This window comes from Lampetra fluviatilis, chromosome 61 (assembly GCF_964198595.1).
Source record: "Lampetra fluviatilis chromosome 61, kcLamFluv1.1, whole genome shotgun sequence".
Lineage (NCBI taxonomy): Eukaryota > Metazoa > Chordata > Hyperoartia > Petromyzontiformes > Petromyzontidae > Lampetra > Lampetra fluviatilis.
Genome location: NC_136335.1, coordinates 3,832,896 through 3,902,612, shown reverse-complemented (window position 1 = coordinate 3,902,612; position 69,717 = coordinate 3,832,896). Strand labels below are relative to the sequence as shown.

General features: G+C 57.9%; 2 protein-coding genes across 3 annotated transcripts in view; one reads left to right on the top strand and one right to left on the bottom strand.

The window, feature by feature from the left end:
• Nucleotides 1-22,721, top strand: part of LOC144951276 (carboxyl-terminal PDZ ligand of neuronal nitric oxide synthase protein-like) — a 24,693-nt gene extending 1,972 nt beyond the window's left edge. The window contains 13 exon segments of the mRNA XM_078881444.1: nt 2,549-2,620; nt 3,284-3,343; nt 3,345-3,377; nt 4,727-4,785; nt 8,355-8,463; nt 9,223-9,355; nt 10,146-10,303; nt 11,372-11,569; nt 11,865-12,024; nt 12,282-12,425; nt 18,583-18,773; nt 19,394-19,539; nt 20,849-22,721. Coding sequence (XP_078737570.1) covers nt 2,549-2,620; nt 3,284-3,343; nt 3,345-3,377; nt 4,727-4,785; nt 8,355-8,463; nt 9,223-9,355; nt 10,146-10,303; nt 11,372-11,569; nt 11,865-12,024; nt 12,282-12,425; nt 18,583-18,773; nt 19,394-19,539; nt 20,849-21,452 — 2,067 coding nt within the window. The 3' untranslated portion in view covers nt 21,453-22,721.
• A 9,789-nt stretch (nt 22,722-32,510) lies between these two features.
• LOC144951207 (bromodomain-containing protein 3-like) lies at nt 32,511-57,182 on the bottom strand. 2 transcript variants are annotated; one of them, XM_078881355.1, is made up of 12 exons: nt 57,042-57,182; nt 55,983-56,221; nt 49,297-49,434; nt 48,324-48,462; nt 44,583-45,355; nt 43,779-44,225; nt 39,477-39,605; nt 37,039-37,263; nt 34,993-35,249; nt 33,968-34,296; nt 33,542-33,685; nt 32,511-32,955 (listed from the first exon to the last, which is right to left on the bottom strand). In XM_078881355.1, the coding sequence occupies exons 2-12, from the start codon at nt 56,184-56,186 to the stop codon at nt 32,843-32,845; spliced, it is 2,898 nt and encodes a 965-aa protein (XP_078737481.1). In that variant the 5' UTR covers nt 56,187-56,221; nt 57,042-57,182; the 3' UTR covers nt 32,511-32,842. The 2 variants fall into 2 exon arrangements, with proteins under 2 accessions (XP_078737481.1, XP_078737480.1); XM_078881354.1 differs by lacking the exon at nt 57,042-57,182 and adding an exon at nt 56,854-57,012.
• Between the last annotated feature and the right edge of the window lie 12,535 nt (nt 57,183-69,717).

Below are 69,717 nucleotides of genomic sequence, written 5' to 3'. Positions count from 1 at the left end.
TGAGAGCGGGCGTCTTGCTCTCATTGGCTGAGAGCGGGCGTCTTGCTCTCATTGGCTGAGAGCGGGCGTCGTGCTCTCATTGGCTGAGAGCGGGCGTCGTGCTCTCATTGGCTGAGAGCGGGCGTCTTGCTCTCATTGGCTGAGAGCGGGCGTCGTGCTCTCATTGGCTGTGAGCGGGGCGTCGTGCTCTCATTGGCCGAGAGCGGGCGTCTTGCTCTCATTGGCTGAGAGCGGGCGTCGTGCTCTCATTGGCCGAGAGCGGGCGTCTTGCTCTCATTGGCCGAGAGCGGGCGTCGTGCTCTCATTGGCCGAGAGCGGGCGTCTTGCTCTCATTGGCCGAGAGCGGGCGTCGTGCTCTCATTGGCTGAGAGCGGGCGTCTTGCTCTCATTGGCTGAGAGCGGGCGTCGTGCTCTCATTGGCTGAGAGCGGGCGTCTTGCTCTCATTGGCCGAGAGCGGGCGTCGTGCTCTCATTGGCCGAGAGCGGGCGTCGTGCTCTCATTGGCTGAGAGCGGGCGTCTTGCTCTCATTGGCCGAGAGCGGGCGTCGTGCTCTCATTGGCCGAGAGCGGGCGTCTTGCTCTCATTGGCCGAGAGCGGGCGTCTTGCTCTCATTGGCTGAGAGCGGGCGTCGTGCTCTCATTGGCTGTGAGCGGGCGTCGTGCTCTCATTGGCTGTGAGCGGGCGTCATGCTCTCATTGGCTGAGAGCGCGTGTCGTGCTCTCATTGGCTGTGAGCGGGCGTCGTGCTCTCATTGGCCGAGAGTGCGTGTCGTGCTCTCATTGGCTGTGAGCGGGCGTCGTGCTCTCATTGGATGAGAGCGGGCGTCGTGCTCTCATTGGCTGAGAGCGGGCGTCGTGCTCTCATTGGCTGAGAGCGGGCGTCGTGCTCTCATTGGCTGAGAGCGGGCGTCTTGCTCTCATTGGCTGAGAGCGGGCGTCGTGCTCTCATTGGCTGAGAGCGGGCATCGTGCTCTCATTGGCCGAGAGCGGGCGTCTTGCTCTCATTGGCTGAGAGCGGGCGTCGTGCTCTCATTGGCTGTGAGCGGGCGTCGTGCTCTCATTGGCTGAGAGCGGGCGTCTTGCTCTCATTGGCTGAGAGCGCGTGTCGTGCTCTCATTGGCTGAGAGCGGGCGTCTTGCTCTCATTGGCTGAGAGCGGGCGTCTTGCTCTCATTGGCTGAGAGCGGGCGTCGTGCTCTCATTGGCTGTGAGCGGGCGTCGTGCTCTCATTGGCCGAGAGCGCGTGTCGTGCTCTCATTGGCTGAGAGCGGGCGTCGTGCTCTCATTGGCTGAGAGCGGGCGTCGTGCTCTCATTGGCTGAGAGCGGGGCGTCGTGCTCTCATTGGCTGAGAGCGCGTGTCGTGCTCTCATTGGCTGAGAGCGCGTGTCGTGCTCTCATTGGCTGAGAGCGGGCGTCTTGCTCTCATTGGCTGAGAGCGGGCGTCGTGCTCTCATTGGCTGAGAGTGCGTGTCGTGCTCTCATTGGCTGAGAGTGCGTGTCGTGCTCTCATTGGCTGAGAGCGGGCGTTGCGCTCTCATTGGCTGAGAGCGGGCGTCTTGCTCTCATTGGCTGAGAGCGCGTGTCGCGCTCTCATTGGCTGAGAGCGGGCGTTGCGCTGTCATTGGCTGAGAGCGGGCGTCTTGCTCTCATTGGCTGAGAGCGGGCGTTGCGCTCTCATTGGCTGAGAGCGGGCGTCTTGCTCTCATTGGCTGAGAGCGCGTGTCGCGCTCTCATTGGCTGAGAGCGGGCGTTGCGCTGTCATTGGCTGAGAGCGGGCGTCTTGCTCTCATTGGCTGAGAGCGGGCGTCGTGCTCTCATTGGCTGAGAGCGGGCGTCGTGCTCTCATTGGCCGAGAGCGGGCGTCTTGCTCTCATTGGCTGAGAGCGGGCGTCTTGCTCTCATTGGCTGAGAGCGGGCGTTGCGCTGTCATTGGCTGAGAGCGGGCGTTGCGCTGTCATTGGCTGAGAGCTCTCATTGGAGGCTTGGTATGTTCTCACTCCGGAAGCGCTTGGTAGATTTTTGTTGTTGTGACGAATCGGCATTCTGCGGGGTCGCGCTAAGCGAAGTCTGACTGTAGCGTCTGCACCCTGTGTGTGTGTGGTTGTTCGCTAACCGCACTTGCCCCACAAGTATGTCAAGGCTCAAAGGATGAATCTTTGTCTTTGGTGTGAGTGGTGTGACCAACTATCTTCGTGTTCCTGTGTCTCCGTGTCCCCGTCTGCCTGTATGTCCATATCCGCGTGTCCCCCATGTCTCCGTATGTTCGTGTCCCTGCGTCTCGTGTCCCCACGTCCCTGTGTTTCATCTCTCCCTGTCTCCGTGTCCCCCTGTCCCTGTGTCCCTGCATCTCATGTCTCCATGTCCCTGCGTCTCGTGTCTCCACATCCCTGTCTCCCCTGTCCCTGTGTCTCCCCTGTCCCTGTGTCTCTGTGTCCCCCTGTCCCTGTGTCCCTGTGTCCCTGTCTCCCCTGTCCATGTGTCTCCATGTCCCTGTGTCCCCCTGTCCCTGTGTCCCCGTGTCCCCACGTCCCCACGTCTCCGCGTGCAGTACATCGGCAGTCTGGACGTGCCACGTCCCAACAGCCGTGCCGAGATCGTGGCCGCCATGCGCCGCATCCGGGTGAGTGGGTCACACGGCACCCCCCGGGGGGGGCTCCAGGTGGCTCTGCAGAGCCCTGGCTCAGGGCGGGGAACTCGAGGTTGTGGTGCCCAGTGGCCTCGTGGAGGAGCTGGGCTTCTTGTCATCTCGAATGGCATTGGAGCAGCACCACCAAGTGTCATCATCCACCACCACCAATCTCCACCACCACCACCCCCAATCTCCACCACCACCACCCCCAATCTCCACCACCACCACCCCCAATCTCCACCACCACCACCCCCAATCTCCACCACCACCATCACCAATCTCCACCACCACCAAGTGTCATCATCCACCACCACCAATCTCCACCACCACCACCAATCTCCACCACCACCACCCCCAATCTCCACCACCACCACCCCCAGTCTCCACCACCACCACCCTAGTCTTCACGACCACTACCCCCAGGTTTTTTTTAATTATAATTATTCTATCTACGTGATTCTACCAAAAGAACCAAAAAACACGAGCCCCAGTCTCCGCCTGGGGAGACAAAGGTGGTGGGGGCACGCGCGGTACCACACCCACCCCCCCCTCTCCCCCCGCGGGCGCTACTCGCCGGCAGCACTTGCCCCAGCAGCCCGCGTGTGGGCTACGACGGGATGGGGCGACCCTTTGTCTTTGTGCGGCGGGCGGCAGTACGAGTTCAAGGCGAAGAGCATCCAGAAGAGGAAGGTGGTGCTCACGGTGTCGGTGGACGGGGGTGCGCGTGACCCCGCGCGGCAAGCGCAAGGTGCCCACTCATCCTCCTCGTCGTGGTCGCCCGCCTCGCTGTCTCGTCTACACTGGGGGGAGGGGCGGGGGGAGGGAGGGGGGAGGGAGGGAGGGAGGGGAGAGGGGCGGGGGGGAGAGAGTGGGGGAGGGAGGGAGGGGGAGGGGAGGGGGGGAGGGACGGGGTGCGCGTGACCCCGCGCGGCAAGCGCAAGGTGCCCACTCATCCTCCTCCTCATCGTCATCGTCATCGTCGCCTGCCCTCGCTGTCTCGTCTACACTGGGGGGAGGGGGGAGGAAGGGGGAGGGAGAGAGGAGGGAGTAGGGAGGGAGGGGTAGAGAGAGTGGGGGAGGGAGGGGGGGGGAGGGAGGGGGGGAGGGAGGGGAGAGGGACGGGGTGAGAGAGTGGGGGAGGGAGGGAGGGGGGGAGCGAGGGGGGGAGGGGGGGGGGTGGGGAGGGAAGGAGGGGAGAGGGAGGGGGGGAGGGGGGGGGTGGGGAGGGAAGGAGGGGAGAGGGAGGGGGGGAGGGACGGGGAGAGGGACGGGGGGAGGGAGGGGGGGAGGGAGGGAGGGAGGGGGGGAGGGAGGGGGGGGGGAGGGAGGGAGGGGGGGAGGGAGGGGGTGAGGGGGGGAGCGAGGGAGGGGGGGGGAGGGAGGGAGGGAGGGAGGGAGGGGGGGGGAGGGAGGGAGGGAGGGAGGGAGGGGGGGGGAGGGAGGGAGGGGGCGAGGGAGGGAGGGGGGGGGAGGGAGGGAGGGAGGAAGGGGGCGAGGGAGGGAGGAGGGGAGGGAGGGAAGGGGGAGGGAGGGAGAGGGGTGGGAGGGATGGATGGAGAGAAGGGGAGGGAGGGAAGGAGGGGGGGAGGTGGGAGAGAGGGAGGTCATGGGATGGTGCGTGTGGTGGTGGTGTTGGTGGTTGTGGTGATTGTGGTGGCTGTGGTGTTGGTGGTTGTGGTGATTGTGGTGGCTGTGGTGGTAGTGTTGGTGATTGTGGTGGCTGTGGTGGTGGTGGTTGTGGTGATTGTGGTGGCTGTGGTGGTGGTATTGGTTGGGGAGCGGTAGTGCGGCAGCTTGCGCGCTACACTACAAACCCGGTCAACTGAGTTCAATTCCCGCTCGGGGTCAACACCAGTCACGATTATTTCAACCGGTCCTGGGTCTCCACTAGGTCGACTCAGCCTTGAATGAGTACCTGGTTCATTGCATAAACATCTACTGGGGAGACAAAAGCGGCCGGCAGAGGGTGGTGCTGGCCACACCACCCCCCCCTCGTGTGCCGTGCCGGCCTGCATCGGTGCTACTCGCTAACAGCACTTGCCCCAACAGTCTGTTAAGGCTACACGGGGGATCTTTGTCTTTGTGTGCGGGGGGCAGAAGAAGGAGTGGAGCTGGGATCAGAGCAAGCAGCTCATCATGCACGACCCCATTTACAGGTGAGCAAAGGGGCTGCTCACCACTCGGTGGTGAGCGTGGGAGATGGGGGAGGTGAGCGCAAGGGTCCCTCACCACTCGGTGGTGAGCGTGGGAGATGGGGGAGGTGAGCGCAAGGGTCCCTCACCACTCGGTGGTGAGCGTGGGAGATGGGGGAGGTGAGTGCAAGGGCTCCTCACCACTCGGTGGTGAGCGTGGGAGATGGGGGAGGTGAGCGCAAGGGCTCCTCACCACCCGGTGGTGAGCGTGGGAGATGGGGGAGGTGAGTGCAAGGGTTCCTCACCACCCGGTGGTGAGCGTGGGAGATGGGGGAGGTGAGTGCAAGGGCTCCTCACCACTCGGTGGTGAGCGTGGGAGATGGGGGAGGTGAGCGCAAGGGCTCCTCACCACCCGGTGGTGAGCGTGGGAGATGGGGGAGGTGAGTGCAAGGGTTCCTCACCACCCGGTGGTGAGCGTGGGAGATGGGGGAGGTGAGTGCAAGGGCTCCTCACCACTCGGTGGTGAGCGTGGGAGATGGGGGAGGTGAGCGCAAGGGCTCCTCACCACCCGGTGGTGAGCGTGGGAGATGGGGGAGGTGAGCGCAAGGGTTCCTCACCACCCGGTGGTGAGCGTGGGAGATGGGGGAGGTGAGTGCAAGGGCTCCTCACCACTCGGTGGTGAGCGTGGGAGATGGGGGAGGTGAGCGCAAGGGCTCCTCACCACCCGGTGGTGAGCGTGGGAGATGGGGGAGGTGAGTGCAAGGGCTCCTCACCACTCGGTGGTGAGTGTGGGAGATGGGGGAGGTGAGCGCAAGGGTTCCTCACCACTCGGTGGTGAGTGTGGGAGATGGGGGAGGTGAGCGCAAGGGTTCCTCACCACCCGGTGGTGAGCGTGGGAGATGGGGGAGGTGAGCGCAAGGGTTCCTCACCACCCGGTGGTGAGTGTGGGAGATGGGGGAGGTGAGCGCAAGGGTTCCTCACCACCCGGTGGTGAGTGTGGGAGATGGGGGAGGTGAGCGCAAGGGTTCCTCACCACTCGGTGGTGAGCGTGGGAGATGGGGGAGGTGAGCGCAAGGGTTCCTCACCACCCGGTGGTGAGTGTGGGAGATGGGGGAGGTGAGCGCAAGGGTTCCTCACCACCCGGTGGTGAGTGTGGGAGATGGGGGAGGTGAGCGCAAGGGTTCCTCACCACTCGGTGGTGAGTGTGGGAGATGGGGGAGGTGAGCGCAAGGGTTCCTCACCACCCGGTGGTGAGCGTGGGAGATGGGGGAGGTGAGCGCAAGGGTTCCTCACCACTCGGTGGTGAGCGTGGGAGATGGGGGAGGTGAGCGCAAGGGTTCCTCACCACCCGGTGGTGAGCGTGGGAGATGGGGAAGGTGAGCGCAAGGGCTCCTCACCACTCGGTGGTGAGCGTGGGAGATGGGGAAGGTGAGCGCAAGGGCTCCTCACCACTCGGTGGTGAGCGTGGGAGATGGGGAAGGTGAGCGCAAGGGTTCCTCACCACTCGGTGGTGAGCGTGGGAGATGGGGAAGGTGAGCGCAAGGGCTCCTCACCACTCGGTGGTGAGCGTGGGAGATGGGGGAGGTGAGCGCAAGGGTTCCTCACCACTCGGTGGTGAGCGTGGGAGATGGGGAAGGTGAGCGCAAGGGTTCCTCACCACTCGGTGGTGAGCGTGGGAGATGGGGAAGGTGAGCGCAAGGGCTCCTCACCACTCGGTGGTGAGTGTGGGAGATGGGGGAGGTGAGCGCAAGGGTTCCTCACCACTCGGTGGTGAGTGTGGGAGATGGGGGAGGTGAGCGCAAGGGTTCCTCACCACCCGGTGGTGAGCGTGGGAGATGGGGGAGGTGAGCGCAAGGGTTCCTCACCACTCGGTGGTGAGCGTGGGAGATGGGGGAGGTGAGCGCAAGGGTTCCTCACCACCCGGTGGTGAGCGTGGGAGATGGGGAAGGTGAGCGCAAGGGCTCCTCACCACTCGGTGGTGAGCGTGGGAGATGGGGAAGGTGAGCGCAAGGGCTCCTCACCACTCGGTGGTGAGCGTGGGAGATGGGGAAGGTGAGCGCAAGGGTTCCTCACCACTCGGTGGTGAGCGTGGGAGATGGGGAAGGTGAGCGCAAGGGCTCCTCACCACTCGGTGGTGAGCGTGGGAGATGGGGGAGGTGAGCGTGGCAGGGAGTGTTGGAGTAATCATGAGTTTGAGAGTGAGAGTGCGTGTAATAGTCACTGTGTGTATATTGGTGAGTATTAGTGTATCGGTGAGTATATAGCAGTGAGTGTATCGGTGTATAGTGAGTTTAGTGTATTTGTGAGTGTATCGGTGTATAGTGAGGTGAGTGTATTTGTGAGTGTATCGGTGTATAGTGAGGTTAGTGTATTGGTGAGTGTATCGGTGAGTGTATCGGTGTATAGTGAGGTGAGTGTATTGGTGAGTGCATAGTGAGGTTAGTGTATTGGTGAGTGTATCGGTGAGTGTATCGGTGTATAGTGAGTTTAGTGTATTGGTCAGTGTATCGGTGAGTGTATCGGTGTATAGTGAGGTGAGTGTATTGGTGAGTGCATAGTGAGGTTAGTGTATTGGTGAGTGTATTGGTGAGTGTATCGGTGAGTGTATAGCAGTGAGTGTATCGGTGTATAGTGAGTTTAGTGTATTTGTGAGTGTATCGGTGAGTGTATCGGTGTATAGTGAGGTGAGTGTATTGGTGAGTGCATAGTGAGGTTAGTGTATTGGTGAGTGTATTGGTGAGTGTATCGGTGAGTGTATTGGTGAGTATATAGCAGTGAGTGTATTGGTGTATAGTGAGGTGAGTGTTTTGGTGAGTATAGAGCAGTGAGTGTATTGGTGAGTGTTTTGGTGAGTGTATTGGTGAGTGTATTGGTGAGTATAGAGCAGTGAGTGTATCGGTGAGTGTATCGGTGAGTGTATCGGTGTATAGTGAGGTTAGTGTATTGGTGAGTGTATCGGTGTATAGTGAGGTGAGTGTATTGGTGAGTGTATCGGTGAGTGTATCGGTGTATAGTGAGGTGAGTGTATTGGTGAGTGTATTGGTGAGTGTAACGGTGAGTGTATTGGTGAGTGTATCGGTGAGTGTATCGGTGTATAGTGAGGTGAGTGTATTGGTGAGTGTATTGGTGAGTGTATCGGTGTATAGTGAGGTGAGTGTATTGGTGAGTGTATTGGTGAGTGTATCGGTGTATAGTGAGGTGAGTGTATCGGTGAGTGTTTCGGTGAGTGTATCGGTGAGTGTATCGGTGAGTGTATCGGTGAGTGTATCGGTGTATAGTGAGGTGAGTGTATCGGTGAGTGTATCGGTGAGTGTATTGGTGAGTGTATCGGTGTATAGTGAGGTGAGTGTATCGGTGAGTGTATCGGTGAGTGTATCGGTGAGTGTATTGGTGAGTGTATCGGTGTATAGTGAGGTGAGTGTATCGGTGAGTGTATCGGTGAGTGTATCGGTGAGTGTATTGGTGAGTGTATCGGTGTATAGTGAGGTGAGTGTTTCGGTGAGTGTTTCGGTGAGTGTATCGGTGAGTGTATCGGTGAGTGTATCGGTGAGTGTATTGGTGATTGATCCGGGCATCCCGTCTGCGCCCTGCAGGATCTTCTACGTGTCCCACGACTCCCAGGACCTCAACATCTTCAGCTACATCTCTCGCGACGCCGTCACCCATGCCTTCCGCTGCAACGTCTTCAAGGCCAAGCGCAAGGTCTGTCTGCGGGGGGGGGGGCCACTAGGGCCCCGGGGGGGGGGGGGAAGGTCAGCAGGACAAGGGGATGGGGGCCAGAGGTCGCAACCGGGTACCCGATACCCGTACCCTACCCGATACCCTGGTGCGGCCGGGTACGGGTAGGCCGTGAGTCACTGGTGAGTCACCGTTTGTCACTCATTTCCCAACGTCTTGTCTCTTCTCACAATTCAAGTTCCTAGAATCAACCCACCCGCGCCTGCAACGTGGCTTTATCCCAGAGGTCGCGATCGGGTACCCGATACCCGTACCCTACCCGTACCCGGCCGGGTACGGGTAGGGTACGGGTACGGCTGGGTACGGGTACGGGTACCCGTTTGCGACCCTGGTGCGGCCGGGTACGGGTAAGGAATCAAAACCCGTTTGCGACCTCTGATGGGGGCCCAGCAGGGCCACGTGGGCCAGCAGGGCAAGGGGGGTCAAGGGAGTTAAGGGGGGGCCTGTCAGGCCAGTGGGGGCCGGCAGGACCACGTGGGGTCAGTGGGGGTCAGTGGGGGGTTAAGCAGATGGGCACGGCCTACGAGGACCATGTGGGGCCCGTGGGCCCTACTGGGTGCCAGGACAAATACCGGCTCCCAACATTAGGAAACTGGTAACTGAATCAGCAAGCGGTGACCGGTTTTACCGGTAGATGCGGTAACCGTTAACCCCTAACCACACACAACCAGCACCGCCGCCGCCGGCTAACGAGGTTGGGGCGGGCGGGCGGGTGTCTTGCAGAGCCACGCGATGCGGGTGGTGCGCACGGTGGGGCAGGCGTTTGAGGTGTGCCACACGCTGAGCCTGGCACAGGGAACCCAGCAGCAGCAGCAGCAGCAGACAGAGGACGGCACACAGACACAGCCGCCTCCAGGTGAGTAGTTGGTGAGCGGGCGTGCGGGAGTGAGTGGGGAGCGGTGGCGCAGCGGTTAGCGCGCTGCGCTATGAACACGGCGACCCGGGTTCGATTCCCGCTCACGGCCAACACCGGCGACGATTATCTGAACCGGTCCCAAGCCTCTCCTAGGTCGACTCAGCCTTAAATGAGTACCTGGTGCGGTGTGTAAACGTCGCCACTGGGGGAGACAAAGGCGGGCGGGCGTGGTGCTGGCCACCCACCCCCTCGTGTACCGCTCCGGCCTTCATAGGTGCTCGCTAACAGCACTTGCCCCAACAGTCTGTTAAGGCTATACGGGGGATCTTTGTCTTTTTCTCTTTGTGTGCCGGGGAGCGGCGGCGCGGCAGTTAGTGCGGTGTGTAGTAAACGTCGCCACTGGGAGAGACAAAGGCGGCCGGGCGTGGTGCTGGCCACCCACCCCCTCGTGTGCCGTGCCGGCCTGCGTTGGTGCTATGAGGAGGGGGGATCTTTGTGTTTTGTGTGGCTACAAGCCCGGCGGTTCGGGATCGATTCTCGCTCACGGTCGACACCAGTGACGATTTTCTGAACGGGTTCTGGGGCCTCCCCTAGGTCGACTTAGCCTCAAATGTGTACCTGGCGCGGTGTGTAAACATCGCCACCGGGGAGACAAAGGCAACCGGGCGTGGTGGTGGCCACCCCGCCCCCTAGAGTGCCGTTCCGGCACCTCGACCATGATTTGCTAACAGCACTTTGCCCCGACGGTGCTGCAGGCTATACACGGGGGGGGGGATCTTTGTCTTTGCAGGCGTGGGTGGCTGCTGCAGCCCTCGTCAGCTGCTGCTTGCGGAGGTCCCGGGGGGCGGAGGAGTGGGAGGAGTGGGGGACGGCGTGGGGGTCTCTCTCACGGACACCCCCAGCACTCCCCCCAATGCAGCCGCCCCCATCAAGCACACAGATTCACAGGTACCCCCCCCCAACCGCAACCGCTTGGGACACGCAGCCCCCCACCATCCACGTTATCCGATATCACGGGTGATCACCGGCGCGCTGTGTCACCACATTCATTCAAACTGTTAAGTTTACACCATTGGAACCTCATTAGCCAGTAAAAATATGATAATTGTTTTTTTTACCCTTCTATCTGGCAACAAAACTGACACCTTTTTTACAAGGAGTCATGTTTGCATTGACCACAATACCTGCAGTCATAATGCAAACAAAAAACATAACTCTGATAATGTATGCACTGTCCTTGAAGTTGATTGGTCCACACCCGAGACAGCTTTCCTTAGAGCCTAGTCTCACATGGTGTTGGACCAGATGACGCCAAAAGGCGCACAACTCAAAGACAATGCACCATCAGAGTATGAGAGCTTGGGGTAAGCATTTACACCATTGGAACCTCATTTGCCAGTAAAAAATATAATAATTATTTTTGTACCCTTCTATCTGGCAACAAAACTGACACCTTTTTTACAAGGAGTCATGTTTGCATAGACCACAATACCTGCAGTCATAACGCAAACAAAAAACACAACTCTGATAATGTATGCACTGTCCAGATAGAAGGGTAAAAAAAACAATTATCAAGTTAAGTTCATGTTTGAATGTCCCTGCACTGTTTTCAATTTCTTCTTGAGCTGGACGTTAACGACCTCGCCTGGTGTACAGGAGGTCGTGGGATTCGATCGCGTCCCTGTCGCCAGTCGTATGTTTGCCGTTTGCATGTTTTTTCTCCCCGTGGCCACGTGGATTTTTCTCCGGGTCCTCCGGCATTTCAGTCCACATTTAGAAATCGACGTCCACGCCGCACGTGACGTTGATTTCCACACAACGATAATGATGAGCGGCTTCGTTGAGCTATCGTTTGTGGCCTGGTCGCTTCTGAAAAAGATCTGTACATCTCAGTGGGCCTTACCTGGTAAAATACAAAGTAAAGTTTTATAATAGATTTGCCTCTCTCTGCGCTCACCCGGTCTAACGAGATTTAAACCGACCCCCGCCATGTGCGGCCTGGTCTGGCGTACGCAGCCTGCCGCCAAAGGGACTTTCCTGAACGGGCTGCCCGACGGGACGCTGCTTCCCGGGCAGGGGAGCCTCCTCGCCGCCCCAGCGGCGTCAAGCCCCGGGTCGCTGGACATCACTCCGCTGTCGGCCCGCCACCACATCCAGCTGCTGCAGCAGCAGCTGGGGCAGCAGGAGCAGCAGACGCATGTGGCGGTGGCGCAGGTGAGCGCGCGGGGGGTGGGGAAGGGAACGGGGAGCGTTGGAACCCGGCGACCCGACTTGGATTCCCCCTCGCGGTCAACACCGGTGACGGTTATCTGAACCGGTCCTGGGGCGCCCACCCCCTCTAGGTCGACTCGGCCTGAAATGAGTATCTGGCGTGGTGTGCAAACATCGCGGCTCCCCAGTGGCCAACCCCTGCCTTCATCGGGGCTGCTCGCTACTGACAGCACTTGCTCCAACAGTCTGTTAAAGGCTATGCGTGGTGGGGGGGGCGGGCGTCTTTGCCTTGTCGCAGGTGCGTCTGCTGAAGGAGCAGCTGTCCGCGGAGGTGTCTGCCCGTGTGGAGGCTCAGGCGCGCGCTCACCACCTCCTCACCCAGAACCGGGACCTCCTCACCCACATCTCCGTGCTCGTGGCGCAGCTCCAACGCACGGAGATGCAGCTCTCGGGCACCGGTGAGTACGCACAAGGGTCACCGTGTAGCCACAACACGCCGTCAGGGAAGGTCGTCTTCGCGAGCACCTATTGAGGCCGGCATGCCTCTCCTTGTCACCCAGTCTCCCTGTCTTCCATCTCCCATGTCTCCCAACTCCCATCCTCATATCTCCATGTCTCCCATCTTCTTGTTTTCCATCTCCCATCCCCTTTCTCCCATCTCCCCACGTCCCCCCCCCGTCATCTCCCCGTCCCCGTCTCCCCATCTCCCCCGCAGACGACGGCTGCCACAAGTTGGAGGTTCTCTCCAACGGCTTCCACTCCTCCACCTCTCCGCCAGCGCGCGACCCGGCCCCCCTAACGGCCTCCGCTGGGCCCCCGGCCACCGCCCGGGCCCCTGGTGCTCTGAGCACCCCCGTAGGTACGGCAGCCGGCACCGGTGTCGCTGGCGCGGGGGGCAAAGGCGCCGACGGGCCGGGCCGGCAGGGCCCCTCCCACCACCGGGCGGTTCCCGCGCCGCCGCCGCCGCCGCCCCCCCCCCCCCCGGGGCCCCCGCTTCTGCTGGAGCCGGCGAGGGTCGGCGTCTCCGTCGCCGCTGCCGCTCGGCACGCCGAAGCGCGAGTCCGGCATCGGCTCGCAGAGCGGCACGAGCGGCGACGACGAGGACGACGACGATGACGACGACGACGACGACGACGATGACGACGGTTGTGAGGAGGAGGCGGCGGTGCGTGGGTACCGCCTGCTGGACGAGGCGCGACGCCTCCTCGGAGCGTCGCGCCACTCGCTCGAAGACGAGATCTCCGTCTGACACCGCGTTCCCTCCCTGCGGGGTCGCCCTGGGGTCGCCCTGGGGTCGCCCTGGGGTCGCCCTGGGGTCGCCCTGGGGTCGCCGCGAGGTCGCCGCGGGGTCACCGTGGGGTCACCGCGCGGTCGACCTACTCCCCTACCCCCCTTTCCGCCCCTCTTCCGCCACCGCCCTTAAATTCATTGGGGAAGGCAAAGGTGGCCAGGGCGTGGTGGTGCAGGTCACACACCGCTCCCTTGAGCCGTGCCAGCCCTAATAGGCGCTCGCTAATGGTGCAGCTAGAGGCGGCCGGGTGGATCGGAGTCGCTGCTCAGCCGGCACCGTCGAGAGCCGGGGTTCCATTCCGAGTGTCAGCCGCACCAGCCTGCCGCTACACCGGGTTCTCTAATGCAGTGAGTTGATGGTCTCAGCCTGGTCACCCATAGACTCGCATAGAGACTCTAAGACTCGCGCAGAGACCCATAGACTCGTGCAGAGACCCATAGACTCGCGCAGAGACTCATAGACTCACACAGAGACCTATAGACTCACATAGAGACCCATAGACTCACACAGAGACCCATAGACTCAATAATATGGAGACCCATAGACTCACACAGAGACCCATAGACTCAATAATATGGAGACCCATAGACTCACACAGAGACCCATAGACTCACACAGAGACCCATAGACTCGCACAGAGACCCATAGACTCGAAAATATGGAGACCCATAGACTTGCACAGAGACCCATAGACTCGATAATTTGGAGACCCATAGACTCACGCAGAGACCCATAGACTCAATAATATGGAGACCCATAGACTCACACAGAGACCCATAGACTCACACAGAGACCCATAGACTCGCGCAGAGACCCATAGACTCGCGCAGAGACCCATAGACTCGAAAATATGGAGACCCATAGACTTGCACAGAGACCCATAGACTCGATAATTTGGAGACCCATAGACTCACGCAGAGACCCATAGACTCACACAGAGACCCATAGACTCGCACAGAGACCCATAGACTCGCGCAGAGACCCATAGACTCACACAGAGACCCATAGACTCGAAAATATGGAGACCCATAGACTTGCACAGAGACCCATAGACTCGATAATTTGGAGACCCATAGACTCACGCAAAGACCCATAGACTCAATAATATGGAGACCCATAGACTCACACAGAGACCCATAGACTCACACAGAGACCCATAGACTCGCACAGAGACCCATAGACTCGCGCAGAGACCCATAGACTCACGCAGAGACCCATAGACTCGCGCAGAGACCCATAGACTCACGCAGAGACCCATAGACTTGCACAGAGACCCATAGACTCGCACAGAGACCCATAGACTCGCGCAGAGACCCATAGACTCGCGCAGAGACCCATAGACTCGCACAGAGACCCATAGACTCGCGCAGAGACCCATAGACTCGCACAGAGACCCATAGACTCACACAGAGACCGATAGACTCGCACAGAGACCCATAGACTCGCACAGAGACCCATAGACTCGCGCAGAGACCCATAGACTCGCGCAGAGACCCATAGACTCGCGCAGAGACCCATAGACTCGCGCAGAGACCCATAGACTCGCACAGAGACCGATAGACTCGCACAGAGACCCATAGACTCGCGCAGAGACCCATAGACTCGCGCAGAGACCCATAGACTCGCGCAGAGACCCATAGACTCGCGCAGAGACCCATAGACTCGCGCAGAGACCCATAGACTCGCGCAGAGACCCATAGACTCGCACAGAGACCCATAGACTCACACAGAGACCGATAGACTCGCACAGAGACCCATAGACTCGCACAGAGACCCATAGACTCAATAATATGGAGACCCATAGACTCGGTCAGACTGAGCTGCGATGAAACCGGGTTCTCGAGTGTAGCGAGTTCACGTGCTCAGCGTGGCCACCATCGACTGGAAGTTATTAATTTGTCGGTTTTAATGACAAAGCTCCAGAGATTTCCCCCGAGCGTGGGGATCAAAATCAAGCCCCTCACCAGAGTTCCTGATGCTCACACGAGCATTGAGGCATTGCTGCTCACCTCCTGTTTACACCCCTGCAGGGCCAGGGGCCAAAATACCACATTCCTATGACGGGGACGAGTCTATCCATCGGACGGCCACTGTTGATTTCACCGCAACGCGTTGCTAGTTTTATCTGCACCGGAGGGAGGGGTGATGATGGCGCGGAGTCGACCCCAACCTCAATCGGGGGGCGTCAACGCGTGGAGATGCCCGTGGACGTGAGCTTAGCAGCAGTCACGTCACCACAGGGTGGTGCACTGCTCTCTGCCACGGTTCCAGACAGAGTCGCCTGCATCTCGTGACGCGAGGCCCGCAGCGCACTGGGATTGATTGTAATTGACAAAAGACCCGAGTTCGACTCACGCTCGCGGCCAACAACGAATATCTGAACCACCGGTCCCGCACCTCCCCTAGGTGACTTGGCCTTAAATGTGTACCTGGTGCGGTGCGTATAAAGCATCAGCGCTTGGTGAGACAAAGGCGGGCGTGCGGGCGGGCACGGGGCTGGCCACACCACACAGTGAGTTCATGAGCGGGCAAGCGGGCAAGCGGGCGAGTGCGTGCAATAGCATCTGTGTTTGTGTGGTGGGGAGCGGTGGCGCAGCTGTGAGCTAGAACCGCTGCACTACGATTCCGGCAACCCGAGTTAAATTCCCGCTCACGGCCACCAACACCCAATGGCGACTATCAGAACCGGTCCTGGGCCTCCCCTAGGCGGACTCAACGTTAAAATGTGTAAATATCAGCGCTGGGATGACCAAGGCGACCGGGCACGGTACTGTGCCGTTCATGAACAGCACTTGCCCCGGACAGTCTGTGTGGGCTATAGGGGGAAGGGGGGGGATCTTTGTCTTGTGCGTGCGAGCTGGAGTGAGGTGCATTGATCCGTGGATTCTCAAACTCGCATCGACTCCCAAAACCTAAGCGACGCACGCGTCAAATCTCGTGCGCGCGAGACATCGACGTCTTGTCGTCAAGTTGTTACACGTTGTATGTAGTGGGATCGCGCGAGACGTTTTAGCCCGCCAGTGGCCGCGATGTTGTGCGTGCCGTTGAGTTTTCGCAGTCGCATCGCTCCGATTCGGTCGTCTCGCGAGAGAAGTTGCTGCTCGCGACCCGCGCGGACATTTTTTTGTCGTCGTGGTTGGTGCTGCCGCCGTCGCTGTTGCTACTCCCTCCGACGCGCTTTCGGGACGGAGCCGTTCGGCACGTTGTCCGACGTTTCGCTCCGCGCGCCGGCTGGGAGCTCGCGAGCGTCGTCGCCCTCCTCGGCGTGCCCCTGCCGTGTGCTGTGTTACGCTTCTGCCGATCCTGTGGAATAAACCTTTCTCTCTCTCTCGCTCCACCTTCAGCTTCCTGCACTTTTGTTTCATCTCCCTGCCTGGACTCTCTTGTTCGCGTGCTCTCCTGCCGCACTGTGCCCTCGCTCAGGAACAGCAGCAGTAGCAGCAGTAACTTCTACGAGGCCTCGCTCCTATACTCTGCTTAACCTCTCACCTATACTCTGTTCAACCTCTCATCCTGCCAATCAACACACCCCTCATAAGGGCTTTTGGGTTAGATCGCGTAAGTTTCAATGTGTCGTAACCCTCCACCACCCGGCATAAGGTTTGTCACATAAACAAAATTATCAGTGAACGTCGTACTCAAATTGTAAATGTTGTGGATTTACTCACCAACACACCGGTGGGCGGAAGTAGTAACTAATTGGGCACGTTTTGTTTAGGTGACAGACCTTACTGGCTGTGTCGGGTGGTGGAGGGTTATGACACAACTTTATATTCACGCGATCTAACCCTAAATACCTTTATTATGAATAATATTGGTGGCGAAAGCCTCCTACGCGTTAAACACACTAACCCCGAGCTTAGGATCGAGCCTGGTAAGGAGGTAGCAGTTTCTTAGGTGAGGCCGGTGTTGGGTGGCACTGGACGTGGGTGAGGCCTGTGACAAATAGGGGGTGGCACTAGGCCTGGGTGAAGCTTGTGTCAGACAGGGGGTGGCACTGGGCCTGTTTGAGGCCTGTGTCAGATAGAGGATGGCACTGGGCCTAGGTGAGGCCTTGTCAGATAGGGAGTGGCACTAGGCCTGGATGAGGCCTGTGTCAATTAGGGGGTGGCACTAGGCCTGGGTGAAGCCTGTGTCGGGGTGGCACTAGGCCTGGGTGAGGCCTGTGTCGATTAGGGGGTGGCACTAGGCCTGGGTGAAGCCTGTGTCAGGGGGTGGCACTGAGCCTGGTTGAGGCCTGTGTCGAATAGGGGGTCGCACTTTGCCTGGTTGAGGCCTGTGTCGAATAGGAGGTGATACTGGGCCTGGTTGAGGCCTGTGTCGAATAGGGGGTGGCACTAGGCCTGGGTGAGGCCTTGTCAGGGGGTGGCACTAGGCCTGGTTGAGGCCTGTGTCAGATAGGGGGTGACACTGGGCCTGGTTGAGGCCTGTGTCGAATAGGGGGTGGCACTAGGCCTGGGTGAAGCCTGTGTCAGATAGGGGGTGGCACTGGGCCTAGGTGAGGCCTTGTCAGGGGGTGGCACTAGGCCTGGTTGAGGCCTGCGTCAGGGAGTGGCACTAGGCCTGGGTGAGGCCTGTGTCAGACAGGGGGTGGCACTGGGCCTGGGGGAGGCCTGTGTCGGATAGGGGGTGGCACTGGGGCTGGGTGAGGCCTTGTCAGATAGGGGGTGGCACTGGGCCTGTGCCCAATAAACAAGCATTTTTTGTCCAACAATGCACATTTACTGTTAGTCACCTCCTGAGGTGCAAAACATCGGGACGTATCACATAGCTGGAAGAAGCAGAAAGTGTAAATGTGTGGGGTGGGGGGGGGGGGGGAGCTACACGAGAATAAGTGTTTAATATTGTTATTGTTGTTTATAAAAATGTACGGGACTTGTAAAACAACCAGGGCCTTCAGTGTCCCCGGGAGAATTGGAGATTGGTCAGGGGAACGGCAGCTGCCTTGAGAAGAGGATGGGACCCCCCCACCAAAGTCCCCAAAACGCCAAGCGCACAGCAACAAAACATACAGCACGAGTATCATAGTAGTCTTAAATGGAGCAAGGTTGTTTATTGTGAGAGCTTGACAGTGGTGGGGTGGTGGGAAACGTGGTGGTTGATGATGGTGATGTGGGAGTGGGTGGGGAGAAATACCAAAGTGGAGCTTTACAGAAAGAAAGACGTGAGGTGACCTGCAGTGTGGTGGGTGAGTGAGTGGGTGGGTGAGTGGGTGGGTGGGTGGGTGAGTGGGTGGGTGGGTGAGTGAGTGGGTGGGTGGGTGGGTGGGTGAGTGGGTGGGTGAGTGGGTGGGTGGGTGAGTGGGTGGGTGGGTGAGTGAGTGAGTGAGTGGGTGGGTGAGTGAGTGAGTGGGTGAGTGAGTGGGTGAGTGAGTGAGTGGGGAAACGGCAGTACATTGGTTGGCGTAACGTGGTACGAGCCTGGAAAACCAAGTTCCATTCCCGCTCCCGGCCACCGACACCAGTGACGATTATCTGAACCGTTCCTGGGCTTCTTCTCGGCCTGCTCGGCCTCGTATCAGTATCTGGTGCGGTGCATCAACATCGCCACCAGCGAGACAAAGGCGGCCGGGTGTGGTGCTGGCCACCCCACCCCCTTCATGTGTCGGCCTTCATAGGTGCTCATTGCTAACAGCACTTAACCCCGGGGACAGTCTGTATGTGCTACACGGGGATATGATCTGTGTCTTTCTTGTGTACGTGTGTCTGGCTGCGGGGGGTCTCAGGTGAGGAGATCTTTGAAAACGCGCACACGCACGCGACCCTGGGGCCCGCGGGAGACGCTGCAGCGCACGACTCCGCTCCGCCGTGCCCCGTGACCTCCACCCCGTGCCCCGTGACCTCCACCCCGTGCCCTGTGACCTCCACCCCGTGCCCCGTGACCTCCACCCCGTGCGGCACGCACACCCCGCCACAGGTGAGCGCGCACATCCGCTGCACCACAGGTACGCACACACATTTGTGAGCACACACACTGCGCGACGAACCCAGTAGACCCGAGTTCCATTCCCGCTCACGGCTACCAACACCAGTGGGCCTCCCTAGGTCGACTCGGCATGCAATGAGGACCTGGTGCGATGTGTAAACATCGCCACTGGGGAGACAAAGGCGGTCGGGCGTGGTGCTGGCCACCCACCCTCTCGTGTACTCTGCAGGCCTTCATAGGTGCTCACTAACGGCACTTGCCCAAAAAGTATTTTAATGCTGTACAGGTGATCTTTGTCTTTGTAGCGGTTAGCGTGCTGTGCTCTGAACCAGGTGACTCCAGTTCAATCCCCGCTCATGGCTAACACCGGTGACAATTATCTGAACCGGTCCTGGAACTTCCCTAGGTCGACTCGGCCTCAAACGAGTGCCTGATGCGATGTGTAAACATCGCCACTGGCGAGACAGAGGCGGTCGGGCGTGGTGCTGGTCCCCTTGTGTGCCGTGCCGGCCTTCGTAGGTGCTACCCTCTCGCAGGACTTGCCCCAGCAGGTCTGTGAAGGCTATACGGGTGAATCGTTGCCTCTGCGTGCACCTGTACGCGTGTCGCAGGTACGCCTGGTGCATGGCCACGCGTACGGCAGCCTGCTCGACCTCTGGGCCCCCCACGGGAACGTGGGAAGCCGCGGCGGCGTGGAGGGTGAGGACACGGCGGAGAGCCCCGTGGGGGGCCCGCCGGGGGCCCGCACCCCCAGCAGGTGAGACCCCCCCCCCCCGACCCCTCCCATCTCTGCGGTGGGCGGCCTGCTGCCCCCCTCTCTCCAGGAGCGGCTGGGAGGGTCGGACGTCGCCTGGAGGGGCGACGCGGTCTGCGCGAACGATGAGCGGAGCGGGAAATAGATAGAAATGTGGTAGCGGCGGTGGGGGTCAAAGTGAGGGCTCGCCCACCGCTTCTGACACTTACGTACGTACGTTGAACTTGTTTCGCGCCGTACGTAGCCAACCGTGCTAATCGGAGGTGCGTGAGAAGGACGACAAAGTAAACCAAAACAACAGCTAATTCGAGATTTGAAGCTTTCGTGACTGCAAGGATTCATATTCTTAGGTTTTTTTCCGGTAAAGTCACGTGACTTTACCGGAAACACCTAACAGTATAAAGCAACATGTGGTCAGCGTGGTTTGAACGAGCGCTTGCGGGGCTGCGCCTTTACCGTTTACTTCCCCGTTACGTTGTTTGGCCTCAGGGCTGCCGCCGTGCGGTCTGCCAATCGGTGCGTTCACGACGAAACCTCCACCGGGAGAGATTACCGCTGGTGCCGGGCTAGGTACACTTTTACGACTCTGACCGATTCTGGAAGCGGTGTCCAGTTTAGCGGTGCCCACCACTAAACCGGGCGTGCACGCACCCACGTGTGCACGTGTGTGCGTACACGTACGTGCGTACACGTGCGTACACGTGCGTGCATACACGTGCGTGCATACACGTGCGTACACGTGCGTACACGTGCGTACACGTGCGTGCGTACACATGCGTACAGGTGCGTGCGTACACGTGCGTGCGTACACGTGCGTACACGTTCGTACACGTGCGTGCGTGCACTTGCGTACAGGTGCGTGCGTACACGTGCGTACACGTGCGTGCGTGCACTTGCGTACACGTGCGTGCGTACACGTGCGTGCGTACACGTGCGTACACGTGCGTGGGTGCACTTGCGTAGAGGTGCGTGCGTACACGTGCGTACACGTGCGTGCGTACACATGCGTACACGTGCGTGCGTGCACTTGCGTACAGGTGCGTGCGTACACATGCGTGCGTACACGTGCGTACACGTGCGTACACGTGCGTGCGTGCACTTGCGTACAGGTGCGTGCGTGCACTTGCGTACAGGTGCGTGCGTACACGTGCGTGCGTACACGTGCGTACACGTGCGTGCATACACGTGCGTACACGTGCGTGCGTACACATGCGTACACGTGCGTGCGTGCACTTGCGTACAGGTGCGTGCGTACACGTGCGTGCGTACACGTGCGTACACGTGCGTGCGTTCCCTGTGTCTGACGCTGCAGGACCCAGGAGCCCCACCAACAGTTCACCCCTCCTCAGCCGTCACCACCCCCTGGCTGTGGTGGAGGGAGGGGCAAGTCCTGCGTCCCCAGTCCTGGCGACGGCTCCCCGCACCTCCCGGCCAGCGACACGACGACCCCTCCCGCCGGCGGCGGCCACGAGTGGTCCCTCCCCACGCTCCCCGACCTCGCGTCCGGCTCCTCGCTCGCCGAACTGACGACCGACGCCTTCTCCGTGACGCTTGCGACGGTGCCGCCGCCGGCGCCGCCGTCGCGCGCCTCCTGGGAGCTCTTCGAGGACAGCGTCCTCGGCCTGTGGCTCACGGGGAAGGCCGAGGGCGGCGTGGCGCAGGCCGGGAGCGACCGGGAGGGGCCGCACGCGGCGGGGCCGGCGGCGGCGTCACCGGCGCCGTTGTGGGCCACGGGCCTGGCCTCGCCTAGCAGGCCCGAGCTGAGCACCAGCCTCTTCTCGTCGCCGTCCCCGCCGCGCACACGCCTGCACATCAGCCTGTCGGAGGAGGAGCTCGCGGCCAGCCTCTCGGACGACTCCGGCGTGCCGGACCGGCGCGATTCTGCCGGGGAGCCCGAGGAAAGCCCCATGCGCTGATGCCGCCCCACCTCCCCCCCCACCTCCCGCTAAGCGCCGACCGGCTGGGCCGCCCCCTTGTTGTGGAGCGCGGCCGGACGGAGTGGCCGGTGAGCGTGCTGGGGGGGGGATACGCGAGGCCACGTGGGCCAGAGCGTGGTCGTGTTGCCGAGCGTCCACCGACCTCGGGGTCGTGCGTAGAATATAAACGGCGACGACGACGACACAGATTATATTTGTCTGGATAATGTTAGTCTCCGGGTGATATTTGTCTACGGATATTTGGCTGGATATTAGTCTGAGTAATGTCAGTCTGTGGGCAATGTTAGTTTACAGGCCGTGTTAGTCTGTGGGCAATGTTAGTCTGTGGGTAATGTTAGTCTGTGGGCAATGTTAGTCTGTGGGCAATGTTAGTCTATGGGCAATGTTAGTCTATGGACAATGTTAGTCTGTGGGTAATGTTAGTCTGTAGGCAATGTTAGTCTATGGGCAATGTTAGTCTGTGGGCAATGTTAGTCTATGGGCAATGTTAGTCTATGGGTAATGTTAGTCTGTGGGCAATGTCAGTCGATGGGCAATGTCAGTCTATGGGCAATGTTAGTCTATGGGCAATGTTAGTCTATGGGCAATGTTAGTCTATGGGCAATGTTAGTCTATGGGCAATGTTAGTCTATGGGCAATGTTAGTCTATGAGCAATGTTAGTCTATGGGCAATGTTAGTCTATGGGCAGTGTTAGTCTATGGGTAATGGTCCTTTCTCGTTAGAGGTTGGCTATTTTGGCTTCCTTCCGTTTAGCTCTGTCCATGACATTTACTCAACTGCCTCCCAGTAGCATCCGATCATTCACATTGCCCATGGAACTCATGTCAAACCCCACATTCATACTCGGCTTCTCGTTTTCCTCTACTATACGGACAAGAAATCTAACTTTGCCCGTCTCGAATTATTCTCAACAATGGTCTTGTAGTTGTACAGGGACTCCTCTATTTAGGAACAAGTTAGGTTCTAGAGGTCTGGTTGTAAGTCGATATGTTCGTTATTCCAGCTTTACTCCTGTCCATTCCAAACATGTGTTACAGCATGTACACTAAACACGGAGAATGGCTTTAAACGTTTTATCGTCTCCTGTAGATGTAGATGCCACCGTTTCTTCACGTTCTGCAGATGTAGATGCCACCGTTTCTTCACGTTCTGCAGATGTAGATGCCACTGGTTCTTAATGTTCTGCAGATGTAGATGCCACCAGTTCTTCACGTTCTGCAGATGTAGATGCCAATGGTTCTTCACGTTCTGCAGATGTAGATGCCACCGGTTCTTAATGTTCTGCAGATGTAGATGCCACTGGTTCTTCACGTTCTGCAGATGTAGATGCCACCGGTTCTTCACGTTCTGCAGATGTAGATGCCACCGGTTCTTCACGTTCTGTAGATGTAGATGCCACCGGTTCTTCACATTCTGCAGATGTAGATGCCACCGGTTCTTCACGTTCTGCAGATGAAGATGCCACTGGTTCTTCACATTCTGCAGATGTAGATGCCAATGGTTCTTCACGTTCTGCAGATGTAGATGCCACTGGTTCTTCCCGTTCTGCAGATATAGATGCCACTGGTTCTTCACGTTCTGCAGATGTAGATGCCACTGGTTCTTCACGTTCTGCAGATGTAGATGCCACTGGTTCTTCACGTTCTGCAGATGTAGATGCCACTGGTTCTTAATGGTCTGCAGATGTAGATGCCACCGGTTCTTCACGTTCTGCAGATGTAGATGCCACTGGTTCTTCACGTTCTGCAGATGTAGATGCCACCGGTTCTTCACCTTCTGCAGATGTAGATGCCACCGGTTCTTCACGTTCTGTAGATGTAGATGCCACCGGTTCTTCACATTCTGCAGATGTAGATGCCACCGGTTCTTCACGTTCTGCAGATGAAGATGCCACTGGTTCTTCACATTCTGCAGATGTAGATGCCAATGGTTCTTCACGTTCTGCAGATGTAGATGCCACTGGTTCTTCCCGTTCTGCAGATATAGATGCCACTGGTTCTTCACGTTCTGCAGATGTAGATGCCACTGGTTCTTCACGTTCTGCAGATGTAGATGCCACTGGTTCTTCACGTTCTGCAGATGTAGATGCCACTGGTTCTTAACGTTTTGCAGATATAGATGCCACTGGTTCTTCACGTTCTGCAGATGTAGATGCCACTGGTTCTTCACGTTCTGCAGATGTAGATGCCACTGGTTCTTCACGTTCTGCAGATGTAGATGCCACTAGTTCTTCACGTTCTGCAGATGTAGATGCCACTGGTTCTTCACGTTCTGCAGATGTCGATGCCACTGGTTTTTCACGTTCTGCAGATGTAGATGCCACTGGTTCTTCACGTTCTGCAGATGTAGATGCCACTGGTTCTTCACGTTCTGCAGATGTAGATGCCACTGGTTCTTCACATTCTGCAGATGTAGATGCCACTGGTTCTTCACGTTCTGTAGATGTAGATGCCACCGGTTCTTCACGTTCTGTAGATGTAGATGCCACCGGTTCTTCACATTCTGCAGATGTAGATGCCACCGGTTCTTCACGTTCTGCAGATGAAGATGCCACTGGTTCTTCACATTCTGCAGATGTAGATGCCAATGGTTCTTCACGTTCTGCAGATGTAGATGCCACTGGTTCTTCCCGTTCTGCAGATATAGATGCCACTGGTTCTTCACGTTCTGCAGATGTAGATGCCACTGGTTCTTCACGTTCTGCAGATGTAGATGCCACTGGTTCTTCACGTTCTGCAGATGTAGATGCCACTGGTTCTTAATGGTCTGCAGATGTAGATGCCACCGGTTCTTCACGTTCTGCAGATGTAGATGCCACTGGTTCTTCACGTTCTGCAGATGTAGATGCCACCGGTTCTTCACGTTCTGCAGATGTAGATGCCACCGGTTCTTCACGTTCTGTAGATGTAGATGCCACCGGTTCTTCACATTCTGCAGATGTAGATGCCACCGGTTCTTCACGTTCTGCAGATGAAGATGCCACTGGTTCTTCACATTCTGCAGATGTAGATGCCAATGGTTCTTCACGTTCTGCAGATGTAGATGCCACTGGTTCTTCCCGTTCTGCAGATATAGATGCCACTGGTTCTTCACGTTCTGCAGATGTAGATGCCACTGGTTCTTCACGTTCTGCAGATGTAGATGCCACTGGTTCTTCACGTTCTGCAGATGTAGATGCCACTGGTTCTTAACGTTTTGCAGATATAGATGCCACTGGTTCTTCACGTTCTGCAGATGTAGATGCCACTGGTTCTTCACGTTCTGCAGATGTAGATGCCACTGGTTCTTCACGTTCTGCAGATGTAGATGCCACTAGTTCTTCACGTTCTGCAGATGTAGATGCCACTGGTTCTTCACGTTCTGCAGATGTCGATGCCACTGGTTTTTCACGTTCTGCAGATGTAGATGCCACTGGTTCTTCACGTTCTGCAGATGTAGATGCCACTGGTTCTTCACGTTCTGCAGATGTAGATGCCACTGGTTCTTCACATTCTGCAGATGTAGATGCCACTGGTTCTTCACGTTCTGCAGATGTAGATGCCACTGGTTCTTCACGTTCTGCAGATGTAGATGCCACTGGTTCTTCACATTCTGCAGATATAGATGCCACTGGTTCTTCACGTTCTGTAGATTCCACCACCACCATCGATTGCGTGGCGGTTGAACTTACAACTCTAGGTACGAACTGGCAACTGGACATACGTTCGTAAGTCGAATGTTCTTGAGTAGATGAGTCCCTGTACATGTAACCCTGCTGCTCTCTGACGCATTCGTATTGTGAAGTAAAACAAAACACTAAGACTTTTTATACACACCTAATCAGCCGCACAGAGAGGACCCTTTGCCGATAAACGCGTGGAAACACGTCGGTAATTGGTTAAAGCGAAAGCCCGGCTCTGCTGACGAAACGTTGAATCTTTAATCCGCTCCTGGGGGGTTGGTGCTCACTTTGAACTAACGCCGAAATTATGCTGCTGCTCCCAGGAGTAGTCCTCGGCAAGGTAAGGTAAGAACGAGCCTACCTTTACCCTACATTTTACCTTACCACAATACAATCACTCTACCCTTACCTTTTACCCTTTAGCAAGGTAAGGTAAAAGGTCAAAAGCAACGAGCCTACCTTTACCCTTCGTTTTACCCTTACCCCATACACATTATCCGATTACAGGGTAATTACTGGGGCACTACAAATGAACGAGGTTTATAACAGCTAAATGCTAGGTAGAGTGCGTTATTCACATTTCATACTCTAGATGATTCCAATATTAAATGGAGGTCACAGACTGCACCACGGAGCTTTTAGCGAGCGGTAAACAAGGTATTTACCGGGTAATTCTTCCGCGCTACCTTTACCCTACCCTTTACCTTACTCCTTGGCATGTCGACGCCTTTACCCTATTACCCGGTAAAAAGGGTAAATCACCTTACCTTGCCGAGGCCTACCCAGGAAGAAGGCCGTGCGGTTGATGGGATGTGTGAAATGTTTTATTTAATATATTTTAGTTGTAAGAGGGGGAAGTCCGATTAATTATTGGATGGAGGAGGATTTGCCTGCGTGTCTAGATAGGCGTTAACGCTGCGTGGAAGGGGAGCGCCTCCGTGCGGCCGCTTAGTTTACAATGTTACAGTGGACGTGGGTGGTGATGGGTAATGGTGATTGGGAAGTGGAGAAGGCGATTGGAAAGTGGAGAAAGTGCCTGAGGTGGTGACTGGTAAAAAAAGTGCCTGAGTGGAGAAGGCAACTGGGAAGTGGAGTGGACGTTGACCGGGAAGTTGAGAAAGTGCCTGAGTTGGTGACTGCTAAGTGGAGAAGGTGATTGGAAAGTGGAGAAAGTGCCTGAGGTGGTGACTGGTAAAGAAAGTCCCTGAGTGGAAAATGTGTCGGAGAAGTGAAGAAGGTGCCAGAGTTGAGGTGACTGGTTAGGAGTACCTGAGTGGAGAAGGTGACTGGAAAGTGAAGAAAGTGAGTGGAGAAGGTGACTGGTAAGTAGAGAAGGCAACTGGGAAGTGGAGTTGACTGGCAAGTGAGGAAAGTGCCTGAGTGGAGAAGGCGACTGTTGAGCGGAGGTCGCTTGAGTGAAGGTGTCCGAGTGAATATTGGTGTCAGCGGGTTGGTGCAGGGCATCTGGGGCCGACACTGCGCCAAGCGAGGTGTTGCTTAACGAGGTTGTTACTATTGTCGTGGGTCAGGAACCAGAGGAGAACGTATGTGAGGCAACACTATTTATTTAACTGTAACTGAATACAAGGTCCTTAACACGAAGGGGTAATGGCTCCTTTCACCCGATACCTAAGGAGGCGTGGTCTCTGGGCTACACTGCCGCCTAACACTGGGACCACTCTAGCTCTGAGCCCTCCAGCCCGGGGTCCTAGGGGAGGCCCGTTGACCTGACCGTCCCAAGGTCTCCGGGTCTTGACCGCTGGCCTCACTGAGCTCCGGCCCTTAGAAGGACAGTGGAGCTTGGGGTCCAGGGTCCTATCTTCAGCTCCGTCTTCGATCTTCAGCTTGGAGATGACCGAGCCGGACCCGTCAAGAGGTGCGGCCTATATACAGGTCCGTGGCTTGCTCCGCCCTAGCCACGCCTCCCTTCCAGAACCTTCTGGAAGGTGACATCATCACCCAATCCCCTCTCCCGGGGTTTGGGGATGTGTCCCAGGATCAGAGGTCGCAAACGGGTTTTGATTCCGTACCCGTACCCGGCCGCACCAGGGTCGCAAATGGGTACCCGTACCCAGCCGGGTACGGGTAGCCGTTCCCTACCCATACCCTACCCGTACCCTACCCGTACCCTACCCGAAATGAGTGACAAACGGTGACTCACCAGTGACTCACGGCCTACCCGTACCCGTACCCGGCCGCACCAGGGTCGCAAACGGGTACCCGTACCTGGCCGGGTACGGGTAGCCGGGTATCGGGTAGGGTACGAGTATCGGGTACCCGGTTGTGACCTCTGCCCAGGATCCGTTTTCCCAGGGATTGTCGTTGGCTCCTTGGGCCATGATCCTTCACGCTGGCGTGATGCCGCTTCCGTCCCCTGTTGACGAGAAGGGGGAGCTTCCCGCTAACAGCATGGGGAGTGCCGATTAATACCTCTACACTAAATTTCGATTTAAAGCTTTCGTGACTGCAGGGATTCATCTTCTTGGTTCTTTCGGTAAAGTCACGTAGAAGGGAAGTAATAAAAATCTAACTTAATTCTCACGACGTTTCAGCTGTCTCCCCGACAGACCTGTTCTTCACCTGAGGACGGCTGCTTGCGTTGTGGCCGAAACATCGTGAGAATTATTTTTATTATTGTATTACTTCCCTTCTACGTGACTTTACCGAAAGAACCAAGAAGATGAACCTCGACACTACTGTGGAGCTTTGTTGTTCGTGAGGAGGCTCCGGGTGAAGTAATTACACTCGCGCGGTGACAGCCCAGTGCTGATGGAATAAAGGAACCAGCCACGGGCAGGCAACGGCGTGTCCCTGGGAATTTGAGATGATGCTGGTGACAATTATGCTAACGGTGTTGGTGATGATGATACTAATTGGCTGATGCAGTCATTGACGATGGTGGTGATTGATGTTGCTGATGCGTATTCTAATGATGCTTGTGATTTAACTCGGAGGTATACGAAGCCAATACCACATTTCCTGGTCGATGTGTGGGTTATAGGTGTGACACGTTAGGTGATGCACCAGGCTAGGGTCAAGAGACAGACCCTGGCAGGTGCTGTGCAAATCACCCGTGCTCCCCCACTGTGCCACCTCGCTGCGTTTTACCCGCCTCGGCGCTGCGCCCGTTGTTGTGAGCTTCGCTCACCCACGCTCTCGCGACACTCAAGACTCGGCTTCTCGTCTCATACTCGGCCTATTTTTATTAAAAAATGGGGGACGAATCCGTTCGACAGACCTATGAAGTGAATTATTTACAAAAACAAAAGCAACTTGTCAAAAAAAATGATCTTGAACAGAAAAAAAAAATCGAAATAACGGAGGAGAGAGAACGCGCCGTACAAATCAAAACTCGGGAGCGGAGGAGGCAGCTACTCTACACGCGGGGTACACACACGAGGTGGTGGTGACAATGATGGGGGGAGGGCTGGGGGGAGGGCTGGGGGGGGGGCTGGGGGGGGGCTGGGGGGGGCCCAGGAGGGGGGGACATGGAGGCACGCACTGAGAAAGGGGTAGACGTATGGCGGTGCTGAAGGATTGAGGGGAGCACAGATGGGGTTAGGAACCATAGAGGTGAGGTGGGAAGGGTGGCAGTAGCTCCAGACCTCGCCCAGGACGCTGCGATGCTGTGCCCTGACCACTCGCCCAACCATCCAGGGGTGGGGCAGAGCTATGGGTGAGGCAAACATGTAAAACGCACAAAGCAGCAGCAGCGGCTAAGCATCCTATTCATACGAATCCATCTGTGGATAACGGGGGGGGGGGAGGGAGGGGGGTCTCACACTCCACGCCTAGCATTTTGTACAGCGCAGCAAAAGGCAGGGCTGGCCACCTCCGTGGGTGGGTGGGTGGGCGGGTCGGTGGGTGGGTGGTTACACCTCCCGAGAATACCTCTGGTCAATCTGGTGCAGGGGGGAGGGACGGAGCTTCTGGTCAACTCGAGTGGCGTTGACTACGGGGGGGGGCTGGCTCTGAAGATAGCCACAGAGGGCACGCGGTTAAATTGGTTGGGTATCAAAAAGGGGGGAACGGTAGGGAGAGAGAGAGAGACGGGGTTTCGCAAGGGAGAGGTAGGTGGGGAGAGGAAAGGGCGGAGGGATACGAAGGGAAGGAGGAATGGAAGAGATTGGGGGGGGGAGGGGGGGGGAGAGATGGGGAGACGCGGGCGGGGTAAGGGGCACAGGTTGAGACTGAGACTGACGGAGAAACATGGAGCTGGCTGGGGCGGGGGGAGGGTGTAAGAGACGCGGGGGTAGAGAACCGTACGCAACCGAAAAAACGACGATAAAATATAACAAGAATAATAACAACAGTGAGACGATGCCGCCCTCCCACCACCACCACCACCGTCGTCATCGTCACGATAGAAGGACAAATCACTACGAACGCGAGAAGTCGGAGACGCGAGGAGGGTGGGGGGGGGGTCACAGACCCCCGGCTCGGCCCCTCGCCACTCCTGGACTTGCGACGGGCCAACTCAGACCCAGAAAGGCCCTTAACATAATAACTTTCATAGACACCCCCCCCACCCGTGCCCCCCCACACCCCACCCACACCCCACCCGTGCCCCCCCACACCCCACCCACACCACACCCCAGTCACACCCCCAGACCGAGTCATCTTGAAGTCATTCGGAGGGTACCCCCCCCACCCCCCCTCCCCCCCCGAACCACAGCGCAGTGAGTTTCACAATCCCGGTCAACCCCGCGCCCTCGCATCCCAACCGAGAAACAACCTTCAGCACCCCAACCACCACCACCACCACCACGACGACCCGGGACACGCACACTCAACGCCTCCTCCCCTAGCAGCGCCTCTAGTACCATGAGGGGCGCGGGCAGCTGGTCGCCACGCCGAGAGCACACACCCCCCAAATCTCCGGCACCACCGCCTAACCCCACTGCGGCCGCGGCTACCCAGCCAACACCGCTCCCAGCAGCAGCGGGATTCCGCGTGAGGAGGGGGGGGGGCACAGCTCTGAGTAGGTGCAAGTAGTCGCCGCTGTGGGGAGGGAGGGATGGGGGTCTGGGGTCTGAGTTGTCATTGGTTTTTTTAAATGCAACCGTCAGCTGTGCAGGAGACATTCAAACCACGGCGCGCGCGCGCACGCACGCTGCCCCCCGCGAACCCCGAACCCCGAACCCCCGAAGCTCGCTCCCACGTGTAAGAGGAGTAACAGCCTCCGGAGAATCAGATTTTAACGTCACCGTCGTAAAGAATTGCTCAGGGGTGGGTGGGTGGGTGGGTCTGCGCGGCAGGGGTTAAGGGTGGCGAGGGTTTAGGGTTGGGAGCAAGACCGCCCCCCCCTGCTTGTCTCTCATCATCACCCCCCCAACCAGCGAGTCAAAGCACCACGACGGCCACGATCGCACGCAAACCCGCGTCCCTCTGTGCCAATCTCACCCCCCGCCGTCGCCCCGTGTACAAAACACTCTGGTCACGGGGGGGGGGGGGGGTGGGGAGACGGAGGGGCATCATTCAATCTCCGAAATAAAAAAACAAGTTCTAATCTATTCACCAAAAGGGGCGCCCCCCGTCTCCAAAGCGGCCACGGTCAGAACCTGCACGCGAGAGGAGGAGGACCCCCCCCCCACCACCACCACCACCACCACCCTGACGTGTCGTGGTTAAATGGGACTATAAAAGCCCACCCCCCCCCCCCATTTGCCATGATGATGAGATCGATTCTCTGGAGGAGGGTGGGACAGGACGCGTGCCGCCCAATGCCCTCGGCCCATTGGCTGCTGCGATGGCGTGCGTCCAGGTGAGGCGGGGCGCCACGCGCCACGACTCGTACCAGGACCATCAAATTCATGGAGAGGGGTGGGGGGGGGGGCTTCTGTCGATATCCTCCACAACCACATCATCGAATATTGTGGACAACTCGTAGCTCGGCCTAATTACGGCGAACGGGGGGAGGGCAAATCGTCGCTTGCCTAACCGGCTCCCCGGCTAGGCAAGCGACGCCCTCCGCGTGAGATTCGAATCGTCGTTTCAAAACCGACCAACGTCCGCCCCCCCCCCCAACACACCCTCAACACCACGACCGAACTATGATCACAGGGGGCATCGGGTCAACATCTCCCGAGACCCAGGAGGCTCGTGGGTGCAGGGAGGTAAACTCCCGCAGCAGGTGCAGCGCCATCACCGGGAGTGACGGGGCTGCATCGTCGTAATTGTCACTAAAAGCCACCACCTCTTCCCTCCTCTCTTCATCGTAAACGTAAAAACGGACTCTGGGATGAATGACAACGATGCCTCCTCCCGCAGGGGAGGATCCCCACTTCACCCACGCTACTCGCTATCATCATCCTCCTCCTCCTCCTGACCCAGCACCAGAATCTACACCGCTCGGGTCCACCACGCAGGTCGAGTGGGGGGGCGGGGGTGGATGCAAGCGCGTGTGTTGTGGCATGGTGACGGGGGGAGGAACGGATAGCGTGGTGGCCAAGATCAAGGTGACCGACAATTCTAGGATGTGGGGCAGGGCGACCCCGCCAACGCCGTGACAGAGCTCGCACCGCACCAACAGCAGCGGCACAAACGGCATCGGCACGCAAACCCCAATCGCCGTCACGACCACCGTGGTGGTCACAGCGGCACCACCCCTTAGCCCACGTCGCCAGTCGTCCCCGACCACCATCACAACCCACGTCACAACCCACGTCGCCACCCAACCCCAACCCACCACCACCACCATTGACACTGCCGAACCGCGTGCGGTGAAGAGGCGGTCGTCACAACCCTCCGATAACATCGCCGGGTCGGCACGGCACATCACGCAACTCGTGCGGGGGTGGCGGGTGCTCCAGCGGGGTTCCAATATCTCGGATATAGTTTAGTTTTTTTGTCTACGTTTTTTTTTTTTAAAAGGAAATTTCCGTTTAATTCGGAATAACAAGAATAACCAGAGCGATAACGATCGTCATAATTATAATAATAAAAAAATGAAACCACAGCGGTAATGAAAGCGTCACCATGCACAATCTAAAAAGGAATAAAAAGCCGACGGTCGTCACCTCTCTTACATTTTGTTTAAAACCTGTGGCCACCGCTGTAGCTCGGAGGTGCCCCGTGGGGGGGCGGTGGAGGGTGGTGGGGGGACATCACTCACCCCCCCCCCTCACAATTCCCCCCCAACCGACCGCCAGTGCGCGAGGACTCACTGACGATTCCCAAACTCAGCGGCACGGGGCAGCTGCGCCCGTTTGATTTGCGCTCTCCCCCGACGCTCGCACGGGCGACTGGCTGCGCTACCCACTGCTCGCCCACCCCCCCACCCGACCCCCCCACTTCCCCCCCCATCTGCCTCCCCCCGCCACCCCAAGCACCGCCGCGTGACCGTTGAAGCCCTGGCGGTGGCGGCGGCGGCGGCGGCGGCGGCGGCGGCGGCGGCGGGCGGGCGGCCCAAGGAAGCGGAGACGCCCGGCGGCGGAGGATGGCGTCCCCGGGGCGGCGGTTGTGGCGCTGGCGGGCGCCGTGACGGAACGGGCGGGGCACCGAGCGAGGGGGCGGGCGGGCGAGCGAGCGAGCGAGAGCACCATGGTTGTCGCGACGCGTCGCGCGTGGAAGTGGCGCCGCCGCCGTTGCCGGGTGCGGCAACGCGCGCGGTCGTGACGCGGGAGGACCCAACGGCACGCGGGGCCGGGGTTGGCGGGGCGGGCGGGGGGGGGGGGCGATGGGGGGAGCACAAGCAGGGCCGGAGCTTCACTCGGAGTCGCTGGTCTCCGAGGAGCTGGAGCCGCTGGAGCTGGAGCTCTCCGAGGCGGAGGAGCTGCTGCTGCTGGCGCTGAGACGGCCGCCGGCCTCGCCCCCACCGTCTGAGGAAAGCGCAGCAGGCATTAGACACGCACACGACTGGCTACAGGCTGTCGGGGCGAGCACCTGTGAAGGCCGGCACGGCACACGAGCGGGTGGGGTGGCCAGCACCACACCCGGCCGCCTTTGTCTCCCCAGTGGCGAAGTTTACTACACACCGCACCAGCTACTCATTTGATGCGGAGTCAACTTAGGGGAGGCCCAATCACACTGAGAGGCCGCAAACGCCGCTTTTCCACTGGCACACCTGAGCACCGGCAGCGCCTTCACGGCACGGATGGTCACCCACCAGCTATTTGCTGCGCCGAGCCCAAACCAAGCCCATGTTGAGGACTCATCTAGTCCACAATGTTCAACCACCACCACACGGCAGGTCACCACACTGCAGGTCACCACACGGCTCTTTCTGCTTATTCCACTCCCACTGTTCCATTATCTTAGACCGGACTTACGACATTTCTAGACCGCCAACCCCCCTCGCCCCGCCCCCCCCCTCGCCCTGCCTCGCCCCGCCCCCCCTCGCCCCGCCCCCACCCCGCCCCCACCCTCGCCCCGCCCCCCCTCGCCCCGCCCCCCCCGCTGTCGCACCTTTCTTGGGCTTCTTGGCCGCGGCGCCGGCGGCGGTGGCGCCGGTTGCGCCGGGGTTGAGCTGTCCGCTCACATCCTGCAGTCGCTTCTCCAGCTCACGCTTCTTCTCCTGAATCTCGGCCTTCAGCTTCCCCGCCTTCTTACCTGCTCACGTACGCAAAGACACACGCACGCGAAGAACAGATTCGTTGGTGGACCGCATATACAAATCTTGCGAAACTGCCTTCCCATAGGCGTCCAGGAGGCTCGCCAGGAGAAGGTGGACCAATCTCCATCCGTCCCAACAAAGGCGCCGTGTGTGCCAGGCCTCAATAGCTGCTGCTGCTGCTCCGCTAACAGCACTTACCCCAACAACGGTCTGTTAAAGGCTACACGGGGAATCTTTGTCCCACGCACGGAGCCACGGGCACGAGCCGGCCGACTCACTGAAGGGCTTGCTGGGCTTCTTGCGCAGGCACGACACGACGTATCGCTCGAGCTCGCGCAGCGTCGACGGCTTCAGCGTCTCGAAGTCGATCTCGATCTCGTCAGGGTTGGACTCGCGCAGCGAGGGCTCGCGCGACTGGATGATGTGCACCACGCGGCCCAGCTTGTCGCCCGGCAGCTTGTTGATGTCCAGGCTCAACTGCCGCTTCTCGTCATAGGTCATCGGCCGCGAGTCCTCCTCCTCGTCCGAGTCGAAGGCGGGCGCCGCCGCGGCCGCGCCGCCACCGCCGCCCGCGGAGGCCGCGCCCGCCTTGGCCTTCCGGGTCGGCCTGCGTGGGCATCGCGAGACGGTGGTGAGGGGGGGGGGGGGGAGGTTGGCGGGTAGCGGAAGTGAGACTCGTGTCACCGGCGGGTCAACGACACGGGTGGCGCCTGCCCCCGCAAGTAAGTTAACGCTCGTGCCATTCCTGTAGCGCAGCGGTGCCACGAAGGCAGATGTAGACTGCCAGTAGGGGGCGATGTTGCCGTGCCCAAAGACAATTGAGTAATTAGCCGCGTCGTTTTTCAAACATGGACCACTACACAATGGCCTGCTACTCGTTTAAACAAAAAAATATTCCCCCCACAGGATGGATAACGGCCGCTGCGAAGCAGACGGTGCGCGTGTTTGTGCAGCCAACGCACCGCACCGATAACCAGGGCGTGTCCTGCCAGATCCGAGCCACGAGCCTTTGCTACGAGCGGTAAACGCGCGACCGCAGGGACACGTCAACAGCGTGTCGCCGGAAAAAACCACCCCGCGTCACCCGAGCCCTCGCCAGGGGCCTGCGCACACGCGCTGTCCCACCAGCACGGCTCGCTTGCGCCAGTGGAAAAAAAAAACTGGCGGCCGTCGTGTCCACCGAGGAGGAATGAAAGGGGCCACGGGGGTAGAGGTGACGAGGAGTGAGGGGGGTTAAGGGCTGGGTGGGTGGGGGGAGGGTGTTACACGGCAACCCAACCGAGTCGACGGGCACCGTCCCCACCTGCTCGCGGCCGTGCCGGTCTTGGCGGGCGCCGCCTTCTTGGGCAGCCCTGGCTTGGCCTTGCCACCCTTGGCGATGGCGCCGCCGCCGCCGCCACCGCCGCCCTTCTTGTCGCCCTCGTCTGCCTCCTCCTTCTTGGCCTTGTCGGCCGCCTTGTCCTTGCGCTTCTTGTCCTTGTCCTTTTTCTCTCGCTTCTTCTTCGGCTTCGACACGGGAGGTTGCGACAGCGCCGCCAGCTGCTCGTGCAGAGCCTTTAGCTGCTCGGGAGGAGGGGAGGGCGGGGTGGGGGCGGGGGGCAGTGCGATGGGAGCAGGGGTCGCGCAAGGGCGGGATGGGGGAGGCGACACGGAGCACAGTTTTTGGACGGCAGGAGCGGGCGAGGCCACAGCGCGCGAGTTGCACGTTGGGTCGTACGGACGCGTGTCGGTCGCGCGTGTCATTGTCACGTATGACGATGGCAAAAGATGTTCGCGTTTCTTACGACCCGGTACGTGCGTTAGTGTATAAGCCTTACGCGAAAAGCACAACCGTGCTTTGATCATTCGGAGTGAGACCCCCCCCCCCCCACTGCTAAACTGATCGCTGGTTGTCTTTGTGAAAACTATTTTCATTTTACCAGGCAAGGCCCAATGAGCTATAGCTCAGTGGGGTCACCGTGCCATTGAGGGGTCACCGTCCCCATGAGGAGGGGGTCACCGTGCCCTGGAGGAGGGGGTCACCCCGTGCCCTGGATCTGCACGGATCTCTGGTGATTAAGTGAGGGTGGATCACCCGCCCATCACACGGGATCAGGGACCCCACTCTCCGCTGTGGTGGATGCGAGTGCGGCCACAACGATGAGCGGGGCAAGGTCAACGCACAGTCGCGCGTGGTTGGGTGGACGGGCAGGACGGTGGACAAACAGGTCAGTGGACAAGCAGGTGAGTGGACAAGCAGAACGGTGGACACACAGGTGAGTGGACACACAGGTGAGTGGACACGCAGGTGAGTGGACACGCAGGTGAGTGGACACACAGGTGAGTGGACACACGCAGGTGAGTGGACACACAGGTGAGTGGACACGCAGGTGAGTGGACACGCAGGTGAGTGGACACACAGGTGAGTGGACACACGCAGGTGAGTGGACACACAGGTGAGTGGACACACAGGTGAGTGGACACACGCAGGTGAGTGGACACACGCAGGTGAGTGGACACACACAGGTGAGTGGACACACAGGTGAGTGGACACACACAGGTGAGTGGACACACAGGTGAGTGGACACACAGGTGAGTGGACACACAGGTGAGTGGACACACAGGTGAGTGGACAAACAGGTGAGTGGACACACACAGGTGAGTGGACACGCAGGTGAGTGGACACACACAGGTGAGTGGACACACAGGTGAGTGGACACACACAGGTGAGTGGACACGCAGGACTGTGGACAAACAGGTGAGTGGACATGCAGTTGAGTGGACACGCAGGACGGTGGACACACGCACAGGTGAGTGGACGAGCAGAACGGTGGACACACGCACAGGTGAGTGGACGAGCAGGACGGTGGACACACGCACAGGTGAGTGGACGAGCAGGACGGTGGACACACGCACAGGTGAGTGGACGAGCAGGACGGTGGAAACACGCACAGGTGAGTGGACGAGCAGGACGGTGGACACACGCACAGGTGAGTGGACGAGCAGGACGGTGGACACACGCACAGGTGAGTGGACGAGCAGGACGGTGGACACACGCACAGGTGAGTGGACGAGCAGGACGGTGGACACACGCACAGGTGAGTGGACGAGCAGGACGGTGGACACACGCACAGGTGAGTGGACGAGCAGGACGGTGGACACACGCACAGGTGAGTGGACGAGCAGGACGGTGGACACACGCACAGGTGAGTGGACGAGCAGGACGGTGGACACACGCACAGGTGAGTGGACGAGCAGGACGGTGGACACACGCACAGGTGAGTGGACGAGCAGGACGGTGGACACGCACAGGTGAGTGGACACACGCAGGTGAGTGGACATGCAGGACGGTGGACACACGTGCACGTACACGCACACAAGACACCTGCTCCTGTAGCTCGGCGAGGCGGTTCGCTCGCTCCTTCTCGCTCTCGTCCGAGCTCTCGCTCTCCGCACTGCTCTCCTCGGTGCTCTCGCTCTCCGAGGTCGGCAACACCGGCTCGGGGGGAGGGGGTGGCGCCGCGGGGGGCTGGGCCGGGCTGGCGCCCCCCCCGGCCTCGTCGGGCATCTTGGCGAAGCGCATTTCGAACATGTCCTGGGGAAAAAACACGGAACCCGCCCCCCGCCCCCACCGCGCGCGATTTAACGGGCCCGCTGGGGCAAGCGTGCGCTTGCGAGCGGCGCCGACGGAGGACCGGGCCCACGGCACGCAAAGGGGTGGGTGGCCAGCAGCAGCAGTACCACATCCCAGAGGTCGCAAACGGGTTTTGATTCCTTAGCCGTACCCGGCCGCACCAGGGTCGAAAACGGGTACCCGTACCCTACCCGATACCCGGCCAGGTACGGGTAGGGTACGGGTACCCGATTGCGACCTCTGGGATGAAGCCACGTTGCAGGCGCGGGTGGGTTGATTCTAGGAACTTGAATTGTGAGAAGAGACAAGACGTTGGGAAATGAGTGACAAACGGTGACTCACCAGTGACTCACGGTCTACCTGTACCCGTACCCGGCCGCACCAGGGTCGCAAACGGGTACCCGTACCCGGCCGGGTACGGGTAGCCGGGTATCGGGTAGGGTACGGGTATCGGGTACCCGGTTGCGACCTCTGCCACGTGCTGGCTGCCTTTGTCTCTAAATGTCCAAGTGATACGTCACTCAGTTCAGCTATCATTTGCGATGGACAGGTCACTTCGGAAAAATAAGTTAATACCTCAGTGGGTTTTGCCTGGTAGGATGGTTTCGTTAAATTTGTACGCGTTTGGAAGATTTGTTTACCTTTCTTGTACTTTACACTACTATTAAGTTTTTTGTATTGTTCGTTGTCACGTTCTTACCCGCCCCGACTGGACATCTGTGAAAAAGGGCTTCGTAGGTCATCGCATTCCTCCTCCTGCGGTATAAATAAATATTCATATTCCGTTCCCGTGTAGCACCAGGTCATCATTAACGACTAACTCGGCCTAGGGGAGGCCAAGGACGGCGAGCGGAAATTTAACTCGGGTCGCCGAGATCGAAGCGGTGTGCTAACCACTGTGCGCCACCGCTACTCGCACACGACGCCACCACCACCACCACCACCACCGCCACCACCACCATCACCGCCACCACCACCACACCACTGAGATGACGGTGGAGCAAATGGGAGCAGGTGGCTCTTATTCTTTAGTTTTTTTATTTCTAATATTGAGCACAGGCCCAAAAAGCCCACAACATCACGTGGCGAACAACAAAAACGGGCTATTAAGAGCAGTAATATATGAAAGTGTGGCAAGGGCCATGAATTGAGCGAGGTTGTTACGCGCGACGGGGGGGAAATGGACCGTAGGAGGGAATTCCAAAATGGAGCGGTGAGAGGGAAGAAGGGAGGTGATCCTGCAGTGTATGGCACGCAGTGGCCCCCGCGTGTCTCCCAGCGACCCAAGTGTCTCCCAGTGACCCCCAGTGGCCCCCGCGTGTCTCCCAGCGACCCAAGTGTCTCCCAGTGACCCCCAGTGGCCCCCGCGTCTCCCAGCGGCCCCCGCGTGTCTCCCAGCGACCCCCGCGTGTCTCCCAGCGACCCCCGAGTGTCTCCCAGTGACCCCCGCGTACCTCCCAGTGACCCCCGCGTGTCTCCCAGTGACCCCCGCGTGTCTCCCAGTGACCCCCGCGTGTCTCCCAGTGGCCCCCGCGTGTCTCCCAGTGGCCCCCGCGTGTCTCCCAGCGACCCCCGCGTGTCTCCCAGCGACCCCCGCGTGTCTCCCAGTGACCCCCGCGTGTCTCCCAGCGGCCCCCGCGTGTCTCCCAGCGACCCCCGCGTGTCTCCCAGCGACCCCCGCGTGTCTCCCAGTGACCCCCGCATCTCCCAGTGGCCCCCGCGTGTCTCCCAGCGACCCCCGCGTGTCTCCCAGCGGCCCCCGCGTGTCTCCCAGTGGCCCCCGCGTGTCTCCCAGTGACCCCCGCGTGTCTCCCAGTGACCCCCGCGTGTCTCCCAGCGGCTCCCGCGTGTCTCCCAGTGGCCCCCGCGTGTCTCCCAGTGACCCCCGCGTGTCTCCCAGCGACCCCCGCGTGTCTCCCAGTGGCCCCCGCGTGTCTCCCAGTGACCCCCGCGTGTCTCCCAGCGACCCCCGCGTGTCTCCCAGTGGCCCCCGCGTGTCTCCCAGCGACCCCCGCGTGTCTCCCAGCGACCCCCGCGTGTCTCCCAGTGACCCCCGCGTGTCTCCCAGTGACCCCCGCGTGTCTCCCGCGTGTCTCCCAGTGACCCCAGTGGCCCCTGCGTGTCTCCCAGAGGCCCCCAGTGACCCCTGCGTGGCTCCAAGTGGCTGTCTGTACCTGCAGCTTGCGCGCCATGGCCACCACCTCGTGGTCGGGCGGGTTGTACTTGTAGCAGTTGGAGAACATGAGACGCACGTCGCTCGCAAACTCCTGCGCGTCCTGGTACTCGCGTCCGTCCATCTTGTGCTGCGCAGAGCGGGAAACCCACGTGTCATCGTCGTCGTCATCATCATCATCGTCATCATCGTCATCATCATCGGCCACGGTCAATCCACTGCTGGATGAAATACACCCAATGGCGTCGTCGCCGCACGCCCAGCACCTACCTGGGCACACGAGTTGATTTCACCGCTCCGTCTCCCAGGTGGACGGGTTTCTCTCGGACACGTTGTGTTCCGTGGTTGCCGCTCCGTTATTACTTTCGACCGTCGGCCATCGTCCCTTTTGGCCGTGACGCAACCTGAACCGAGCCCCATCGACTTTTCTTCACACTTTGAAAGGCGTCATTTAACCTGCGTGACTTCTCTAAATCTGTTGCATGTTCTTCTTTTCATCTCTCGGTGTAATGCCACTTCTGGATGAAGATCACTATTGTGTCATTCACCAGTGTGTGTTCTCCAATCAGCGTATTCCTCTGTTTCAGTCTAATTGCCAGCATGCGTCTCTCTAGAGGAGTTGTATACCCCTAGCTGCCAGTGCTATTCAGTGGCCTAAAATAAAATGTTTCGCTCCGGATGATCGCTGCAAAGTATGATCTGTGTTTTGATTTAGTGTGCCGATCTTAAAGGTGCATTGAAAAATTATAATACTCCGAATGATGCTCCTGCTGTTGTGGAGTGACTCATGCAGCCAGCTATGGCTGCAGGGTTTTGGTGGTACATGTTGTTTATGTTGTTTATTGTGAAAATTCCGTCACAGTTCCTATGATCGCTGTTTCATTGCTTTCATGGCTTTATTTTGGTGATTTCGAAAAGTTTGGCCATGTTTGTTTGTTGTCGTACAGAGTTAGACTGATGGCCTTAATCTAAGTTGTCTTGTGGTTGTTGTTGGTTGTTTGACTTGCATCCCACTGGGATTTTTGCACACAGCGTTGGTGTACGGTGTTTTTTCTGCAATATTTTGCTGTCTTTTCTTGGATTTTCTGTTTGCACTCAGTCACATATTCACTTTAAGATGTTTTCTTGTTCATATTTTTATTTTTTGCTTGTTGCGGTTGCACCTGATTCAAGAGCCGAATGGCTCACAGGGCTACACCAAATACATGAACTTGAACTCCGCGCGTCGCTGCTCGTTACGTTTGACGAACGACCGCGATCTTTCTGAACCAAGCTTCACGGCAGGCTGCGTACGCCTACTGACTCAACACGACCTATAAACTATTTAAACTATTTTTATTTTATCCACTGAGCTACATTGTTCTTTTTCAGAAGCGACCTGGCCACATATGAAAGCTCAACAAAGTGGCTCATCATCGGGTGGAAATTTATAGCAGCATCCAAAAACTCAAAACGCACGTCAATTCTAAATGCGGGGAGAAAAAAAACGGAGCACCCGCAGAGAAAAATCCACAACCACTCGGAAAGAGACACGCCAACTCCAAATATACAGCAGCAGGCATCAGGGTCGGGATCGAACCCACGACCTCCTGCATACCAGGCGCGGTAGTTAACATCTCCTAGCCACCGTGATGATGAGAGAGAGAGAGACGCAAACTCCAAATATACAGCAGCAGGCGTCAGGATCGGGATCGAACCCACGACCTCCTGCACACCAGGCGAGGTAGTCAACATCTCCTAGCCACCGTGATGATGATGAGAGAGAGACACGCAACTCCAAATATACAGCAGCAGGCGTCAAGGTTGGGATCGAACCCACGACCACCTGCATACCAGGCGAGGTAGTTAACATCTCCTAGCCACCGTGATGATGAGAGAGAGAGACGCAAACTCCAAATATACAGCAGCAGGCGTCAGGGTCGGGATCGAACCCACGACCACCTGCATACCAGGCGAGGTAGTTAACATCTCCTAGCCACCGTGATGATGAGAGAGACGCAAACTCCAAATATACAGCAGCAGGCGTCAGGGTCAGGATCGAACCCACGACCACCTGCATACCAGGCGAGGTAGTTAACATCTCCTAGCCACCGTGATGATGAGAGAGAGAGACGCAAACTCCAAATATACAGCAGCAGGCGTCAGGATCGGGATCGAACCCACGACCTCCTGCACACCAGGCGAGGTAGTCAACATCTCCTAGCCACCGTGATGATGATGAGAGAGAGACACGCAGACTCCAAATATACAGCAGCAGGCATCAGGGTCGGGATCGAACCCACGACCACCTGCATACCAGGCGAGGTAGTTAACATCTCCTAGCCACTGTGATGATGAGAGAGAGAGACGCAAACTCCAAATATACAGCAGCAGGCATCAGGGTCGGGATCGAACCCACGACCACCTGCATACCAGGCGAGGTAGTTAACATCTCCTAGCCACCGTGATGATGAGAGAGAGAGACGCAAACTCCAAATATACAGCAGCAGGCGTCAGGGTCGGGATCGAACCCACGACCACCTGCATACCAGGCGAGGTAGTTAACATCTCCTAGCCACCGTGATGATGAGAGAGAGAGACGCAAACTCCAAATATACAGCAGCAGGCGTCAGGGTCGGGATCGAACCCACGACCTCCTGCACACCAGGCGAGGTAGTCAACATCTCCTAGCCACCGTGATGATGATGATGAGAGAGAGACGCAAACTCCAAATATACAGCAGCAGGCGTCAGGGTCGGGATCGAACCCACGACCTCCTGCACACCAGGCGAGGTAGTCAACATCTCCTAGCCACCGTGATGATGATGATGAGAGAGAGACGCAAACTCCAAATATACAGCAGCAGGCGTCAGGGTCGGGATCGAACCCACGACCACCTGTATACCAGGCGAGGTAGTCAACATCTCCTAGCCACCGTGATGATGATGATGAGAGAGAGACGCAAACTCCAAATATACAGCAGCAGGCGTCAGGGTCGGGATCGAACCCACGACCTCCTGCACACCAGGCGAGGTAGTCAACATCTCCTAGCCACCGTGATGATGATGATGATGATAGAGAGACACGCAGACTCCAAATATACAGCAGCAGGCGTCAGGGTCGGGATCGAACCCACGACCTCCTGTACACCAGGCGAGGTAGTCAACATCTCCTAGCCACCGTGATGATGATGATAGAGAGAGAGACGCAAACTCCAAATATACAGCAGCAGGCGTCAGGGTCGGGATCGAACCCACGACCACCTGTATACCAGGCGAGGTAGTTAACATCTCCTAGCCCCCGTGATGATGATGAGAGAGAGAGAGACGCAAACTCCAAATATACAGCAGCAGGCGTCAGGGGCGGGATCGAACCCACGACCTTCTGCACACCAGGCGAGGTAGGGTATAATACATCTCACACGTTTGGAGCCGAGCATTCTGCAACTGCTGCCCCCACCTTGCTCTGGTCTACCTCTTTCGTTTTATCGAACTTTGACCCCCGCGGTCCGTGTTGCAACAGCTGCCCGCTGGCTTCAACGCCACTCTGTCGCGTCTCTCTCTCCCGACTGGCGTCTCCACTTGTCGGCAGAGGTCGCAATCGGGTACCCGATACCCGTACCCTACCCGATACCCGTCTACCCGTACCAGGCCGGGTACGGGTACACGTATGCGACCCTGGTGCGGCCTGGTACGGGTAGGCAGTGAATCACTGGTGAGTAACTGTTTGTCACTCATTTCCCAACGTCTTGTCTCTTCTCACAATTCAAGTTCCTAGAATCAACCCACCCGCGCCTGCAACATGGCTTCATCCCAGAGGTCGCAATCGGGTACCCGTACCCGATCCGATACCCGGCCGGGTACGGGTAGCCGGGTATCGGGTATGGTACGGGTACCCGTTTGCGACCCTGGTGCGGCCGGGTACGGGTAAGGAATCAAAACCCGTTTGCGACCTCTGCTTGTCGGGCTCACGCGCTGCAAAGCGGCGACGCTTTCTGCGTTTGCTCCGGTTTATGCCGAGCCCCACTTGGCAGCCTGGGCCCCAGCCCAGGGGTCGGCAACTTGTGTCTCTTCGACGAGTGCTTCGTGATGTTATTTATTGAGGGCCACCGTCTCGCGTATTCTCATGTGCATTGGCAGCTCTCGAAATAGTTTTTTTAGCGAATAAAAAAAAAATGGCTCTTCTTGTGATTTTGGTTTGCCGTGCATAACCACCAGAGCCAGCACAACACTCAACACGGAACGCTTGCGCCGGGCAAACTCGCACGTCCAACGAGCGAGCGAACATTCGCCAGGGAAGGGCGAGGGCGACGAAAGCATCTCACCTTGATGGTGCTGAGGTCCATGGGGTGCTTGATGATGTCGTGGTAGTCGTGCAGGCCCAGCGCGTCCGCGTCCACAGGCTTGTAGAAGGGCCATGCGTAGGCCGCGTGCTTCTTGGCGAACATCTCCTTCAGGATGGAGCTGCAGTGCTTCAGCTGCTCGGGCGCCGGGAGTTTGCTCTTCTTGCTGGCGGGCGGGGACGGGACGGAAGCTGCCACGGCCGCGGCTGCAGCGGCCGCCACGGCCGCCGCTGCTGCTGCGGCGGCAGCCGCCTGCTGAGAGTCGGGCATCTCCTTGCGGGCCTTGCCGCGGCCGCCCTCCTTGCGGGCAGGCGCCTTGGTCGGTTTGAAGTCGGCGGCGGCAGGAGGGGAGGCCTCGCCGCTCTCGGGAGGCGTGGTGCTCGGCATGGGCGTGGTGGTGTCAGCTTTCCGCTTCACGCCCTTCTTCACCTGCGACAAGGGAGGCGGGGGACGCATACAGGGAGTTGGTGGGGGGATCACTCGGGGGAGCTTCCAGCGACCGCCGATGAAGAGAGGTCATCTGCGGCGGCGTGCATCCATCTGTACACGTGCGTGTACGTAGCCAACCGTGCTAATTTCAACGCCTCCCGTGTGTGCGGCATGCACGGTACGTTACGTGCAGAGAAAGTGCGGCGGAATTGTGGGTGGCGAGAACGTGGTGGCTCATGGGTGGCGAGCATGGTTGAGTGTGGGTAGGAGGGCGACGGGTGCGAGCTTGTCACATTGCGGCTCGTCCGTGCGGTTCAACGCGAGCGGCATCGCGGGTGATGCGAGCGGGGCCGGCACCTTTGACACGGGTTGCGCCGGCACCTGCCCCAGCGTGGGCACGGACGTCGACGTCACCGCAGGCCCTGCCGGCGCCGACGTCCCCGCACCCGCCACGGGCCTCAGCTGCTGCGCGGGGGGCGGCGCGGAGCTGGGAGGGGGCGCCGGGCGGGGCAAGGGGGGCCGCGTCGACACCACCCGCTGCGCCGCCTGGGGCCCGACCTGCGGCGTCAGCTGGGCCGCCGCCCTGGGGCCCTGCGGGGTTCCGCCCCTCGCCGCCTGGGGTCCCCCGCCCCTCGCTCCCTGGGGGCCCCCGCCGCCCCTCGCTCCCTGGGGGCCCCCGCCCCTCGCCGCCTGAGGTCCCCCGCCGCCCCTCGCTCCCTGAGGGCCCCCCCCGCCCCTGGCCCCCTGAGGGCCCCCCCCGCCCCTGGCCGCCTGAGGGCCCCCACCCCTGGCGCCCTGAGGGCCTCCCCCCCGGGGGCTCTGCTGGGGGCCCGCCCGGGCGGGCTGCGGGGCGGCGGCTTTTGGGACCTGGGGGGCGGGCGCGGGGGCGGCCGGGGCGTGGGCGGGGGTGCCGGGGGGGGAGGCGGGCGACGCGTGGTTGGGCTGGGGGGCGGGCGTCTGGGCGGGCGCTACCGACGTGGGGGTGGACCCCCCCGAGGAGGCGGCCGAGGCGGCCGCGGCGGCGGAGGCGGCGCGGGGAGGCCGGGTGGACGTAGGGGCGGCCCCCCTTTGCGGGGCGGATGGGCCCCCCTGGGCCTCCTCCTCCGGGCTCTGTGACTCCACGCTGGTTGCTGAAACACGGCACAGGGCACAGCGATCGCGGTCAGAGCTTGCTCGGTGACGCAAGGCAACGGCGGCAGGTCAATGTTAGACCTGGTGAGCAGCAGTAACGATTGTAATTATCGTCGAGTCTCAAGACTCTGTCCCACGAGGATTAGACAGGTGAAGGAAGAGGTATTCATCTTGTTGGTTCTTTCGGTCAAGTCACCGAAAGAAAGTCACCGAAAGAACCAAGAAGATGAATCCCTGCAGTCACGAAAGCTTTAAATGGAAGCAGGTATCTTACATCGTCCACAAGGTCGCCGATGACGACGCTGTGTTGCATATTTAACAAGTTTTGCGTCAAAGTAGATCCCATATCCATGAGGAGGGTCCTTGTCTATAAACATTTGGCAGTTCACCAGCATTCATTTAAGCGAGCCTGGCTCTGCTGATGAGACGCTGAATTTCAAAACCAATCCTTGCTTATAGAAATCCAACAGTTCACCAGCATTGGTTCGCCAGTTTGTCTCGTATTTAACCAATGCTGCCAAACAAATGCACTTCGGCAAGGAACGTCGTTTGGCTGATGGGATGTGTAACAAACAAAAAAAACCTCCGTTCTCCACTCGCCCACACACTCCTGAAACTCCTCAATCGCCACTGGCCGACTCAAAGAGACGGAGAGATGAAATTCACTGGTAATGCAGAAGACTGTCGCTCCGAGACGGGATTCACCAACGTCCAGAGCGCGACCCGCTGCCCTGGCTTCTATACCAGAACCCAGGATGCCATCTAATGCGTGCGTTGCAACCGTGCCGTAATCTAGTTTCAGTCCCCGTTCTATCGACGCACGTCAAGGATCGTGGGTTGCAGGGATAGGCCATCGTGAGGTTTGGCACGAGGAGAGCGGGGGGAGTGAGCGAGTGAGGGAGGCCTGGTTAAGGCCTCTTGAGAGGCAAATAAATCAGCAGCCGCTGTGGGGAGGAGCTGTAGCTGAGGGGATAGGGGACAAGGGGAGGGGCAAGGGGCGCCCAAGTTTACTGTGGAGAGCTGCTCTAGCCGAGGGGATAAGACACAAGGGGGCTTAGTTTAACTGTGTGCAAGGAGGAAGCCATTGGAGCTATGCACTTTTAAATCTATATTGAAAACTCGTTTCTTTCAAACTGATTTAACACGGTTGGCTACGTACGGTACCAAAAAAGTTCAACATACATAATGCCCAAGGCTCAACACTGCCCATAGACTAACACTACTCAACACTGCCCAGAGACTCAACACTGCCCATAGACTCAACACTGGCCATAGACTCAACACTGCCCAGAGACTCAACACTGCCCATAGACTCAACACTGGCCATAGACTCAACACTGCCCATAGACTCAACACTGCCCATAGACTCAACACTGCCCATAGACTCAACACTGCCCATAGACTCAACACTGCCCATAGACTCAACACTGCCCATAGACTCAACACTGCCCTTAGACTCAAAACTGCCCATAGACTCAACACTGCCCATAGACTCAACACTGCCCATAGACTCAAAACTGCCCATAGACTCAACACTGCCCATAGACTCAACACTGCCCATAGACTCAACACTGCCCATAGACTCAACACTGCCCTTAGACTCAAAACTGCCCATAGACTCAACACTGCCCATAGACTCAACACTGCCCATAGACTCAACACTGCCCATAGACTCAACACTGCCCATAGACTCAACACTGCCCATAGACTCAACACTGCCCATAGACTCAACACTGCCCTTAGACTCAAAACTGCCCATAGACTCAACACTGCCCATAGACTCAACACTGCCCATAGACTCAACACTGCCCATAGACTCAACACTGCCCATAGACTCAACACTGCTCATAGACTCAACACTGCCCATAGACTCAACACTGCCCAGAGACTCAACACTGCCCATAGACTCAACACTGCCCAGAAACTCAACACTGCCCATAGACTCAACACTGCCCATAGACTCAACGCTGCCCATAGACTCAACGCTGCCCATAGACTCAACGCTGCCCATAGACTCAACACTGCCCATAGACTCAACACGGCACCTCTGATTAGCGCGGTGTGAAAGTTCAACGTTCATACATACACACATAACTTGAGGAGGCTTAGTTTGAAGTGCGTGCAGTTAGGACACGGGGCGGCTTAGGTTAACGAAGAACCAATAAATCGTGTTCGAATCCCGGCCTCAGATTACGAGGGTTGGTGGGTCCCTCAAAGACTCCCTACCACGGGGGGTGTCGAGGTCGCCTCTGTCCTGACCTTCCAGGGTGATGGCAGCACAGCAAGTGGTTAATCTTCATCTGGGGATCGAACGTTATGCCCTCGCGCGCAATGGTTCTCTCTGGGCGCTCCAGTTTCACGCCGTTCGCCGAGTTGGTCAAACATCCCATTATAGGACCCACAGAGCTTGTGGCAATTGTTGTAGATCGAGGGATAACTCCCCCCTCACGCACAAGGGTTTTTCTCTCAGAGTGCTCCAGTTTCCTCCCACTCTTTAATGAAGTTGCCCAAACATCTTCTTGGTTCTTTCGGTAAAGTCACGTAGAAGGTAAAGTCACGTAGAAGGTAAAAACAAAGTTTTTCACTATAAATCCTTTATATGCGTGGCATCGGTTTTATTTTATTATTCATTTCTGTTTTTCTTGAGTAAGAGTTTAATTTTTATCACATTGGTATTTTAAATTAAATATGAAAAAAATTTTTTCCTAAAAAGTGAAAAATTTTGGAATTTTTTTTCTCACGAAAATACATTGTCACGCACAACGAGTCTGTGTGCAAAATGTCAGCTCGATTGGATCACGGGAAGTGGGTTAAAAAACGACCGAAAGATTTGCACGGTCGTAAGCGCGCAAGCAAGCAAGCAAGTTAACTTAATATAAAGGATTTAAAAACATAATAACGCAAGCAGCCGTCCCCGTTCAGAGTGCCGGTTTCTCCGCGGCTTACCGGCCGGCCGGCCGTACTCACCGGTGTTCTTGCGGCCGCGGCCCTTGGCTGCCTTGGGCGCCGGCTGCTGCAGCTCAATCTCATCCTGGGGCATCTCTGCCACCTTCTGCAGGAAGAACTTCTCCAGGCTTTGCGCCATCAGCACGATGTCGTCGCTCGGCTGGTGGCGAGTGGGGAGGTGGTGGAGGGGAGGGGGGCGGTGAGGTGAGACGCCAGCGATACGACCACAAGGCCAGCACAAGCGGAGCGAGCTCCAACGAATTAAGATTTTTCTTCTTGGTTCTTTAGGTAAAGTCACGTAGAAGGGAAATAATAAAATAAGAATAATATTTTCCCTTCTACGTGACTTTACCGAAAGAACCAAGAAGATGAATCCCTGCAGTCACGAAAGCTTTAAATGGAAAAAGAATTAGATTTTTTTTTAATCAAAAACATTTCATCTTGAAAATCCTTTGAGATGGAATTCATCTCGTTTGTAAGGGGGGTCCCAGGGTAGCAACTGGTCCACGCACAGCGTATTCACCCTCATAAGGAAAATAGATTTGCAAAGGGCACTTCAATGGCTCTGCAATCTCAAAGCACTTAGCATCACACGTCCCATCTCCATCATTCTAAATGTGCTGTTGCGGTCCCTCTTGCTTAGCCAAGGGGTCCCCCCCCAAGCAATGACAGCTGTCCCTGTGTGGCACAAGGCGATGCAGCACCGACTTGCAAGTGAGTATTATAGTTTGTCTCCGCCATAGGAATGGAGAATCACCACCACCGACTCAGGGCTGTACTCAGACGCTCATTCGAGCGGGAAATCGCTCCGGCTGTTCTAGCAAACGCGACGCCACATGTACGCACCGCACTCGTGCACCGAACGTGCACACGGGACTCTTGCACCGATAGTGCGTACATTGATCGTGTGTACGGCACTCTTGCACCGCGCCCGTTTACCTCGACAGGGCTAAAGCTGTGGCCTGCGCGGGGTGGGCGAGTGTGCGACGCTCACCCTGTTGTAGATGTAGCAGTTTGTAAACATGGTGCTGAAGTCCTGGATGCACTCCACTGCCGTCCAGTAGTAGTTGGACTCGAGCCGCTTCTTGATGGTCCCCATGTCCATGGGGTTCTTGATGATCTCGTAGTAATCCTGCGCGCACAGAAACACCGCAGCTCGTTCGCGCAAATCCTTGCACGGTGGAGGAGCTCGCCTGACGATCGGGCCCTATATCCCCCCCCCTCCCGCCCCCCGATTCAGGGGTCACGGATCAGACTCAACTGAACGTTTTTACTGTCATACCGATTGCTGCATCATGCGCGCGGGCGGTCCGTCTCCTTCGCAAACGCGGGCCTCGTCTGATAACGATTCCCCTCGCCTCCCGTTCATCGGGGCTGTTACAAATCACTTTAAGTTCCGTTACTGATAACCGCACAAAACAACCGTTAAACATGTGGCCCGCATCATTTGGTTACTTTCGGGGCTAGATCGTGTAGCTACAATGCCAAGTTCTACACGTAATTATAATTAAAATATTGGCATTACGTACCTGCACGACCTAACCCAAAAGAAACGAACTATGAATCGTGACACCGGTCGTGAAAGCCAACGTATCGGATTAAGATGACCTGCGCCTATTGAAATATCGAGCAGAAAACACGCCGCGTTTACCGTTCAAACTGGGAAGCCAATTGGGAGCTGCCAGTGGTGCCACGGTGAGCAGCACACGACCGGAACTGCAATCTAACAACTCGCCGGTCCGGTTCAATCTCCCGGCGCGCGCAGTTGAAACGATGGGGGCAGGTTTCTTAAATCCCCAACACCACTGCCACTGCCTCCGTTCACCCAGAAAAATGAACTCGCAAGCCCAGGTGGACTATTCCGCGTCATTTGTACAGTCCATCGCCAGCACAAGTCTCATTCATATTATCTGTCTTATATTTTCTGTATCTCAATCAGCTCGAGCTTCCTATAAATCATGCACCTTCCGTGTGGCCACCCCCACTCCGAATCCCTCCCCTCTCATCCATATATCTATAGTCTCACTCGGATCTGGAGGAACACTGGCCAACGAAATGGAACAACGTGGATGTCCAGAATAAACACCTCCCCCATTCGAGACCCCAAACATCACCCAAACATCACCCTCCCGGAAGACACCGGTTGTGTAACCATCAACCGCATCACAAGATCGAAAGGACGATGCGCACATCTCCTTCACGAATGTAAAAACTAAAGACCCAAACTATGGACCACGTAGTAAACCCCTGTAGTTCTTTCTAGATTTGGCCCTCCCCCTCTTCAACCATTATATATACGGAGTGGTAGCTCTTGTAATCTCTCATTTACTTGATACAGCTGTCGTGGCTGTGACGGTTCCGCCTGAAGACGGAAGCTTGTGTTGCCTCCGAAACGTCGTGATTTTTATTTTATTTTACTTTTATAAATTTTTATTTTTTACCTACGTGACTTTACCGAAAAAACCTAAGAATATGAATCCCTGTAGTTCTCTTTTAACAGATGACCAGCAACACTATAAACTCTCTCCTGAAAACCTCTCGTGGCTGGCAGACCTCAACAATGGCATTCAGCGCCTGAACATATTGCCATACCCAAGAATCGAATCAATATCTCTCCATCTAAAGCAGCGCAAATCACGCAACTTGTGTGTGCCCCTCCCCCCCGCCAACCACTCCCGAGTCCCTCTCCTCTCATCTATACATCTCTATCTCATCTCAATCGGCACAAGCCTCCGTAAATCACGTGGCTTTTGTGGCAACCCCCCAACCCTGAGGTCCCTCGCCTCTCCCTGCCTCCCCCCCCCTGTAAAAGCAGACGCGAGCTCACCACTGCTTGCTTCATCCTCCACTCTTCCCCGCCCCCGCTCATTATCACCCTCTCATCCCCACCATCTGCATGACATCCTTGACTCGACTTCCCTTCCCGTTGGGTGGCACACACACACAGTGGGTACAACATTTAAATTTCGATTTAAAGCTTTCGTGACTGCAGGGATTCATCTTCTTGGTTCTTTCGGTAAAGTCACGTAGAAGGGAAGTAATAAAATAATAAAACATAATAAAATAATTCTCACGACGTTTCGGCCACAACGCAAGCAGGACGGCTGCTCTTTGCGTTGTGGCCGAAACGTCGTGAGAATTATTTTATTATGTTTTATTTGTATTATTTTATTACTTCCCTTCTACGTGACTTTACCAAAAGAACCAAGAAGATGGGTACAACATGTTATATTCTCTCATATGTGCTGTCGATCTCGTTTGCTCCGCATCACTTGTACTGTCCGACCCCGCTATGTTTTGCGCTCACGCTTTGTCTGCTTGTCCCTCTCATTTTGCATTGCTCATCTCCGTTGTTCCATCAGCATCCGATGCGCGCGTTGTAACAGGAATTTTTTCAATCTAATTTAATTGTCAAACCCATGCATCGCTGGATGCCTTGTGGAACGTTCAACAGGGAGATGGATCTACAAGTTATTTAAAGGGTTAAACTGGCACTGCCCGAGCATTTGCACGGGATACACGGTGGTGTTACCACAGAGCACTTGCCCACCCGTGCATCAGGCAGCAAAACTTGTTTTACAATATAGTATGAAAACGATGCATTTATCGATGCCTAGTGGCACGTTGCATAGGGAGACAGATCTACAAGTTATTTCATTGCATTTTCACGTGTTCAGGCTCTTGTCTGCTTATTCACATTCATCCGTTATCTTAATCCCCCCCCCCTCCCCAGGGTTGCATTTCGTAAGTTTTACACAATTTAAACAGACTGCTGCCGCCACTAACGATGGGTTTTTGGACCCGTGGATGTGCGGCAATGATAGGGTTGGTAACGGTCGCTAAATTGGGGTGCCACGATGGCGAGATGTTATCTGCCTCGCCTGGTATGCAGGAGGTCGTGGGTTCGATCCCGACCCTGACGCCTGCTGTATATTTGGAGTTTGCATGTTCTCCCTGTGGTGGCGTGGATTTTTCTCCGGGTTCTCTGGCTTTTCCCTCCACATTTAGAATCAACATTATGCACTTAGAGTAATTTGGCTTTCGATTTAAAGCTTTCGTGACTGCAGGGATTCATCTTCTTGGTTCTTTCGGTAAAGTCACGTAGAATTGAAATAATACAATTAAAACATAATAAATTATTTGATTATGTTTTATTTTTATTATTTTATTATTTCCATTCTAAAACATAAAAAAATTATGTTAAATTTTTTTATTTTATTATTTCAATTCTACGTGACTTTACCGAAAGAACCAAGAAGAGTAATTTGGCTGTTATACATTTCCATGTGATAAGCCACTTCGCTGAACTAGAGGGTTTGGAAGGGAAATAAATCTCGAAGATCAAGAAGCCACCACGGCCAAAGCTGTTGATGACTCCGCATCTCATAGCTACCAAAGCTCTCCACCCTCTACCAGATACCACAGATGCTGCAGGGAACTCCAGGTTCTGGCCTCAGTCTCCCACCATCTGGCCAATGGTCTTCTTCTTAATTCGCCAATATACAGGGTGGCCCAAAAGTCAGGATACGTGAGGTTATTTAATCTATTTGAACACTGGCATTAAAGCATTTTAATTTTCGACTTAAAGCTTTCGTGACTGCAGGGCTTCATCTTCTTGGTTCTTTCGGTAAAGTCACGTAGAAGGGAAATAATAAAATAATAAAAATAAAACATAATCAAATAATTCTCACGACGTTTCGGCGCCCTTCCCCCCTTCCAACCCAGCTTAAATATACGCTCCAAGCGTGGTGTTGTTTCATTCAGACGCTGTCTCCCCGACAGACCTGGTCTTCACCTGAGGACGTCTTCTTGCGTTGTGGCCGAAACGTCGTGAGAATTATTTTATTATGTTTTATTTTTATTATTTGATTATTTCCCTTCTACGTGACTTTACCGAAAGAACCAAGAAGATGAGCATTTTAATTGTTAATTCTTTAATATTTCATCCGTTATTAATGCCTATTTTTCTTCTTCATTTTTTAGGTGGCATTTAGAAAGCTCGAGAATTGAGATGAAGCATAATCAATGAATGTTCAAAGATTACTCCTGTAAACTTAAAAAAGTCCTTAATTTATTTCAAAAGACAATTCATGCGTGCATGAATGTCAATGGCAGTCGTTAAAATAAATGAAATAGCCATTTGTCACTTGTTAATATAAATGTAATATCCCTGTACGATCCTGACTTTTGGGCCATCCTGTATGACATAAAACATAATGCCTGTGATTCATCCAGGAAATTCCTGAATGAATCTCACGAAATTTCCAGGAGGGCTCCTGCACGTGGTATTCACAATATTCTTATTGCGCAAGGCAATGACAAAAGGCGCTGTGTGTTTCACAGATGGGGACAGTCTGCCAGTCGGGAGCGATGCTGTGATGTGGCTTTTACAGTTAGGAAATTTGCAGGTACATTTTTTCACATTTCGAAAACTTGGACCGTCACGCCGGCGTGCACAATGCCTTCTGAGTCTTTTTCGAATTACGTCATGAGATCTTGAACGCCCAACGTGACCTACGGCGCGTAGTTTTTTGTTGTTTACGGTTAATACGCATTGCAGTATTTACCAAGGCAGCCCGCTGGATTCGAACGGCGAACCTGTGCAATAAGCGGTGGCCACACAACTACTGAGATCGCCTGTTCTCAGCAACTATGCTTGTATTAAAAAAAAAAGCAGTATACAAGACAGAAACCACAAGTATGGACACGAGAGGTTTACACTTCTCTCCTAGCGAGAGGTGGGTGCAGACGAGGGCCGGGGGGTGGAAATAATTTACGCAAATCTGCAGCGAGCGCCTCCGTTATTATTGGGAAATAAAATTATCCTCGTGGGACACACTTCAGAGGGAACAGAGTTTAAAGTGGATTATTTGCTCTCGTCATTAACTGCATTGTAAGATTTTTTTTTATCGCTCCCATTTACATCACAACAAGAGATTGGAATCGCCATCCACTTGTCGATTATGAACTGCATCGACTCAGTGCCGGGGAGTGAAATCGTTGCGACTCTTCAGGAACAGACTGCACCCTCCCCCCCACATCTTCAACTGCTCACCACATTCCACAAGAGCAAATGCCATACGACACAAACTTATACAAAAGGCTGACGTTTCGGGGAAATGGCCCTTCTGCATAGCAGAGCAAAGTGAAACGTCAGCCCACTTGCACATTTTGTTTCTGCTGAAAAGCAGAGATGATGACAAAACGCGGTGAACCCTGAGCATCGCTGCCAACTTTTAAATGTTGCCACTACTCGATCTGTGCTTTAAAATACATCTGGCCGGTGCGGAAAAGGTAAGCCAAAGTTATTAAGTTAAAAATAAACTTTTTTTAATTTTACCAGGTAAGGCCCACAGAGCTATATAACTCTTTTTCAGAAGCGACCTTGCTATCACAAATGATGGCTCAAACAAGTGGCTTATCACGTGGAAATGTATTGCAGCCAAATACTCTACACACACGTTCATTATAAATGTGGACGAAAAACTGAAGATCCGGAGAAAAATCCACGTGACCACCGGGAGAGACACGCAAATTCCAAATATACAGCAGCAGGCGTCAGGGTCGGGATCGAACCCACGACCTCCTGCACACCAGGCGAGGTAGTTAACATCTCCTAGCCACCGTGATGATGATGAGAGAGAGAGAGACACACAAACTCCAAATATACAGCAGCAGGCCGTCAGGGTCGGGATCGAGCCAACCGACCTCCTGCACACCAGGCGAGGTAGTTAACATCTCCTAGCCACCGTGATGATGATGAGACACGCAAACTCCCAATACACAGCAGCAGGCGTCAGGGTCGGGATCGAACCAACCGACCTCCTGTACACCAGGCGAGGTAGTTAACATCTCGTAACCGTGGCTCTCTAGAGCACCCTCGAGTGGAGGTCGTTCCACCAACAGTGATGAAGCAAAAACATTTCAGTGCTGCACCTTTACATTTTTAAAAAAAAGTCTTTGTTTTCAATGCAGTCGCTGGTTTGGCCACCAGTCAACTGCTCAACCAGCGGGTCAAATCACCTTCTCATCACTCTTCTGTAGCTACTACCATGGTTACTATTCCTTTGGAACTTCGCCCGTCGATTGGTGCACCCATATTGAGGACTCGAGTCGACTGGGCACCGACCGCTTCATTTCATCCCACAACACATTGTGTTTAACCGCTGCAACTGCAGGTCACAACACTTTGTCCATCACACGACTCCACTTTGGAATTCCTTACGCGAGCCCCTAGCGGCCCCTGGTGGCCTTTAGTGCAGCCCCTGACAATACACAAATGTGAAAACACCCCATCAATGCTGTCAAACCCAATACACGTAGTTGACCAAATGCGTCGCGGCCCCTGGCAAAAGTTGCCCACCTCTCAAAATCGCTGCTCAATTCAGGAAACTCGTTAACGCCGGTAAAGTCACGCATTTCACCGAAAGAACCAAAGAATAATTCCTGTAGTCACGAAAGCTCCAAAAAAAGCTCCAAAATTAATATCGTTAACGCCGGTCAGTTACAACTTCCATCGTGCTCTTGGTTGATTGACGTTGTTTGATCCTTTGCTCAGCTAGCAAGCGTGCAAACAAAAACCAAACCCCAATCCCAGCATGAGACGAGTGAAAGTTGTGGGGGTGGAGTGCGGGCGGTCGGTCGGGCAGGCTCTGACCCACGGAGGAATCCCATCCCTACCGGAAGATTGAGCTTGACTGTGTCCACGGGCGTGTGGAAGGGCCACGCGAACTGGTGTTTCCACAGGGCCTTGAGTACCACCTTGGCCAGGTACTGCAGCTGGTTGGTGAGTCTGCCCGGCTTGGCCGGGTTGCTCGTCTCGGGAGGCGGCGGGTTCGGGCCGCCGGCCTTGGGCGCGGGCTGCGGCGGCGCGGGCTGCTCCATGGTCCCGAGGGAGGAGAGGCCAGGAGAGGGGAGAGCTGTGGAGCAGAGGCGGGAAGAGAGACAGAGAGGAGAGGACAAGGAGGGAACGGTGGACGGGAGGGAGAGAGGAGTTGAGAGATGAGCTGGGAGGGGGACGTAGCGGGGAAGAGGCAACGACAGGAGAGAGGGGAGCGGGCGAGTTTTAGGGGACGCGAGTGGGAAGCAGAGGAGGGGGATCGGTGCAAGGAGAAGGGATGGATGAGAAGAGAGAGAGGGGAGGGAGAGAGGGGAAAGATGAGGGCTGTGGAGACAGCCGCTTTACTGCCTCACTGTCCCGCCATCAGCAGCAACAGCGCCTGGGGGCTAAAGAGCAGCACGACCCCGTGGGGTTCAGGGGGTAGGGGTCGTGGTTGGGTAGGGGTTGTGGTTGTGAGGAGAACGCACACAAACCACAACATTAGCCGCTTCACCGCAAGCGACTCGCGGTCGCCGTGCGACCCGAGAGCCCGAGACGCGTTGCGGGCGGGAAAGACGCGGGGCCCGTGACCCCGGCGCGGCCTAGACGGGACCAGCGCGGCGGCTCCCGCGGGATCAGGTCGCGCGATCCCGGCAGAGAAACTAGCCGAGGGCCCCCTGCCTGCACCCCCCCCCCCCCCGTCCCACCGCTGGGCCTCGCAGCGCCGCGCACCTCGTCCGCCGAGCGCGTTCGCCGCGCGGGGAACGAGGCGGCGCTGAGGAGAAGGAGGAGACCGAGGCCGCCAGGAGGAGGAGGGGGAGACGAGGGGACGAGGCAGAAGGCGACGCCGAGTTGGGGGAAGAGACGAAATGGCGGCAAGGCGCGCGGCGCGGGGGTCGGGCGAGGGGGGCGAAGCGAACCTGAGGCGGGGGGGGGGAGGTGACAACGACGACGGCGGCGTTGGGTGGGGAGGGAGACGGGGCTTGCGGGGCGATCGGCACGGGGGGTGCTGAGCGCGGCGGCGCGGGTAGGGAGGGAGCGGCGGTGTCCGATCGGCGGGAGTCGCGACGAGCGGGGCTAGAGCCGCCGCGCCATTGTGAGCCGCCTCCTCCTCCCTGCCGCGCGCCCATTGGCCGGCGTCGTCCACGTGACGCGGCCAGCACGCGCACGCGCGGGAAATTCAAACGGGGGGGCGGGGGGGCAGTGGGGGATGGGTGAGGGGGGAGTGGGGGGTAGGTGAGTGGGGGGATAGGTGAGGGGGCAGTGGGTGATAGGTGAGGGGGGAGTGGGGGATAGGTGAGGGGGGAGTGGGGGATAGGTGAGGGGGTAGGTGAGGGGGGAGTGGGGGATAGGTGAGGGGGGAGTGGGGGGTAGGTGAGTGGGGGGATAGGTGAGGGGGCAATGGGTGATAGGTGAGGGGGGAGTGGGGGATAGGTGAGGGGGGAGTGGGGGATAGGTGAGGGGGTAGGTGAGGGGGGAGTGGGAGATAGGTGAGGGGGGAGTGGGGGGTAGGTGAGGGGGGAGTGGGGGGTAGGTGAGGGGGGAGTGGGGGTAGGTGAGGGGGGAGTGGGGGGTAGGTGAGGGGGCAGTGGGGAATAGGTGAGGGGGCAGTGAGGGTAGGTGAGGGGGGAGTGGGGGGTAGGTGAGGGGGGAGTGGGGGATAGATGAGGGGGGAGTGGGGGGTAGGTGAGGGGGCAATGGGGGGGTAAGTGAGGGGGGAGTGGGGGATAGGTGAGGGGGGGGTGGGGGGTAGGTGAGGGGGGGAGTGGGGGATAGGTGAGGGGGGAGTGGGGGATAGGTGAGGGGGCAATGGGGGGTAGGTGAGGGGGGAGTGGGGGATAGGTGAGGGGGGAGTGGGGGGTAGGTGAGGGGGGGAGTGGGGGGTAGGTGAGGGGGCAGTGGGGGATAGGTGAGGGGGGAGTGGGGGGTAGGTGAGGGGGCAGTGGGGGATAGGTGAGGGGGGAGTGGGGGGTAGGTGAGGGGGGAGTGGGGGGTAGGTGAGGGGGCAGTGGGGGATAGGTGAGGGGGGAGTGGGGGGTAGGTGAGGGGGCAGTGGGGGATAGGTGAAGGGGGAGTGGGGGGTAGGTGAGGGGGGAGTGGGGGGTAGGTGAGGGGGCAGTGGGGGATAGGTGAGGGGGGGTGTGGGGGGTAGGTGAGGGGGGAGTGGGGGGTAGGTGAGGGGGGCAGTGGGGGATAGGTGAGGGGGGAGTGGGGGGGTAGGTGAGGGGGGAGTGGGGGGTAGGTGAGGGGGGAGTGGGGGGGTAGGTGAGGGGGGAGTGGGGGATAGGTGAGGGGGGAGTGGGGGATAGGTGAGGGGGGAGTGGGGGGTAGGTGAGGGGGGAGTGGGGGGTAGGTGAGGGGGGAGTGGGGGGGTAGGTGAGGGGGCAATGGGGGGTAGGTGAGGGGGCAGTGGGGGGTAGGTGAGGGGGGAGTGGGGGATAGGTGAGGGGGGCAATGGGGGATAGGTGAGGGGGGGAGTGGGGGGTAGGTGAGGGGGCAATGGGGGGTAGGTGAGGGGGCAATGGGGGGTAGGTGAGGGGGGAGTGGGGGGTAGGTGAGGGGGGGAGTGGGGGATAGGTGAGGGGGCAATGGGGGATAGGTGAGGGGGGAGTGGGGGATAGGTGAGGGGGGAGTGGGGGATAGGTGAGGGGGGAGTGGGGGATAGGTGAGGGGGGAGTGGGGGGTAGGTGAGGGGGGAGTGGGGGGTAGGTGAGGGGGCAGTGGGGGGTAGGTGAGGGGGGAGTGGGGGATAGGTGAGGGGGCAATGGGGGATAGGTGAGGGGGGAGTGGGGGGTAGGTGAGGGGGCAGTGGGGGATAGGTGAGGGGGGAGTGGGGGGTAGGTGAGGGGGCAGTGGGGGGTAGGTGAGGGGGGAGTGGGGGATAGGTGAGGGGGGAGTGGGGGATAGGTGAGGGGGGAGTGGGGGATAGGTGAGGGGGGAGTGGGGGGTAGGTGAGGGGGGAAGGTGAGGGGGGAGTGGGGGGTAGGTGAGGGGGGAGTGGGGGGTAGGTGAGGGGGGGAGTGGGGGATAGGTGAGGGGGGAGTGGGGGGTAGGTGAGGGGGGAGTGGGGGGTAGGTGAGGGGGGAGTGGGGGGTAGGTGAGGGGGGAGTGGGGGGTAGGTGAGGGGGGAGTGGGGGGGTAGGTGAGGGGGCAATGGGGGGTAGGTGAGGGGGGGAGTGGGGGGATAGGTGAGGGGGGAGTGGGGGGTAGGTGAGGGGGGAGTGGGGGATAGGTGAGGGGGGAGTGGGGGGTAGGTGAGGGGGGAATGGGGGATAGGTGAGGGGGGAGTGGGGGGTAGGTGAGGGGGGAGTGGGGGGTAGGTGAGGGGGGAGTGGGGGATAGGTGAGGGGGGAGTGGGGGATAGGTGAGGGGGGAATGGGGGATAGGTGAGGGGGAGTGGGGGGTAGGTGAGGGGGAGTGGGGGGTAGGTGAGGGGGGAGTGGGGGATAGGTGAGGGGGCAGTGGGTGATAGGTGAGGGGGGAGTGGGGGATAGGTGAGGGGGGAGTGGGGGATAGGTGAGGGGGTAGGTGAGGGGGGAGTGGGGGATAGGTGAGGGGGGAGTGGGGGGTAGGTGAGTGGGGGGATAGGTGAGGGGGCAATGGGTGATAGGTGAGGGGGGAGTGGGGGATAGGTGAGGGGGGAGTGGGGGATAGGTGAGGGGTAGGTGAGGGGGGAGTGGGAGATAGGTGAGGGGGGAGTGGGGGGTAGGTGAGGGGGGAGTGGGGGGTAGGTGAGGGGGGGAGTGGGGGTAGGTGAGGGGGGAGTGGGGGGTAGGTGAGGGGGCAGTGGGGAATAGGTGAGGGGGCAGTGAGGGTAGGTGAGGGGGGAGTGGGGGGTAGGTGAGGGGGGAGTGGGGGATAGATGAGGGGGGAGTGGGGGGTAGGTGAGGGGGCAATGGGGGGTAAGTGAGGGGGGGAGTGGGGGATAGGTGAGGGGGGGGTGGGGGGTAGGTGAGGGGGGAGTGGGGGATAGGTGAGGGGGGAGTGGGGGATAGGTGAGGGGGCAATGGGGGGTAGGTGAGGGGGGAGTGGGGGATAGGTGAGGGGGGAGTGGGGGGTAGGTGAGGGGGGAGTGGGGGGTAGGTGAGGGGGCAGTGGGGGATAGGTGAGGGGGGAGTGGGGGGTAGGTGAGGGGGCAGTGGGGGATAGGTGAGGGGGGAGTGGGGGGTAGGTGAGGGGGGAGTGGGGGGTAGGTGAGGGGGCAGTGGGGGATAGGTGAGGGGGGAGTGGGGGGTAGGTGAGGGGGCAGTGGGGGATAGGTGAGGGGGGAGTGGGGGGTAGGTGAGGGGGGAGTGGGGGGTAGGTGAGGGGGCAGTGGGGGATAGGTGAGGGGGGTGTGGGGGGTAGGTGAGGGGGGAGTGGGGGGTAGGTGAGGGGGCAGTGGGGGATAGGTGAGGGGGGAGTGGGGGGTAGGTGAGGGGGGAGTGGGGGGTAGGTGAGGGGGGAGTGGGGGGTAGGTGAGGGGGGAGTGGGGGATAGGTGAGGGGGGAGTGGGGGATAGGTGAGGGGGGAGTGGGGGGTAGGTGAGGGGGGAGTGGGGGGTAGGTGAGGGGGGAGTGGGGGGTAGGTGAGGGGGCAATGGGGGGTAGGTGAGGGGGCAGTGGGGGGTAGGTGAGGGGGGAGTGGGGGATAGGTGAGGGGGCAATGGGGGATAGGTGAGGGGGGAGTGGGGGGTAGGTGAGGGGGCAATGGGGGGTAGGTGAGGGGGGAGTGGGGGGATAGGTGAGGGGAGAGTGAGGGATAGGTGAGGGGGGAGTGAGGGGTAGGTGAGGGGGGAGTGGGGGGATAGGTGAGGGGGGAGTGAGGGATAGGTGAGGGGGGAGTGAGGGGTAGGTGAGGGAAGAGTGGGGGGATAGGTGAGGGGGGAGTGGGGGATAGGTGAGGGGGCAATGGGGGGTAGGTGAGGGGGCAATGGGGGATAGGTGAGGGGGGAGTGGGGGGTAGGTGAGGGGGCAATGGGGGATAGGTGAGGGGGGGAGTGGGGGATAGGTGAGGGGGGAGTGGGGGGTAGGTGAGGGGGGAGTGGGGGGTAGGTGAGGGGGAGTGGGGGGTAGGTGAGGGGGAGTGGGGGGGTAGGTGAGGGGGGAGTGGGGGATAGGTGAGGGGGGAGTGGGGGGTAGGTGAGGGGGGAGTGGGGGGTAGGTGAGGGGGGAGTGAGGGGTAGGTGAGGGGGGAGTGGGGGGATAGGTGAGGGGGGAGTGGGGGATAGGTGAGGGGGGAGTGGGGGGTAGGTGAGGGGGGAGTGGGGGGTAGGTGAGGAGGAGTGAGGGGTAGGTGAGGGGGGAGTGAGGGGTAGGTGAGGGGGGAGTGGGGGGATAGGTGAGGGGGGAGTGAGGGATAGGTGAGGGGGAGTGGGGGATAGGTGAGGGGGGAGTGGGGGGTAGGTGAGGGGGGAGTGGGGGGTAGGTGAGGGGGGAGTGGGGGATAGGTGAGGGGGGAGTGGGGGGTAGGTGAGGGGGGAATGGGGGATAGGTGAGGGGGGAGTGGGGGGTAGGTGAGGGGGGGAGTGGGGGATAGGTGAGGGGGGAGTGGGGGATAGGTGAGGGGGGAGTGGGGGGTAGGTGAGGGGGGAATGGGGGATAGGTGAGGGGGAGTGGGGGGTAGGTGAGGGGGGAGTGGGGGATAGGTGAGGGGGGAGTGAGGGGTAGGTGAGGGGGGAGTGGGGGGATAGGTGAGGGGGGAGTGAGGGATAGGTGAGGGGGGAGTGAGGGGTAGGTGAGGGGGGAGTGGGGGGATAGGTGAGGGGGGAGTGAGGGATAGGTGAGGGGGGAGTGAGGGGTAGGTGAGGGGGGAGTGGGGGGATAGGTGAGGGGGGAGTGGGGGATAGGTGAGGGGGCAATGGGGGGTAGGTGAGGGGGCAATGGGGGATAGGTGAGGGGGGAGTGGGGGGTAGGTGAGGGGGCAGTGGGGGGTAGGTGAGGGGGGAGTGGGGGGTAGGTGAGGGGGGAGTGGGGGGTAGGTGAGGGGGGAGTGGGGGATAGGTGAGGGGGGAGTGGGGGATAGGTGAGGGGGGAGTGGGGGATAGGTGAGGGGGGAGTGGGGGGTAGGTGAGGGGGCAGTGGGGGATAGGTGAGGGGGGAGTGGGGGGTAGGTGAGGGGGCAGTGGGGGGTAGGTGAGGGGGAGTGGGGGGTAGGTGAGGGGGGAGTGGGGGGTAGGTGAGGGGGGAGTGGGGGGTAGGTGAGGGGGCAATGGGGGGGTAGGTGAGGGGGAGTGGGGGGATAGGTGAGGGGGGAGTGGGGGGTAGGTGAGGGGGGAGTGGGGGATAGGTGAGGGGGGAGTGGGGGGTAGGTGAGGGGGGAATGGGGGATAGGTGAGGGGGGAGTGGGGGGTAGGTGAGGGGGGAGTGGGGGATAGGTGAGGGGGGAGTGGGGGATAGGTGAGGGGGGAGTGGGGGGTAGGTGAGGGGGGAATGGGGGATAGGTGAGGGGGAGTGGGGGGTAGGTGAGGGGGGAGTGGGGGATAGGTGAGGGGGGGAGTGAGGGGTAGGTGAGGGGGGAGTGGGGGGATAGGTGAGGGGGGAGTGAGGGATAGGTGAGGGGGGAGTTTGGTATGGTAAGGGGTAGGTGAGGGGGGAGTGGGGGGGATAGGTGAGGGGGGGAGTGAGGGATAGGTGAGGGGGGAGTGAGGGGTAGGTGAGGGGGGGAGTGGGGGGATAGGTGAGTGGGGGATAGGTGAGGGGGCAATGGGGGGGTAGGTGAGGGGGCAATGGGGGATAGGTGAGGGGGGAGTGGGGGGTAGGTGAGGGGGCAGTGGGGGGTAGGTGAGGGGGGAGTGGGGGGTAGGTGAGGGGGGAGTGGGGGGTAGGTGAGGGGGGGAGTGGGGGATAGGTGAGGGGGGGAGTGGGGGATAGGTGAGGGGGGAGTGGGGGATAGGTGAGGGGGGAGTGGGGGGTAGGTGAGGGGGCAGTGGGGGATAGGTGAGGGGGGAGTGGGGGGGTAGGTGAGGGGGCAGTGGGGGGTAGGTGAGGGGGGAGTGGGGGGGTAGGTGAGGGGGGAGTGGGAGATAGGTGAGGGGGGAGTGGGGGATAGGTGAGGGGGGGAGTGGGGGATAGGTGAGGGGGGAGTGGGGGGGTAGGTGAGGGGGGAGTGGGGGGTAGGTGAGGGGGGAGTGGGGGGTAGGTGAGGGGGGAGTGGGGGGTAGGTGAGGGGGGAGTGGGGGATAGGTGAGGGGGGAGTGGGGGGTAGGTGAGGGGGGAGTGGGGGGGTAGGTGAGGGGGGAGTGGGGGGTAGGTGAGGGGGGAGTGGGGGGTAGGTGAGAGGGCAATGGGGGGTAGGTGAGGGGGGAGTGGGGGATAGGTGAGGGGGGAGTGGGGGGTAGGTGAGGGGGGAGTGGGGGATAGGTGAGGGGGGAGTGGGGGGTAGGTGAGGGGGGAATGGGGGATAGGTGAGGGGGGAGTGGGGGGTAGGTGAGGGGGGAGTGGGGGATAGGTGAGGGGGGAGTGGGGGATAGGTGAGGGGGGAGTGGGGGGTAGGTGAGGGGGAGAATGGGGATAGGTGAGGGGGAGTGGGGGGTAGGTGAGGGGGGAGTGGGGGATAGGTGAGGGGGGAGTGAGGGGTAGGTGAGGGGGGGGGGAGTGGGGGGGATAGGTGAGGGAGAGTGAGGGATAGGTGAGGGGGAGTGAGGGGTAGGTGAGGGGGGAGTGGGGGGATAGGTGAGGGGGGGAGTGAGGGATAGGTGAGGGGGGAGTGAGGGGTAGGTGAGGGAAGAGTGGGGGGATAGGTGAGGGGGGGAGTGGGGGATATGTGAGGGGGCAATGGGGGGTAGGTGAGGGGGCAATGGGGGATAGGTGAGGGGGGAGTGGGGGGGTAGGTGAGGGGGCAATGGGGGATAGGTGAGGGGGGGAGTGGGGGATAGGTGGAGGGGGGAGTGGGGGGTAGGTGAGGGGGGAGTGGGGGTAGGTGAGGGGAGTGGGGGGTAGGTGAGGGGGAGTGGGGGGGTAGGTGAGGGGGGAGTGGGGGATAGGTGAGGGGGGAGTGGGGGGTAGGTGAGGGGGGAGTGGGGGGTAGGTGAGGGGGGAGTGAGGGTAGGTGAGGGGGGAGGGGGGATAGGTGAGGGGGGGAGTGGGGGATAGGTGAGGGGGGAGTGGGGGGTAGGTGAGGGGGGAGTGGGGGGTAGGTGAGGAGGAGTGAGGGGTAGGTGAGGGGGAGTGAGGGGTAGGTGATGGGGGGAGTGGGGGGATAGGTGAGGGGGGGAGTGAGGGGATAGGTGAGGGGGATGTGGGGGGATAGGTGAGGGGGGAGTGGGGGGTAGGTGAGGGGGGAGTGAGGGGTAGGTGAGGGGGAGTGGGGGGTAGGTGAGGGGAGTGGGGGGTAGGTGAGGGGGTAGTGGGGGGTAGGTGAGGGGGGAGTGGGTGGTAGGTGAGGGGGAGTGGGGGTAGGTGAGGGGGAGTGGGGGGTAGGTGAGGGGGAGTGGGGGTAGGTGAGGGGGGAGTGGGGGATAGGTGAGGGGGAGTGAGGGATAGGTGAGGAGGAGTGGGGGGTAGGTGAGGGGGGAGTGGGGGGTAGGTGAGGGGGGGAGTGAGGGGTTAGGTGAGGGGGAGTGGGGGGTAGGTGAGGGGGAGTGGGGGGTAGGTGAGAGGGGAGTGGGGGGATAGGTGAGGGGGGAGTGGGGGGTAGGTGAGGAGGAGTTGGGGAGTAGGTGAGGGTGGGAGTGGGGGGTAGGTGAGGGGGGAGTGGGGGGATAGGTGAGGGGGGGAGTGAGGGATAGGTGAGGGGGAGTGGGGGGTAGGTGAGGAGGAGTGGGGGGTAGGGTGAGGGGGGAGTGGGGGGTAGGTGAGGGGGTGGAGTGAGGGGTAGGTGAGGGGGGAGTGGGGGGATAGGTGAGGGGGGGAGTGAGGGGGAGTGGGGGGTAGGTGAGGGGGGAGTGGGGGGTAGGTGAGGGGGAGTGGGGGGTAGGTGAGGGGGAGTGGGGGGTAAGTGAGGGGGGAGTGGGGGTAGGTGAGGGGGGAGTGGGGGATAGGTGAGGGGAGTGTGGGGTAGGTGAGGGGGGAGTGAGGGGTAGGTGAGGGGGGAGTGGGGGGTAGGTTGAGGGGGGAGTGAGGGGTAGGTGAGGGGGGTGAGGGGGAGTGGGGGGTAGGTGAGGGGGCAGTGGGGGGTAGGTGAGGGGCAGTGGGGGATAGGTGAGGGGGGAGTGGGGGATAGGTGAGGGGGGAGTGGGGGGTAGGTGAGGGGGAGGTGGGGGGGTAGGTGAGGGGGGATGTGGGGGATAGGTGAGGGGGAGTGGGGGGTAGGTGAGGGGGGAGTGAGGGGTAGGTGAGGGGGGAGTGTGGGTGGTAGGTGATGGGGGGAGTGAGGGGTAGGTGAGGGGGGGAGTGGGGGGTAGGTGAGGGGGGAGTGGGGGTAGGTGAGGGGGCAGTGGGGGGTAGGTGAGGGGGCAGTGGGGGATAGTGAGGGGGGAGTGGGGGATAGGTGAGGGGGGAGTGGGGGGTAGGTGAGGGGGTAGTGGGGGGTAGGTGAGGGGGGAGTGGGGGGTAGGTGAGGGGGGAGTGGGGGATAGGTAAGGGGGGAGTGGGGGATAGGTGAGGGGGGAGTGGGGGATAGGTGAGGGGGAGTGGGGGATAGGTGAGGGGGAGTGGGGGATAGGTGAGGGGGAAATGGGGGGTAGGTGAGGGGGGAGTGAGGGATATGTGAGGGGGAGTGGGGGTATGGGAGGATAGGGGTGGGGGTAGTGGAAGATAGGGGTGGAGTGAGTGGGGGATCGGGGGACTTTTGGGGTTCTCACCGTGAATGCGTAAGGCTCATAGAGCCAGACTAATGCTCCCTCTCGTCATCCCCCATGGCAGTTGTTGCTGGTCTCCAAGGGACCCTGGTCCTCCGAAAGCAACGAGGAAGTGTCCGATGGAGTTATCACCGCTGGCACTGACACGGAGCTCACCGCAGAGACGCTGGGCTTTCTCTGGATTCTCCTGTGGGGTGTCACGGTGGCTATGAGATGTTAACTACCTCGCCTGGTGTACAGGAGGTCGTGGGTTCGATCCCAACCCTGACGCCTGCTGCTGTATATTTGGAGTCTGGGTGTCTCTCTCTCTCATCATCACGGTGGCTAGGAGATGTTAACTACCTCGCCTGGTGTGCAGGAGGTCGTGGGTTCGATCCCCACCCTGATGCCTGCTGCTGTATATTTGGAGTTTGCGTGTCTCTTTCTCTCCCCGTGGTCGCGTGGATTTTTCTCCAGGTCCTCCGGTTTTTCCATCCACGTTTAGAATTCACGTCACGCGTTTAGAGTATTTGGCTGCCGCTATACATTTCCACGTAATTATGATAATCCACCTTCGTTGAGCTCTCATTTGTAATGGCCAGGTCGCTTCTTACTCTTAGGTTTTTTCGGTAAAGTCACGTAGGTAAAAATAAATAATTAAAATAATAGAAATAATTATAGAAATAAAATAAAATAAATCACGACTTTTCGGAGGCAACGCAAGTCTCTGTCTTCAGGTGGGACCGTCACAGCTAAATTTACTGTATCGAGTGAAGAAGAATCCAAGAGACAAGATCTTATATATACTGGTTCAGGGGAGGGGGGAGGAGCTTATTTAGATAAGGGGGAGGAGCTTATATCTAAATAAGCTCCTCCCCCCTCCCCTGAACCAGTATATAAGATCTTGTTTCTTGGATTTCTCTTCACTTGATACAGTAAATTTAGCTGTGACGGTCCCACCTGATGACGGAGACTTGTGTTGCCTCCGAAACGTCGTGATTTATTATTTTATTTCTATTATTATTTCTATAATTTTTACTATTTATTTTTACCTACGTGACTTTACCGAAAAGACCTACGAGTATGAATCCTTGCAGTCACGAAAGCTTCTAATCTAGAATTAGGTTGCTTCTTATAAGCAGAGCCGCCATGTAGCTCAGTGGGGCCTTACATGGTCAAATAAAAACAAGTTGAAAGTTTGAGTTTAAATTTCGATTTAAAGCTTTCGTGACTGCAGGGATTCATCTTCTTGGTTCTTTCGGTAAAGTCACGTAGAATGGAAATAATAAAATAATAATGTTACCCCTATCCCCTCCCTTTGATGCTGCTAATCCTGCATAATGCACGGGCATAATATGACTTTAAACCCCCCGCCAAACCCCCTACGCATTTCACAAGTAGTACTAATCGCATATCTGCATTTCCCATAAATATGCTAAATTCCTCTTGATATGCAAATTCTTTTGTCAAGGCGCTCTTCCCCCTCCATCCCAGCTTAAATAGACGCTCCAAGCCTGGGGTGTTTCATTCAGACTCTGTCTACTTGACGGACCTGTTCTCCACCTGAAGACGGCTGCTTGCGTTGTGGCCGAAACGTCGTGAGAATTATTTTATTATGTCTTATTTTTATTATTTTATTATTTCCATTCTACGTGACTTTACCGAAAGAACCAAGAAGTTTGAGTTTAGTTTCCTCCCAAAGCCGAACACACAAGAACGTCATTGGTGTTGGGCCAAGTATCCATCCCAATTCTGCAGGGCACCTCCTGGAAGAACTCATTATGAATTTCCTCCGTAAAAAAAAAGTCAAAAGGCATTCCTTTTGTCTTCTTGGTTCTTTCGGTAAAGTCACGTAGAAGGGAAGTAATAAAATAATAAAAATAAAACATAATAAAACAATTCTCCTGAAGACGGCTGCTTGCGTTGTAGCCGAAACGTCGTGAGAATTGTTTTATTATGTTTTATTTTTATTATTGTATTACTTCCCTTCTACGTGACTTTACCGAAAGAACCAAGAAGATGAATCCCTGCAGTCACGAAAGCTTTAAATCGAAATTTAAAGCATTCCTTTTGCTTCAAGAGTGCTGGGTGTGTTAGTTTGAGACGGTCCTCATTCCATTGTTTGGCTCCCACGTTGTGGAATGACCTTCCCAATTGACGTCAGAGAAGCTGGGAGTTTAGTCAAATAAAAAAAATGCTGCTGAAGACCCATCTCTTTGAGGCCTAAACAAAATTCCCCCATGGGGTGATCTGTCCGACAGCTTGGCATCAGTGGTTGATAAATGTAAACTTTTTATACTCTTGTGTTTTTTTGGTAAAGTCACGTAGGTAAAAAATAAAAATAATTGAAATAATAATATTAATTAAATAGTAAATCACGACGTTTCGGAGGCAACACAAGTCTCCGTCATCAGGTGGGACCGTCACAGCTAAATTGTTAATTTATTATTTTATTTCTATTATTATTTCTATTTTTTTTTCACCCACGTGACTTTACCCAAACAACCTAAGTGTATGAATCCTTGCAGTCACGAAAGCTTCAAATCTAGAAGTAAACTTTTTATTTTACCAGGTGAGGCCCACTGAGCTATATACAGAATATTTTTTCATAAGCGACCTGGCCACAGATGATTGCTCAACGAAGTGGCTTACAATGTGGAAATATATAGCAGCCAGATACTCTAAACTCATGTTTTTAAACCGGACAAAAGTCTACGCGACCACAGGGGAGCACATGCAAACTCCAAATATACAGCAGCAGGCGTCAGGGTCGGGATCAAACCCACGACTTCCTGTATAGCAGGCGAGGGAGTTAACATCTCCTAGCCACCGTGATGATGATGATGAGAGAGAGATAGACACGCAAACTCCAAAAATACAGGTCGGGATCGAACTCACGAACTAGTGTATACCAAGCGAGGGAGTTAACATCTCCTGGCCACCGTGATGATGATGAGAGAAACACGCAAACTCCAAATATACAGCAGCAGGCGTCAAGGTCAGGATCGAACCCACAACCTCCTGTATACCAGGCGAGGTAGTTAACATCTCCTAGCCACCGTGATGATGATGATGAGAGAGAGACACGCAAACTCCAAATGCACAGCAGCAGGCGTCAGGGTCAGGATAGAACCCACAACCTCCTGTACACCAGGCGAGGTAGTTAACATCTCCTAGCCACCGTGATGATGATGAGAGAGAAACACGCAAACTCCAAATGCACAGCAGCAGGCGTCAGGGTCAGGATAGAACCCACAACCTCCTGTACACCAGGCGAGGTAGTTAACATCTCCTAGCCACCGCGGTATCTTGGTCTCGGGTTGATGGGTTGCTAATTCAGGTTTGTGGATTCGTAGTCCGAGTATCAGGATTCTCAGTTCGGTTTTCTGCAGAGAGTAGGGTGTTTATGGTGTAGCAAGCAGTGTGTTCATGGTGTAGCCGTAGGGTGTTCATTGCTTGAAGCTCATGATGATGCTGCTGCTGCTCCTGATGTAACAGCAGCAACATCATCAGCATCGCTTTGTACTGCTACCGCTGTTGATAATGATGCACCGACTGCTGATGATTATGATACTGCTACTCCTGATGATGGAACAGCAGAATCATCATCAGTAGCATTAGCTACTGATGATGGTTAGTTCATTTAGCGGGCACAGAGCGAGTGACAGAGACGCAGAGACAAGGTGAGTGGGTGGGTGAGTGAGTGGGTGAGTGAGTGGGATGATAGGTGAGGTGCATCATGGTCTTTTAGTGGGGACTAAAGTACGCTGCTGCTGATGACGAAGAATCAGCATTGCCATCGCTTGCAATTGCAGATGATGCTTTTACTGGTTCTGCTGCTGATAGAACAACAGAAGCATCATTATATTCTGACGATGCATCATCATGTGCTGCTAATG

Excerpts from the sequence above, each read along its gene's own strand:
- LOC144951207 (XM_078881355.1), bottom strand. The coding sequence starts at position 56,186 with ATGGAGCAGCCCGCGCCGCCGCAGCCCGCGCCCAAGGCCGGCGGCCCG. Across the intron at positions 49,435-55,982 it reads CAGTCAAGCTCAATCTTCCG|GATTACTACGAGATCATCAA; the intron begins GTAGGGATGGGA and ends CTGTGCGCGCAG. Across the intron at positions 37,264-39,476 it reads CCATGGCGCGCAAGCTGCAG|GACATGTTCGAAATGCGCTT; the intron begins GTACAGACAGCC and ends TTTTTTCCCCAG.